The sequence below is a fragment of the Cyprinus carpio genome, chromosome A2, assembly GCF_018340385.1.
Source record: "Cyprinus carpio isolate SPL01 chromosome A2, ASM1834038v1, whole genome shotgun sequence".
NCBI classification, from domain to species: Eukaryota; Metazoa; Chordata; class Actinopteri; order Cypriniformes; family Cyprinidae; genus Cyprinus; species Cyprinus carpio.
In genome coordinates this window covers 5,534,161-5,606,249 of record NC_056573.1, presented here as the reverse complement: position 1 = coordinate 5,606,249, position 72,089 = coordinate 5,534,161, and the positions used below count along the sequence as shown (strand labels likewise).

At 37.3% G+C, this 72,089-nt stretch overlaps 2 protein-coding genes across 3 annotated transcripts; both read left to right on the top strand.

The window, feature by feature from the left end:
* Positions 1-35,719: 35,719 nt before the first annotated feature.
* Positions 35,720-46,511, top strand: LOC109071566 (regulator of G-protein signaling 21-like). Of its 2 annotated transcripts, XM_042770526.1 has the most exons (6): positions 35,720-35,938; positions 36,079-36,170; positions 37,097-37,195; positions 37,389-37,450; positions 39,415-39,581; positions 46,003-46,511. In XM_042770526.1, exons 2-6 carry the CDS (start codon positions 36,118-36,120, stop codon positions 46,246-46,248), a joined length of 627 nt encoding a protein of 208 aa, XP_042626460.1. In that variant the 5' UTR covers positions 35,720-35,938; positions 36,079-36,117; the 3' UTR covers positions 46,249-46,511. The 2 variants fall into 2 exon arrangements, with proteins under 2 accessions (XP_042626460.1, XP_042626454.1); XM_042770520.1 differs by lacking the exon at positions 35,720-35,938 and having other exon boundaries at positions 35,982-36,170.
* Positions 46,512-55,553: 9,042 nt separating this feature from the next.
* Positions 55,554-57,767, top strand: LOC109112473 (regulator of G-protein signaling 21-like). Its single transcript, XM_042767199.1, has 4 exons — positions 55,554-55,608; positions 55,849-55,928; positions 56,596-56,762; positions 56,894-57,767. Exons 1-4 carry the CDS (start codon positions 55,574-55,576, stop codon positions 57,068-57,070), a joined length of 459 nt encoding a protein of 152 aa, XP_042623133.1. The 5' UTR covers positions 55,554-55,573; the 3' UTR covers positions 57,071-57,767.
* Positions 57,768-72,089: the final 14,322 nt, after the last annotated feature.

The following is a 72,089-nucleotide window of genomic DNA, read 5'->3' as shown; positions in this document are numbered from 1 at the left end:
TTTAATTAGAATTTTAATTAGCTCATAGCAGTTTGGGGAGTAACTAACAAAATGTAGCAACACTAGCAACTTATACAGCTACAGTAGTGTGACAGCAGCTTAAAACAATGTTGTTTTCCTAGAAACAAGCTACCCAGGTATGGCCATTTTACTAAAGTGAAATATTCATATTTAGGTAAATTAAGTACTGCTGTTATTTAAATTAGGGTGTATAGAGTGCTGCAAGGATGATATAGTTTTGTAGACCAACCCAAAAGTTAGTAAAACTGGTGCCCTCAACAAAACCCCATTAGTATTTTTCAGTTGGCTTTTAGATTATTGCAGAAAATAAGCTGATGTCAATAAAATGGTAAGATTTGTAATTTTTTTTTCATCTTAATCTTTATTACATGAAAACAAATTTTAAAAAGAAGAAAACAAACTACACCGCCATCACACAACTTCAGCATCACCCTCACAAAGATTCCGAAAACTCATTTAGTCTTATTTTAAATCTACAAATTGGAAAGTCTGAACTAGAATAGTATACAAGAGTGTGACTATAAACACACTGATGCTGTAAAAGTAAAAACTAGTGAGAAGATGCATTTTCCTGTTTGGCATTATGGCGTTTAATTTCTTGACAACCTCTGTAGTGGCATTTGGCTGTAGTCTAAAAAAAGTTGTTGAATAAAACATGAAAATATCTTGAGTTTGCGTCAACCACAGACCTTCTCTTATGACAGATATTTAATCTACCAATCTTATAGAGCATTAACCTTTTTTTTAAATGATGCGATACATAAAACGTAATAAACCGTTGCCAGATTCATGCTCATCTGTATCAGATATAACCATTGTAGAAAAAAACTTGTATAATAAAACACAAAAAATATCTTGAGTTTGTATTATTCACAGACCTTATTTCAAGTGGTTCACCAAAAACCCGTTTAAAAAATGACGAGCTAATCGGAAGGCTCTCGTAGCATTCTATTTTAGTGTTGTTTTTTAGGCCCCGTTTACACTAGTGCGTTTTCGTTTTAAAACAGCATTTTATAATGAAACCGATCCTCGTCTACACTGGCGTTTCTGCTGCGTCTCAGAAACGATCTCTGTTTACACTACATAACCTAAAACGCATGTCACTAGACCATTCATGCAGGTACAGCTATAGATATGAATAGGTAGATTCCCTATTATTTAGATCGCGGACGCGTCTACATGCTTGGAGTGATCGAATGAGGAATTTACCTATACATCTATGGGTACAACAATGTGCATGATGTTATTGTTTACACTGTTGTCAAGGAAACACAGAGCGAATGTGGGCAGCCACGCCATCGTCAAAGTCCCTTTAAGACAAGTCATGTCACTCGGCGGCCATCTTTGCATCCAAGTGCAACTCCTATCTTTTTGAATAGGGAAACATCAAATTCTACAAAACTGTTCACTAGGCTTGTGATTAAATTTCATATTTGAAATCACTAAAGAAATCTGATAACAACTGTGTCATAAATGTTGTTTCTTTTGCTGAAATAACGTTCTAAAAAGCTTATTATACAGGGTAGATCAGCCAGTGCGCATGCGCAATCTTGAGCGCACGTCTTAGAATGCTGACTGTTTCTATATCACTCGGGATGCTTCTAACGGCAGCTGCAGTGACGCACTGATTAGCGATTGGCTCCTTCATTCAGAAGGAGGGGCTTCCTGCGATTGAGCTGCCATAATGAGCGTTGCATTTTTCCTCATTCAAAACTATACAAGTGACATGTCTTGAGTATTCTATAGTCTTTGCCATCATTTTCAAAAGTCTCCGTTTTGGTCCGTTTACACTGAAACGCAACCCCGGAGTTTTCAAACTAAAATGGGGTCTGCAGCATTTTCAAAAGTCTCCATTTTCGAGAGTAGAAGACGACGGAGTAGTGTAAACAATAGGCGTAACCGTAGCAGAAGTTATGCATTTTAAAATGAAAACGCACTAGTGTAAACGGGACCTTAAGTGTATCTTTTCAAGTTTAATTTACCGTTAGTGAAATCATTCTTTCATTGTTTTTAGTGCCAGAAAAATACTATAAATAAAAAACTATAATGATAGTAGCTTGTAGCTCTTTTCAAGAGTATCTTAGCTTTAAAGGATTAGTAGCTGTTAGTGTAGCACGCTACACTTCTAAAGCTGCTGTGACACTGGTTCATAGTAAATAAATGAGACTGAATCATTATGAATGAGGCCTTAATGCAAATAATGTTACTGTTACTGTATCTGTATTGCTGACAGCTTTTCTACAGCGTCTATTGATTAGACAATTTGGTTTCTCAGGGAACAGGCCTGAGATGTGATCTTGTAATGAATCATGACAGTCAGATTATTTTGTTGTGACCTGGTTTCCCTGCATGTTAATTTCCATGCTTGGCATAGACAGCAGAAGCGAGGGAATTTCAAAGATAACGGTCTCATTATGCTAATATGATGTGTTTAAAGAGCTGTGCTAACAAAGCTATGCATCTAATGAGCCTTTCACACACACAACATTGGAGTGGATCTCTCTCACTCTCTGTTTACTGTGAAAGATTATATACATGTAGGTAGTAGGCAACTATAAGTGTGTGTTGTGCGAGAAGACAATATTTGTGCAATTTAGTATAACATTCATATTCCAGCGCAGTGTTTAAATTCAGTCCCTCAAAAATAATTTTGACTCATCCCTCATGTTAAAAAAGTAGTGATTATGGTGAGGCGCTGACAATGGAAGTGTATGGGGCCAATTATTGGAGGATTTTAAAGCAGAAATGTTCAGCTTATAATTTTATAAAACCACTTACATTAATTGTTTTAAAACCTGTGTATTATTTGAGCTGTAAAGCATCATTTTTACAGTAATTCTAGAATTTGTGTCAGTACTTTGTCATTTAGATGAATAAATTGTTAGTTGTATTTGTAGGAACAATGGAAGACAAGTCTAAAAGAGGGACGTCAGTAAATTATTCAGAATTATGCAAAACTATTCAGCATTATGCAAAAAAAGTCTCTTGATTAAGCATAACTTGTACCCGGAATATTCCTTTAATGTGATGAATAGATTTTTTCATTTTCTGAAGAAAATATATTTGGTGTTTGTCAGTGCAAAATGCCAGAATGTTGCTGGTTACTAGATTGTTCCGAGTTGTTGGTTGTTGTTTTGTTGTTGTTTGTTTTGTTTTGTTTTGTTTTGTTTTTTGTTTTGTTTTGTTTTGTTTTGTTTTGTTTTGTTTTGTTTCTATGGGCCACGTGCTTCCCTGTCTATTAGTCTTGATGCTGCCCCTCTTGTTACCTGATTATTGGTTAATCCTCACCTGCATCCTTGTTATCCTCCTAATCTCCTGTCCTATTTATTCTCCCTGTGTGCTCTGTCCTGTGTCAGTTTCTTGTCATATTCTTCTTGTATGCACCTTCTCTGGCTACATTCCACTCAACTTTTAGACACACACTCGCAAACTTCTCTAAGCACTTACTGCCATTTTGAAGTTGGCAGTTTATATGGACAGACCCTCGAGCCCTCAATTTTGACAGAGGGAGCGATTCTACTTCATACGTACACTTCAGGCAGCTCCACATACCACAACACAACGATTGTGACATCACCGCAGATTACGTTTAATTCTCCCCCACCCCAAACAACTCTATGATATATAAATAATTTTTCTTAGATATTTAAAACTGCCCAAACATACCTATATACATATAGAATGCTGGATCAAACAAATTTGTAAGGGCCAAATGTAAATAATAAATCAACTATATAGCAGATTTCTAGTGATCAGGGGCTAAGGATGTTCCAGTTCAGCACATAGTAAGGGTTTTGCCAGTAGTGTTTTTTTTTGGTTTTTTTTTTGGTTTGTATCTCAAAGAATGTTCAGTGTTTGGGTCCTCACTTCCCTGCATCATCCTTGACACCATAATTAAGGCATTTCTACTTCTGGCCAAAATACGAGTCCGTAATCCATAATAATGCATTATCCAGTGAAGAAGTCCATCCCCTTATAAAATCCTACTACAAATTTATTTAGCGAAGTGTTTTCGCTTGTAAAAAGTGCTTGATTTGTGCATATTACTCTCCAAAAACAGACAAGACAACCTTTTCACTGGAGAAAGTAATATTATGGATAGAGGACTGAAAAAAAGGGGCTTCAAAGTTAAAAATGTCTTGATGGATTTATTACAAAGCATTTTGATTCACAAGGCATTAATTAATGGACAGGAGTCATGTGAATTATGATGTTTTTGTCAGCTGTTTGGACTCTCATTCTGACGGCACCCATTCACTGCAGAAGATCCATTGATGAGCAAGTGATTTTTTGATATCTGCAGAGATCTGGTAATGGTCTACTATGTTTACCCAGATTTGTTAATGAACTTTACATATTAGATCAAGCCAAATATAAAAAAGCCCTTTAGTGAAATTTAAAGCATCACATGTGTGCTGAATCTGTTCATGTGAAGTTTTATCAGAACAGACGTTTCCTTCAGCATTTCAAATCTTTTGCACTAACTCTAAAGATCAAAGTGAATCACAATTCAGAAGCCAACGAACAAAGTAACATCCCTGCAGCAATTTCCTAACCCATAAATGCGAATAAGAAGCTATAAAGCCACAATTCCTATGAGACACAGTGGGGGAAAACAATGTTCTGTAATACGCAAAAACAATATGAATTCCTTTCTGTTCTGTAGCATGCAAACTATGCAGATCTAAACTTGTGTGCAATGAGAATGCTTGATCCAATTATAAACGTATCTCACAGATGTCCGTGATGTTTGTGACTCACCTGATTTAGAGTTTAGAAACAGTTACAATACATCATTACCATTTCTCTGGAGAGCGAGGATGTGTATTAGCTATTTTCACTTTAACCACGTATATTTTCGATGTCTCAGATGGGATAAATTATGCACAAAATGTGGTTTTGGTGCTTTTTATACATCCTAAGTGCTTCTTTTGTGTGCATTTCACAGCTCCTGTTCTACATTACAGTCTTATAATCAAACACTGCATGAAAAAGAAACTGACATTGGAACAAATTGCAGTACATTCTTGGAGCAAGATTACATATCTTGTTACTGAGAGAGACTGGCACTCAGACTGCCACAGACAAACATCAGTCAGACCAAAATGATATCCCATCATCATCTGCTCCATCCTGGAGCTCTGTCATCCTGTCCATCGCAAGCCCTCTGCACTCACCACCCTGTTTGAAAAAGTGCTGAAGTGAAGCGAATTGCTGTCACAACTCGGACTGGCCTTTTCATCATTCTTCAAAGAGGTGTGTTGCATAGAGTGATTTCACTTTGCAGAACTGACCATGAGGACATCTCTGGGCAAGAAGGCATTTCAGGTGTCAGTGTCTGAGGGTACAGCTTTTTGCAGGCAGGAGAGTGTCCAAAATGATGAAACATCAATGTAGATTGACATTGTACTTGGGGAATAAACCTTTTTCTCCTTTTTTGGGAAGAAACCTTTTTTTTTTTCATTTATAGAATTTTGTTTGGAAAAGATCATCTTTAATAGATTTGAAGTGTTGTACATCATCCCAATGCAAATGCTTTTACACACAGGGATATTAAAACAAAAAAATCCATGATGGCAGACAAACAGTGTCATAAGATTAGCAACATGTAATACCAAACTTCCCTGAAATCAGTAGCGAGCCAAGTCTCCAAGGGAATTCATGGATGTAACTTTTAAAAGAATACAAAGAATAACATATATAATACAATATTATATATTGTATTACAAAATATAATACAAAGAATAAAATAAAATATAAAATAAAAGATCCATCAGTGGAGTTTGGGCAGCTTTTTGTTGTTCAATGTAGGGGATTCATGTGACCATCTTGAAAATAAGCAAAATCTGCTTGGGGGAATTTTGACCTCTTGTGGATTCCTATTGGATGCAAAGATAAATGTGGCCGCACCCTTCACTCGCTTTAATCCAAATTATCTTAAATTATTTTAAATTATGCCAATTTAGAACTCAAGCAATAACAAACTTGCTTATATTCAAATAAAGTTTTGAGTTTTCCAAGACTAAACTGTTGTCGGTGACATTTGTAACTTGAGCTGATCATGTATCTGCACTTATTACCATAGAATATCAAAATAAGATTTCCATGGGGAAAATAAAATAAAATGCTAAATAAATAAAAATAAAAATGTAATTTTTAAAGAAAGAACCGATGTACACTCTAAAAATAAATGTTTTGACTCAACAAAGAAAAATAATGCAACATCTTTAATTAAACTTTTTTGAGTTACGACAACTTCTAATGAAATTACATTCAACCAACCATCTATATTGATAAGAACATCATAAACACAAGCATAAACACACATTTTTAAGATGATTACTGGAATAAATGAGTAGTTCTAACTAATTTCAACAGTTACTTTGTGGCCCAAGAAACAATGTGTTAAGTCAGTTTAACAGCTAACATATAGCTCATCTTAAATATGATTTATTTAACATTACATATATATATATATATATATATATATATATATATATATATATATATATATATATATAATATATATATATATATATATATATATATATATATATTTTAACTTTTCGTTAAATAAATGTATTTGAATTTTAAACTTGCAACCCTGTGTTTATTTAATTTGTGGTAACAGGTCCTTTGAAGTTTTTGTAGAGCATTTCAAATCAGTCATTTGTGAGGTTCCATGGTTTGCTGGTCTCTCAGCATGTGCATTTGTTAGCTGGTCAGCTTACACCAACAAAGACCAGAAACCTCTCTTAGAATTTATGTATAAGATTTATTTATTTATTTATTTATTTTCATCCTTGTTCACATTCTTTTTTTAACAAGATGTTGAATCCTTGCTGATGAAAAGCAGGCCAACAGCATGACACTACCTCCACTCCACCACTTCACTGCAAGCATTACATTTCTGAAGTGTGAGAAAGGCTAGATTTGGTCTGTAAATCATGCTTCGAATTTTTTAATCTAGACCTCACCAAATTCTTTCACATATATAAATTTAAGCACTGTTATGCTTTTTGGCAAACTCAATAGAGCTCACATATATTTTTTTTTTTTTTTTTTTTTTTGGCTTTTCTGATATACAGTGTCATATTAAAACAAGATATGTATTTTTGGATGAAATAAGAGTGGTGCTTGTCTGTTCCAAACTTGCCACTGCATGGCTAGGATGTTGTAAATAGTTGTCAGTGCAGTGCTAGTAGTTGCTGGAGTGTCATTAGAAACACATGCACATGGCAACATTTCTGTAAAAATATATAACGTTTCTTCTTGCACATTTGACAAAGGTACAGTATATGTCTAGGGAGTCACATTAAAAGCATGTATAGTTTTATCCAAAACAGGTGAACCTGAATCTGGATTTTTTTTTATGTTGGTTGGTATTTGTATCACGGCAATTCAGAAAGAAATTAAATGTCCATTGAGTTAATACTCCTGTTTAAAATAACATTTAAAACTAACAACAAAAGCAAATGTGTTACGGAATACCCAGGAGGCTGAGGATAACAGAAAGACAGTTTTATTCAGGCACAAGCAGAGGAGCGGGTAGTGCTGGGAAAAGTGATGTGGAGACTGGCAGTGATGAATGGATCTGTAGTAGAGGGGTAGAGACGTCAAAGGAGGGAGGTGTACCACACACATGCACGGTGATGGCTGGGAACTTCTGGAGATCGCTGGAGAGAGGTAAGTAGAGATAGAGTTAGTCCTTAGAGTTAGCATAAAGGTAAGACCTTGTTGCGAACGAGACCGGACGCTGACTAAGTGCGTGTGTGTGGTATTTGTAGTGCAGAGGTGATTGAATTTTGATGAGGGCCAGGTGGAAGTGCTCAGTACTCAGGTGAGGGCGTGCGCTGTGATTGAATGGAGGTGGAACCTGGCATGTCTGTAACAGTACCCCCCTCCCCACGGCCCGCTCCTGAGGGCCAAGGACCCCGACGACGTGGTGGATGTCCTCTTCCTCTGGGAGCTGGCCTGTTAGGATGACTGGAGTGGAAGGTATTTAGTAAGTTCCGATCCAGGATGTCGTTGCGTGGGACCCATGAACGATCCTCTGTACCATATACTTCCCAGTCCAATAGGTTTTCAAGTTGTCCACCACGCCGCCGGGAGTCCAGGATGTCTCTTACTTCGTAGGCAGCACCGTCTTCAAGGAGGAGTGGAGGGGGGCTTCGGCTTCGCCAGGTTCTGTGGAGGGAGAAACAGAGGGATGGTGAGGCTTAAGGAGAGACACTTGGAAAGTGGGGTGAATCCGGTACTCAGGTGGTAATTGGAGTTTGTAAGTAACCGGATTGATCTGCTCAAGGATGGTGAATGGGCCAATGAATCTGGGACTTACCTTGCGGCAGAGCAGGCGGATGTCCCGGGTGGACAGCCAGACCTTCTGACCGGGTTGGTATGCCGGGGCCTTGGATCGGCGAAGGTCGGCTGTCATCCTGCGCCTGCGTAGAGCCCGCTGGATTTGGTGGTGGGCCGCGTCCCAGACCCTCTCGCTCTCCCGGAACCAGTAGTCGATGGCGGGGACATCCAAGGGTTCTCCTGACCAGGGGAAGAGTGGAGGTTGGTAGCCGAGCACGCACTGGAATGGAGTGAGTCCGGTGGTAGGTTGTCGCAGGGAGTTCTGTGCGTACTTGGCCCACCCTAGGAACTGGTTCCAGGAGTTCTGGTGGCCGTGACAGAAGGTACGGAGGAAGGGTCCAATCTCCTGAACCTTCCTCTCCATCTGCCCGTTAGATTGTGGATGGTATCCGGAGGACAGACTGATGGCCACACCTAGGACCGAATGGAATGCTTTCCATACCCGGGAGATGAACTGAGGACCTCTGTCTGAGGCAATGTCTTCTGGGATGCCGAAGTACCTGAAGACATGGTTAAATAGTAACTCGGCCATTTCCATGGCCATGGGCAGACCTTTCAGGGGGAGAAGATGACATGACTTAGAAAATCTATCCACTATGACAAGAATGCAGGTATTATTATCAGAAGGAGGAAGATCAGTAATAAAATCCACCCCTAGGTGTGACCACGGGCGATTAGGGACGGGCAGAGGATGGAGCTTGCCTGATGGTAGATGCCGTGGGCTTTTAGAGACGGCACAGTCTGTACATCTGTTCACGTACCTTCTGACGTCAGAGGCCATGTTGGGCCACCAGAAGCGTTCCCTTAGCAATGAGAGGGTTTCATTGACCCCCGGGTGATCAGTGCCAAGAGATGTGTGAGCGGAGTGAATGAGTGGAGTGTGCCGTGTCCTGGGGATGTACTGGTATCCCGGTGGGCAACCCGGCGGGGTGTTGGTAGCAGGATCGGATGGAGGAAGGGTCTCGGCAGACCAGGTAATGGGGCTGATGATGACTTTTTCTGGGAGTATGGTTTCTGGTTCCTCTAGGTTTTCTTTGGGGGTGTGACACCGGGACAGGGCGTCAGCCTTCACGTTCTTAGCCCCTGGGCGATACGAGATGGTAAAGTGGAAGTGGGTGAAGAATAGCGCCCAGCGGGCCTGTCTTGGATTTAACCGCTTGGCGACCTGAAGATACTCAAGGTTCTTGTGGTCAGTGAGAACCAGAAAGGGGTGTTTGGCTCCCTCCAGCCAATGCCTCCATTCTTCCAGGGCCAACTTGATGGCCAACAGCTCACGGTTGCCGATGTCATAATTTACCTCCGCCGGGTTGAGCTTCCGGGAGAAGGGGTGGAGGCGACTGGGATTCCCCTGCTGCTGAGATAAGACCGCTCCCACTCCGGTAGTAGAGGCGTCGACTTCAACGACGAAGGGTCGGTTGGGGTCAGGATGGACCAGGAGTGGAGCGGTTGTAAATGCCTTCTTGAGGGAGTTGAAGGCCTCTGTGGCGGCTGGAGTCCAAGAGAGTGATTTTGGTTTATTATGGAGGAGACTAGTGAGAGGGCTGGTGATGTCACTGTAGTTTTGGATGAGACGTCTGTAGAAATTGGCAAAGCCAAGGAATCGTTGGAGTTCATTGATAATGGTAGGAATGGGCCAATTCCTTACAGCATTTACCTTCCCCTCGTCCATCCGGATGCCACTGCTGTTGATGTTGTAACCAAGGAACTGCACTGAGGGCTGATGGAAGGAGCATTTCTCGGCCTTGAGGTAGAGTAGAAAGGCCCTCAGGCGTTGCAGGACCTCCGCAGCGTGGTGACGATGTTCCGCTAGGCTCCGGGAGTAAATGAGGATATCATCAATGTAGACGAGGATGAACTTATGGAGGAACTCCCGGAGCACCTCATGGATGAAATCCTGGAAGACGGAGGGGGCGTTAACAAGTCCATACGGCATCACGCAGTACTCATAGTGGCCAGTAGGGGTGATGAAGGAAGTTTTCCACTCGTCCCCCTCTCGTATCCGGATGAGGTTGTAGGCGCTGCGGAGGTCCAACTTGGTGAAGACAGCGGCACCACGGAGATGTTCCAGGGCAGCTGGGACGAGGGGAATGTTGTTAAGAGCCCGATAATCGATACAGGGTCGTAAGCCTCCGTCCTTCTTTTCAACGAAGAAGAAACTCGAAGCAGCAGGGGAGGTAGATGGACGAATGTAACCCTGGGCCAGCACCTCCTTGATGTACTCCTCCATGGCCTTCTCCTCCGGAATGGAAAGGGGGTAGATCCTTCCTTTAGGCACTGGTTCACCCCCGAGCAGATCGATGGCACAGTCCCAAGGCCAGTGTAGAGGCAGCTTGGAAGCCCGTTTGGGGCAGAATACGTCACTGAAGGGGGTGTAGCATGTTGGGATGGAGATGGATTGGTTTTCCACCGGGCTCTCAATTGAGGTAGTACGAACTGCAAGAGGTGCAGGGGTAGGTTTGGCTGGGACAGGACAACCGGTGATGCAGCTCTGGAAACAGGAGTCGGCCCACTTCAGGACTTCGCCCATCTTCCACGAGATGACAGGGTTATGCTGCTCCAACCATGGGCACCCTAGGATGACGTCATCGGTGGATTCCTCCAGAACCAGCAGGTGGATCTCCTCTTGGTGGAGTAGTCCGGTTTGGAGGGTAATGGGACCCACACTATGATGCACACATCTTCTTCTCAACGGCCTTCCGGTTATTGTGTGGACCTGGTAGGCTGACGGCGTTGCCGTGGTAGCGAGTTTGAGTTGACGGCAGAGGGCGCCTGAGATGAAGTTGCCGGCTGACCCAGAATCGAGGAGGGCGGAAACTAGAAGAGAGATGTCAGCGGCAGTAACTGTCACAACAGTGGTGAGTGGTTTCATTTGATACTTCGAAGGGAGAATGGCACTCACCATGGGACGAGGAGGACGGACGGGGCATACAGAGATGATATGCCCCGGGGATGCACAGTAGAGGCAGAGATTCTGGGCCAGCCGTCTTTGTCTTTCAGCCGCAGTGAGTCGACAGGAGTCGACTAACATAGGTTCGTTGGCTGGTTCTTTGGAGCTGACGGCCTCTGGTCGGCAGAGTGGCGAGTTGGGATACGCCTGGCCCTGGTGCTCTTCTAGGCACGACTGCATACGGGTGGCGAAGCGGATGGAGAGTTGAATGAACCGTTCAAGCCCGATGATATCCTCATATACAGCGAGATGCAACCGCACTCGAGGTTCCAATCCCTGACGGTAGGTAGTCAGCAAGGCCTGTTCGTTCCATCCACTGGTGGCCGCTACAATCCCTAACAAAAGATCAGTGAGACTCACAGACATTTTTCCCTGTTTAAGGTTATACAGCTTCTCATCAATACGAGTTCCAAGTTGGTCTGCCAAAAACTTCTCGGAAATGGTCGATGAAGCTGGAATAAGACTGGATAACTGGGTTATTCTGAGTCCAAATTGAATCTGCCCACAGAAGTGCTTTACCTTGCAGTTGAGAAATTACGAATGCTAACTTGGATCTCTCGGTTGGATACAAGTGCGGTTGCATCTCCAGGACCAGCGAGCATTGAAGAAGAAAACCGCTGCAATCCTCCACCGAACCAGAGTAGGGCGCCGGCCTGGCCATGGGACTGGCATGCACGGCAGGTGAGGAAGTGCTGGTGTTGTTGGCAGAAGTGCTCGCTGGTGTCGGGGATGCGGGTAGAGTGGTGAGTGTCCAACGTAATGCATCGACCAGGTCTTGGAAGGGGTCCGTGAGGCTCATGCTTGTGCAGATCGGTGTTGGTCCGGTCTTCTGTTACGGAATACCCAGGAGGCTGAGGATAACAGAAAGACAGTTTTATTCAGGCACAAGCAGAGGAGCGGGTAGTGCTGGGAAAAGTGATGTGGAGACTGGCAGTGATGAATGGATCCGTAGTAGAGGGGTAGAGACGTCAAAGGAGGGAGGTGTATTGAGGCATAAAATGGTATTGAGCCAAGTCCTTATTAATGACTAATTTGCCCCTGTATTTATGGTTAAAAGAAATGGTAACACTTTACAATAAGGTTCCATTAGTTAACCACATTAGTTAACATAAACTAACAATGAAAAATACTTCTAATGCATTTATTAATCTTAGTTTATATTGATTCCAACATTTACAAATACGTGATTAAAATCAAAAGTTGTATATATTAATGTTAATTAATGTAACTGAGCAGTATTTTATTAACTAATATTATAACAAATGCATTGCTCTTTATTAGTTAAATTTAGTTTATGTATTAAATATAGTTAATAAAAGAACCTTATTGTAAGTTGTTACCAAAGAAATTAATAACAGTAAAAGGAATAAATGTTGTGAGTTTTACTGGCATTTATTTCAGCTGGAAACTACAGTGAATTTCACTGGTACGTTTTTGGAATTTTGCAATCAATCAGTCAATCAATCATCAGTTAGTCAGTCTGTCAATAAATAAATAGTCCACATTAACACCAGCCTGGCAAAGTAGTTCTCCTCATCAAGCCACATAATTTCAAGTCTGTAGCAGAAAGCTTAGTAAACACTAATTATCCAGTTAGTAATTATTAATTTTAGGTTTTATGTTTATACAATTTCACAGACAACTAGTTTTCGATTTGTAATTCACTACTGGTTATGAGTCTAAAAATTTCATGGAACTTTAATTGATTAAAATAGGCTGTATAAGAAACAACTTGTGCACACATACCACAAGAAGCTGCTCTCACCTACTGATGAGATGGTCCATGACCAATTAAAGAAAAAAAGCAGCAAGAAGCATTCCAATGAGATAAGGATGCTGGGTCTGTAATTGAATTCTTATTTTATAATGCAGTTCAGTAGGCTTGCAGCATCTTAACAGCATGGCATGTATTTGTTTATGAATGGAGGTGATGAAAAAAAGAATCATCAAAATTTAATTGTGTATATTCAATTTTGCACCGAAACAATAACCGTTTCTAGAGGCCGTTTGTCTTGGCTCTAAAAATACTTAAAAATACAGCAACTGAGGATCTGCTGAGTGCATCATCAAAAAATATACTATATAAAATCTCTTTTTTTTCACAACAAGAAAAAAAATCTCAACAAATCAAATTAAATTAACTAACAATGATGTCAAAAAACAGGATAATAAAACCCTAATTAGAGATGCATTGGAAATGTTGGTTTTAATGGAAGCTTCAGGCTCATTTCTCCGTGTGAGATTTTCATGACATGTTCCAACTTACTTGCCCCAAAGAGCTGACCCACCCGGGAACTCAATTTGTGAAAAAGTGGCATTCAATTTCATTCAGGATGAGAGAAAATGAAGAAGGCTTTTTTTAAGGGGAAAATGTGCATAGATCAACGGGACTTGACATGTAAATTCTGATTTGAATGGGTGCTCTGTTCGGACCAGGGACTTTCGGCTACAGGGATCCATCACTATTGGCATCTGTATCTGATTACCGCAGGGACTGCGAAGCTTTCATAGACCAGTAATAGAGAAAACTGTCCCAACCTTTTTACTAGTGCATCACTCAGCGGGTCTGAAGAATGGGATGCTGCTAAGTGACAGAGCGACCAGTACTTTGTCCTTTTTACGCAGACATCTCAGTTTAGAGCATCGGATGATGTGCTGAGCTCCCACTACCTTACATGTCTGCTTGTCCAGAGGAGATGGATGTATATGCCGTTTACTACTAGTCTGAGCAAATAGAATGTACTCAGCAAGTGCAGACTGGGCTGAGGAGCTTGTCGCACACTTAAGATCAGTGCTGTTTCTTCTAGGCGATGTGTTTAACTGGCTGTCAGCATTCAGAATCACTGATTGTGAGCACTGACAACTCTTTGGGATATTGCATGAAAGGCTTTACATGAGCCACAGGGAAAACATTGTGAATGGGATCTTTTTAATATCAGTTGTTTATCTTAGAGAGGAATGAGATTAAGTGGAGAGCAAATGGAGATTTAGGCTTAAGTCTCCTGCTTCGCAGGCACCGTTAATCTCAAATTTCAACAGTCACACACTGTGCTCAGATTTTCTGATATGGCAGTCTTTCACCAAATATTACATTATCTGAGCTATGCTATGCTAATCATCAGTGTTATTTTATTATTTACACACTATTATATATAGTTTTAAAATTTAGGCTTCATTTTAAAGTTGAAGTAATTGTATGTGCTTTTGTTATTTTCAGTTGTTTGTTTTTTAAAAATATTTCTGTTTGGCTTTATATTGTTTTTAATTACATTTTTAAGTCTTTCATCTAATAATAATATTTTATTTTATTTCAACTTTATTTCAAATAACAAAAGATATGTTTTTACAAAAGATACGATTACATTTTAAGTCTTTCATCTAATAATAATATTTTATTTTATTTCAACTTTATTTCAAATAACAAAAACATGTTTTATAGTTTTTTTGTTTTAGCAGTGTTATTTTAGTATTATTTATTGTATTACAGTTTTTATTTATATTTTAAATTAGCTTTTATTTTTACATTTTTACTTTTAGTTTCATTTTAGTTAAACTTTTAGTAATTTAGTTATTTTAGTGCTTTTGTCTCTTATTATTTTTGTTTTTAAATACTGTTACTATTTAGATTTAAATTTTAGTTTTAAAAAAAATTATCTCAGTTTTAGTTTTTATTTATTTCCATTTAATTTTAGTGCTTCATCTGAAACTTTTTTTAATCTAATATTTATATTTAATTTCAGATTTATTTCAATCAACAAAATATGTTTATAGTGGTTTTAGTTTTAGTTAATAATAACCCTGGTGTGTTATTATTAATAGGACAGACAGGTTTTGTTTTTGTGTTCTATCCAACATACAGAAGAAAAAAAAGTAATTAATTAATTTTAAAATTGGTATGATATTTATAAAAACAAATAAATAAAACTTCATCTTGAGAAATATTAACTATTTTAAATAACTCTTTTAATGATTGATATGTCTTCATTCACATATATTCAAGGTGTAAGGAAAATAAATAAATTTTTCTTGCAAATAGTATTTTCTTGAAACCAACATGAATACATAGAGTACATTTCAAAGAACTTGGTACATGTGTTTTAAACTAGATTTTTCCTTTTCTCTATCATGGATGCTCTTTTTTTGTTTTTGACCCTTAAAGAAGACCCATAATCATGATCTGTGGTATCAGTCCAGTTCAGTAAACACCACACAGAACATATCAAGTGTGAAGTTGTCAGTTTGGTTTAGTATAGTAAACTGTAACACTGTTGATCAGTATTCAGCAAACTACTCATTGCCATGTATACATTCTCTAGACCCACAGATCCTTGTAAACGATGGCCTCTGTCTGTTTGTCTCCAAGCAGTGATGACAAAAACTGAACTTCAATTCACCTCTGCCTACTAGGATAATATTGCTTCCGTGGGATCCTGTTATTTTAGAGAGTATTCCCAGTGGTACATTGCAGAGGTACAGGCTGTGCTGAGTGAAAGACCGGATATAAAATGGCCAATCATCTCCATTAATTGCCCCCGAGTGGATGCACTGTTCGTGCCGCAGCAATTCAATGCCTGATGAACAAGAGAATCTGTTCTGAAAAAGAGGGACACCACTGTCAGAGAAAGAAACGATGAGCTGGTGAAATGCTTTCCACTTAACTGGATGCATTTAATGTGTTTTTCTCTCTCATTTTAACTTAATCTGTGATTGTCTGAGGCTTGATCATAACACATTAGGTTTCTCCATCAGGAGCGTTCTTTATTAGTTTATCTGGAACAGCCAAAATTGATACTCTTATTATTTACTCACACTCAACATTGTTTTAAACCTGTATGCTGTTATTACTGAGTGTAAAAAAACAGTGGCTATTTTTGGAGGGTCCCTACACTTGATAACGAGCATATATGCATAAAAATACCATAAAAGTGGTCAATATGACAACATTACATCTTCTGAAATCTAACATCTGTGTGTGAGGGACAGACAAATTTATGTTGTTCACTGATGTACTTCTGCCATTTTCCAATTCAGGGAGCTTGGGTGTATGAATAAATAATTATAAATCTGTCAGATACAAGACTGTTATTTCTTGTAAAACATAAGTACACTTTAACATAGTTTAAAAAGATTTAAGGTCCTTGCTCACTGAGTCTGTTGCGACTGTTTCTTCAAGCAGTGAGGATGATTTTGTTGTCCTCTCTCTACTTAAAAAGAGAAAGAAAGAGGAAATATTTTGAGATTGACTAGAGAGGAAGGAGAGTTCCACTTCCTTATGGGATCATCCTGTTGTCCAAGCTGTTCTGCAATCATCTGCCATAATCTTATATTCCATCTCTTTGTACAGTATTCCACACTTTGTCATACAGTGCTTTGTGCTGCGAGACGAAGTGGATCAATTTATCAGGTGCTATTCTGGATTATGTCATTTGCTTGTACGGTGGCTCTGAATTGTCAAAACACCTCTCAAAATGCTTGCTACAGATGCAAATGCATTTAATTGATCCTGATCCAAATGCATTCAATTGATCCTGATCCAAAATCCGAAAGTTCATAACAGTGTGACAGTGTGTAAACGTGATTGACACAAGGTGAGATCGTATTTTTTTTTTTTACGGACTCTGTGTGCAAGGACCTTTGTTATGAAATAAAAGAATTTACTGAAGTGTGAACTGAATGTGGTAAGTCTTTACTGTTCTGTCGTTAATAAATAACTACACAGGAACTAATAATATAAATAATAACTAACGCACTAATAACATTCTAATAAATATTATTAACTAACAAGAAACTCTGATTAACAATTAGGAAGTAATAGTGCTCAGTTGAAAGTGGTAGTTCAGTATTAGCTAATCAGTAACTTCTATTTTTTTTCTTTTTTTCATATATCCTGTTGAACTACTAAGAGATACTATACAGGTTCATAATTAATGTGAATTATGCATAATGTATAATTAATTCTAAAGTGAAGATCATGGTAACCCAGTAGCAATGACTCAAGTATTACCAAATCTTTCTAAAGGAACTACTAATTATTTGGATCAGTATTCTAAAGTGAAAAGCATGAAAACTCCCTAATATTGACTGACGTCATTGTAAGCTTTTGAGGTATATGTATGGTGTTGGGTAGTAATGGCTCAAGTGTTACTACATCTTTCTAAAGGAATTACTAATTATTTGGATCAGTATTCTTGGTATATCGATAAAAAAGTATTGCGAAATGACGGTGTTTTCATTAACCAATGTTATGCAACTAAAACGTAATCTTTTGCCTCTTGCGATAAGTCATGGCAATGGATTTTGGTCAGATTTTGACAGATTTTGGTTATATTTATTCAAAGGAGGTGTATGCCTATATCTTTACAGAAGCAGCACAGAAAGCTGCTTCAGAAACGTGCGTGGCATGGCTGGAATAAACACAAGCAGTTACTAGAGTGGCCGCAATCAGCTTCATTGGCCCTATCAGAGCCACACTGCACCGCAGACATGTGCAGTGTAAATTGTCTAAGCATTAATGGCAGGGAAAACCCCTTATACTGGAGAGCGGACACGTATGAAGTGTTTCTTGGAGGTTATAGTACATTGAAGAATGATCATATAACATATTAACATACTCAAATACGACATGTAAACTTTAAATACTAATTATTCCCATTTCCCAAAAAACTAAAAAACGTAACCTCATTAAAAACTAAAAACCTATATATCGATATATTTTTGTTTTTGCAAAATTGACGTGTTTCCTTTAAGCGTATTTCCAATTCGCAATTTCAATTTGCGCAATTTGAAGGGTAATGGAAATGCGCCTACTTATTTCAGTAATTACCAGAGACTTATCGTGTTATAAACTTTAGAATACTGCAAGTAATTAGTAATTCTTTCTTAAGAATTTCGTAATACTTGAGTCATTACTAGTGTATGTGTAACTAATAGTTACATTGTCCTTCACTTTATAATTAATTATAGATTATGCATTATTCATATTAATTATAAACCTGTTTACAGTAGTTCTCAATAGTTCTTGGGGAGGTATATGGAAAAAATAATAGTTCCTAACTGACTAATAGTGAACTACCATATTAGATTAAGCACTGTTACTTACTAATTCATTAATCAGAGTTTCTTGTTAGTTGCTAGTGCTAATATTGTGTTACACGTGTTCTTGTGTAGTTATTCATTAATGATGGTACAGTATTCTAAAGTGCTACCCTGAATGTAATGTTTTCTGGTTGTTAAATGTATATTAAATGCAATTTATAATTCTTCATAATACTTCTATTGTCTTTAAAATAAGGTTAAAGTGTACTGTCAAATGTACTGACAACTATTCATGGTAAACTAAAGTATGCTTTAAAGTGTACTGAAGTACTGAAATTAGCTTGTCATATAAGTAAATATATTTGTAGTTACACATTTACTGTATAAACGATGTAGTGATGATGATTATTAACTGTAAATTTAATATTTATTCAAATAAGTGCACTGGTTTGTTTGTTTATTTAAAAAACATATTTTATTTTATTTTATTTTATTTTAAAATTTTATTTTATTTTCCCTAGCACTAAGTTTTAAATAAAGATTACTGGAGTATGTTTTAAAAGAGAAAACTATTTAAGTATGTCTGCTTCAAAACTTCAAATTTAATTCAGTGTGTTGCTGTTTCATTCTAATTATTTCTGAAAGTTCTGAATTATTCTGAATCATTCTAATTATTTCTGAAAAATGTTTCCACTTCTTTTTTCTTTTTATTCTTTTCAGTTTACTTGTTTAGAGCATAAAAAAAAAAAAAAACATTATTAAAATGATTTCAATTGTACTTTTTGACTTTCTCAGTATGTGTAAATTCACTTGGGTTTCAGGGTATTTCATTTTCTCCACATTTAGTACAAATATGTGGTCTTGTTTCATTAATATAGTAATATTATATACATATGTGTGTGTGTGTGTGTGTGTGTGTGTGTGTTCGTGTGTGTGTGTGTGTGTCGTGTGTGTGTGTGTGTGTGTGTGTGTGTGTGTGTGTGTGTGTGTGTGTGTGTGTGTGTGTGTGTGTGTGTGTGTGTGTGTAAGACAAACTAAAATGTTCCATCAGTATCAGCAATAAAAAGTAACTTAAGAAATAGTACTTTTGTTATGGTTAAATAAATGTTCAGTGATATCTAATGATTTCGAATTTTGGAGCAATTGTTTTTCTCTTTTGATATGGCAACTAGTAAATACACCAAGTTTCATCATGCTAGTATGTGTGGAATCTTTTAAACCATGTGTATTACAACTAGCCCTACGTTGCCCCTAATTGGCCTTTTATTACACTAATATTATCTGCAACTACAGTTTATATATATATATATATGTGTGTGTGTGTGTGTGTGTGTGTGTGTGTGTGTGTGTGTGTGTGTGTGTGTGTATATATATATATATATATATATATACACATACACACACAATAAATATATATATATATATATATATATATAATATAATATATATATACTATTAAGATTTGAAGTACACTACAAGTGCACATTAAACACAATTAAATGCACTTCTTTTTCACAAGATGACATGATTGGGATTTTATTTTTTGGGGGCCTTGACAGACATAGTCATTATGTATTTGAAAAAATCAACTTTTTTGCTCCACAAAAATAGTAAATAATGACAAATTTTAATTTTCAGGGGTTGTTTTCTTTTCAGTGTTGACTTTGTGTTTTCTGGACTGGCAGCAAGCCCAGAGTGCAGCTGAGTATCTGTTACTGTTTTAGAGGCTGACGGTGAAATATAATGTTTGAAATTATTTTCTGACCTCTTGGTACACACTGTAAATGACAGAGTGGTGTCGCTGGCCTGTTCTTCACAACAGATGTTTGGCTTCTGTGTTTAGTGCCAATTAAAAATATCCAATTGACTCCCATTTGAAGCAAAACATTAATTTGAGTCTTAAAATATGAAATGTTGTTTATTCTAGCTCTGAAAACTCTTGCTGTAGCACTCTGGTCCTTCATCATCTTCTGAGGTATAATTTGCAGCTGTTTAGGTGATCATTATATGCAGAAAAGCATTATATGCAGATGATTTCACATCACAGATGAAAATTACAGAGCTTTTTCTATGTTTCTCTGGATAAGAGGTTGTGTTAAATGCCTTGAATGCAAATGTGTATGTGTGTATATAATATATTATTATTATTATTATTATTATTATTATTATCATTATCCAACTAATAACTGGTATACATGGTATACATTTCCTTAGGGGAAGTTGTACATATACACTGTACATATAAGACACTTTTTTTACATGAGAGAAATGTAATGCTTCTCAGCTGTCAGATGAGTCAGCCGGAGTCAGCCTGGTTTTAAATATATGGAAATGGTTGTAAGTTGTTACAGATTCTGCTTGCCTCAAACTTTAAACTTGATCACACACAATTTGACTTTATCCCATGATTACCCAAAAAATAACCAAATTTATCCAGTTATTCCAAATAATAACATTGCTCACATCACCTCATTTATTTTATTTTATTCAATATTTTTATTTTTATCTACAGTATTTGTTGTGCTTCTTGTTGCCACTACCCATCTCTTGCTTCACAGATTATTCAGTGATGCTTATCACTTTTCAAATATGATATGAATTCATTTTAAGGTTATTGCTGTTATTCAAGGCCCTATTTATAACAACCCTGATTTTCAACCTTCTTGTGGGAAAGCAGTGAAGCTAAATCTTTTAAAGACCTTTTTGTGGTTTATGTTTACCACATTCAAGTCAGGCAGTTTTAGGCATTTTCTTTCCTTATCATTGGTCTAATCCTGGAATACCTTGTTTAAAAATCAAATTAGCAAGGATTTCTTTTCCAGTTATACAACATCATCTTGTTGCTTCATAATGTTCTCTATATCTACTGTTTGAAAGTCTGGGGTCAGTAAGATATTTTTAATGTTAAAGGAATTTATATCAAAATGTAATTTATTCCTGTGATGCCAAAACCTAATTGTCAGCAGCCATCATAAATATTAGTCAAAATGGCATATAATACTTAATACCAGCCCTAATGATGGTAATGCAACAGGATCCAACCTCAGCATCACCACAGCATGTGGGTTTTGTAAATAGATATGTGAATAAAACCTTTCAATGCTGAAAAAATACATCTAAACAGTCATTTTGAAAGTTATGAAGTCTGATCTATAGCAAGTATTAATCTACTGTTATGTACTTAGGTGCATATTTAAGAAAGAAATGTTCATATCAGTGCTCTGTAAAGCAAAACAAAACAAAAACGTGCAGAATCTATAAGCCCAAATATTTTTTAAAGGTGCTGAAAGGTTCTTTAGTGTTTTTTTTTTTTTTTTTTTTTTTTTTTTTGACTGTACTAAAGCATTAAAATACCATATTATGTTTGCGGACATTTAGGAAACATGGAAATTTCACATACTCGTTTCTCCAAAAAACAACACTACAACCAGTTATTAATTTTGAAATGGGCACTCCGTGTAGGAATGTCTGTTTTTGTTTTGGTCTGTGTGATTCCACCCACTGCCAGTTTACCCAATAGGATTTCGGCACCCAGGGTTGCCACTTGGCGGAAAACACAGAGTATTGCAGTCATGGAAGCCAGTAAACGAACTGGGTCAGAGATCGCAGATTCTATCCGACCCAAAAAACCTTGGCATCCATCTAAAAAGCTCTATGAGGAGCAATATATTAAAAAGTTAATAAATCAACTCATCAACTTACAGTGTATAAAAGCTTGTTGCCATCCATTATTAGTTGCGATTGTTCATGTTGCTTGTCCTCAATCTGGCAACCCACGTGAGCATCAAGTGTGAGGAGGAAGTGGGAAAAACAGCTCTCTTCAGTATTTTTAGTTTAGACTGCAGTACCAATTTCAACCAGTCAGTATTACATACTGCACCTTGAAGGAAACACGATTTTATTAAGTGAAACGTGAAAATGTTTTATTAGCTCTTTGCATCAAGTAATAGCAATCTTGCTGCATCATAAAATGATTGGATAGCAGAGTGACACTTTGTCCCGCCCTGTTGCCCAGAAATGCATTGTGAAAGTACCAGGCATCTACAACGGCAATGTTTGATAGCTTGCTCCATTATTAGGCAAATACTTTAGCATTTGAATCACTTTAAGAGTGTCACAAGAGTCCCGCACAGTCCTACAACGTCACCTTTAACTCCTCTGCAGGCAAATACTTTAGCATTTGAATCACTTTAAGAGTGTCACAAGAGTGCTGCTGAATGCTTCTTATTCTCCAAACATTTCCCCCCAGGCAGACCTGGGTACTGTTTGACAACTACTGATACGTGAGTCGATACACGTCAAGCTTTCTGACTTGAATAATTATGTTTACAGCAAGTTTTGAAAGATGATTTTCTGTTCAGAGTAACAAATTTGAGAGAAAAGACAATCATTCTGCTACTCCCTGCAGTGACTGGCAGATAAACACAGCTGCATGCATCTACATTTTGGAAAGCATCTTTTATCTAACACAGCTGCACAACTGAGATAAAATGCATTACAACTTGAAAATGTCCCTTCAATATGGCATTAGCCACTCATTTTATGTTAGTAAGGTAGAAAAAAAGTTGTAGAAGTTATTATTAAGCTTTATTTGTTACATTTCAGTTTTATTTATTTATTTTTTGGAGTAGCAAGTAAAATATTTAGAAAGTATAACCAGTGCACCACATATTAAAAAAGTCAATTTTAATTTAATGTCAAAAGCCCAGAATATGACAACTACTGTTGTGTTGTTGTGTTTTAAACATTTTATAACATCTTTTCAGCTGAACATTTTAGAGAAATGTTGTGTTTAGGAATGACATTTGATTCAAACAAATAGTTGCTAAGTTGTTTACTTACTCAGGAGGTGAAGAGTGTTTCCTAGCAAATGGCTTCTGTAAAAGCTTTTACATTCAGTGGACAGGTGAAAGAAAATATTTATGCTTTCACAGTATAAAGGTCACCAAGTGACAAAATGGTTTGCTTTAACTTTAAGGGTCGACCCAAAATTGATGCGTGACCTGTCAAGATCAAGGAGGAGTATAATGCCCGGACAAAGCTATCTGTTAGCATTGAAGGTCATCTCAATCAAAGTTGCTTGGCTGATGCATGACCCTAGAAGAATGCAATTTTACATTTTCCCTCTTTGCTCATGTGCACGTAATTTACCTTAAGCAAATTTCACACTTGTAAAAGCCATGTGAAAAAGAACTGGGGACTGTTAAATTATACTATAATATTATAATCAAATATCATTAGCCATTATAATATAATTGAATATTTGCTTTAATATAATTAAATATATTTTAAATCCTTTCCAGTTTTGTCAGAATACACAGCTAATTTTGAATGGCTATCAATGGAGGAAGATGCTATCCAACCTTCACTCCTTGATCAGCACCATCAGACTGACAATCATGTGTCAGATCGTCCTGTAGTGGGCAGCAAATCTGTTTTTTTGCAGATGCCATGGCCTTAAAGGAGTTGTTCACCTCCAGATTTAAAAAAAAAAATCCTGATAATTTACTGACCCCTGTGTCATCCAAGGTGTTTATGTCTTTCTTTTTTCAGTCGCAAAGAAATTAAGATTTTTGAGGAAAACATTCCAGGATTTTTTTAAATATAATGGACTTCAATGGTGACAAACGTGCTAAAGGTTTAAACTGCAGTGTAATTGTCACTTCAAAGGGCTCTACACGATGCCAGCCAAGGAATAAGTGTCTTACCCAGCACAATGATCGTCATTTTTTTTTTTTATATATATATAAAATAAACTAAAATATATAAAAATGTACATACTTTTTAACGACAAATGCTGGCCTTGTTAAAAAACAAAAATGACAAAAAGCATCCCATCTGTAAAACTACCATATTGTGCACATTAAATATTAATATTCTCTACATATAATAATTAATAAAATAAATAAAAGACATAACGTTATTGTGCTGCTGTATGTGTGACTGTGAGGATGAGGGACGACACTGAGAGAGAGACGAGAGAAGTGTCCATTCAGAAACTATGACCCTGTTCTAATTCACGCTACCTGACATTCCCTTTCAGTCGGTCACAGTCGACATCACGTCGGTGACCGACAAATTGGGATCTCGCTTCAAAGACCAATCTACTTCGAGTGAAAATGAGCCAATGCACATTGGCATGCGATTATTGCATCCAGGTGCAGCTGATCAAAGTGTTAGCATAAAAAGGCAGCAGGTGCAATGCATACTAGCTTTTCACTTAGGAGCACAGCGATCACATTGTTCTGCTCCTGACTACTCTACTGAGAGAAGACTGAACGAGTTCAGTGTGCTCTTTGAGAGCTCTTCGTGTTGGGGGTACCTGGCGCTGGGTGATGGTCACAATCGCTGCCTCACGTGCCTGGGCATTTAGCACGCTGAGGTTGCGTTTGTGGATGAGTCATGTTCTCATTGCGGGAAGATGATCATCTCGGAGTCGCAGGCCAAGCTCCTTTCCTCAAAGGGGCAGTGCTCCGTTTTCTCTGCTGCAATCTAGTGCTTGTCCTGGCGGTTGCCAGGCGAGGGCTATTTCTAGCAGTAGCACGGGTGGGTTGAGGATTACAGTGGTGGCAAACCCCTCAGGGAACCAACCCTCGGGGGACCATTGCTCCTTTTGCACCCTGCAACCAGTTGAGCTGGCAATGGAATGTGCTGGGTCCTCTACAAGGAGCATACCAGTAGTATCCTTTGGCGCTCCTCCCAACGACTGGATGTCGATCGCTGCATCGGAGGGTGAGCTGGAGCTTTCTGGAGAGGAAGATCTGTGCCTTTCTTCCCGGAGGTGCATGAGGAGCTCACCAGGTCATGATCTGCTGGTTCCTCCACCCTCACCACCCTCAACGGTGGAGCGGTCAGTTTGCGATTTCCACACTGTGGTCCAGGAGCGCCATCTCTGGCTCTGTCTGGTCGATATGAGGGATGCCGACAAAGTTTGGTTCCTTAATGCCCCTGTGTCCCTGACTGGCCTCTTCAGCAACGTGGTCGAGAGCCTGGCCCAGCAGCTCTTGGCTGCACAGAAGCAGACTGAGGCACCCTGCTCCGGCGGGCAGCTGCTGCCTCCACCTGTCTGCCTGGCACATCGCCCCAGCCAGCTCGTCAGCGAGGGCAGCCCCCTGCGTCCGCTCCCATGCTGCATCAGCAGCAGCCTCCAGCATGCGACACCATGGACATCCAGAGGAGGGCCAAGTGGAGAATCTGGAAAATCTCAATGAGAGAGTGGTTTTCTCTGTCCCTGGGTCCTGGGAGTGCACGAAGAGTCACGGATGGACCAACACCGGACCACACTCACCCTCACTCCATCACCAGCAGGCAGCAGAGGGCGGTTCGAGAGCATCAACAAAGGCCCTACTCACACACCCTCTGCCAGCCTGTGGAACCAGGTAAGTGTTCCTTCCACACCACAGACTATTTCTGCAGTTTGCGTTCGAAGGACAGGCATACCAGTACAAGGTCCTGCCCTTCAGGCTGTCCCTGTCTCCCCGTGTCTTCACCAAAGTCGCGAAGGGGCTCTTGTTCCCCTCAGAAAGCAGGGTGTTTGCATCCTCAACTATTTGACGATTGGCTTATACTAGCACAGTCTTGAGATCAGTTGTGCAAGCACAGGGACCTGGTGCTCCGGCACCTCAGCCTGCTGGGTCTTCGGGCCAACTGGGAAAAGAGCAAACTCTCCCCGACGCAGAGGATCTTTTTTTTCTCGGTATGGAGATGGATTCGACTGAAGAGACAGCATGCCTCACAGAGGAACGTGCGTGGTCGGGGCTGACCTGCTTGAATTCGTTCAAGGGCAGGATTGCGGTCCCACTGAAACTATTTCAGAGGCTCCTGGGGCATATGGCAGCCACAGCGGCACTTACACCGCTAGGGCTATTACATATGAGACCGTTTTAGCACTGGCTTCATGGCCGGAAGGCCACATACAACTGGCACGCAGTGTCTGGGGTTTGGACGGCCCCCATCAGCACTGGCATATCAATTATCTAGAGTTGTTAGCAGTACTTTAATTTAGTTTATGTTTAGTTTAGTTTAGTTTAAGTGAGTGACGTGACATACAGCCAAGTATGGTGACCCATATTCAGAATTCGTGCTCTGCCCATCCCAACCCATCCAAAGTGCAAAACACAGCAATGAACACACACACACCGTGAACACACACGGCGCCCGGGGAGCAGTTGGGGGTTTGGTGCCTTGCTCAAGGGCACCTCAGTCGTGGTATTGCCGGCCCGAGACTCGAACCCACAACCTTAGGGTTAGGAGTCAAACTCTCTAACGTTTAGTTTAGTTTAGTTTAGTTTAGTTTAGTTTAGTTTAGAGCTTTATTAATCCCCTTTGGGCAATTTATTCAGATTTAGTTTTAGTTTAGTTTAGTTTAGTTTAGTTTAGTTTAGTTTAGTTTAGAGCTTTATTAATCCCCTTTGGGCAATTTATTCAGACTTTTGTGGTACTTCACACATACAGTATAACACTTTACAGACACATACAAATATTCAAAAAACCCCAAATACATAAAAAGGGGGAAACAAATTTAAATAAATAAAAATTCATTAATTAAATAAATCATCTAAATCAACTAAATTTATTACATAAACATATTGCTTCAGGCACATAAGTAAATTTGTACCAATTTGTGGAACGTCTGATTGACCTTAAACGTCGCCCAAGGGGCATCCACTCAAAATAATCATTCAAAGGGTGTGTGCAGTTTCCTATAATTTTATGTGCCATCCTCATCACTTACTGAACATCTAAAATTTTTGAGCACATATTATAAATACCTTGCAAACGATTGTTGTTCTTTGTAGACAATAAGAAAAACGAACAAATAAAGGAAAAGGACAGGATACTTTCAACAAATGAATTATAAAAAGTCCTAAGAATGACTCGCTGTACATTAAAAGAATTTAGCTTCCTTAGCACAAACAATCTTTGATGTGACTTTTTAATGATTGCATCTGTGTTTTGATCAAACTTCAGCCTATTATCAATAATCGTTCCTAAATATTTGTATTCCTTCACTACATTAACCTGTGTGTCATTAATTCCCACCCTTTGAGATGTAAGTGTTTTCTTACTAAAATTGATGATCATCTCTTTCGTTTTTGACACATTCAAATCTAATTTCATCCTATTACACCATAAAATAAAATCATCCAAAACCGCAACATATCCCTGATCTGGATATAACAGCAAAAACAGAAGCACAGTCTCGTCTTCATATTTTACCAAATAACTATTATTGTACAAACTCTGACAATCATTTGTATACAATATTAATAGAACAGGAGAAAGTACACAGCCTTGTGGTGAACCTATAGAAACAAGACCCCATTAACTCTAACCCTTTGTTTCCTATCTGTTAAAAAGTTCATTATCAAAAAAACTAAACCATGATTAAGATTAAACTGACTACTAAGTTTTAGGCCTAAAATAATAGCCAAAAAAATTAAATGCAGATGAAAAGTCCACAAACAAAAGCCGCGCAAAGGCTCCACTATTTTCCATATGTCGACTGAGAGCATTCATCAAAAACAGTTTTGCATCCTCTTAGCCTCTTCTAGCACAATATGCGAACTGCAACGGATCTAAGAGTGGTCCAAAAACTGTCATCACATTATGTTTTATCTCTTTTTCAAAATTCTTCATGACAAAGGAAGTCAAGGCAAGAGGACGGTAATCATTCAAAGATTCTGGCTTTGCTTTTTTAGGTAAAGGTACAATAATTGAGCTTTTCCACAAATCAGGTAACAGCCCTTGATCTAGAGAGACTGAAAAAAGTAAGTGGAGAACTCCACTAAGCTGTTCAGCACAGTGATTCAGTGTTCTACCAAATATGCCATCTGGGCCTGGTGCCTTATTAAGCGGTGTACCCTTCAACTGTTTCAATATATCAGATGGATTCAATGAAAAATTATTAGAAGAACTAGTATTATCTTTAAAAAATGCCATCTTGCTAATATTATCTATAAAAAGTGTCATCTCATCACCTATAGCGAGCCTGTCCTCCAACAAAAAACGACCATATAGGTCGTTTGTGCAAGCACCTTATTACGACCTATTTTTACCGTTTTAACGTTAAAGCGGCCTCTAGCGGGCGTAAAAATAATGACAGTATCGCGTTGCGTCTGTCGTCATGAAACGACGTATAACATCATTACCAATCAAAACGCACGTTTATTTAAATGCAATGTGTGGACTTTTTACACCGATCTCACAGTAATTCGTACATATTTTCTAGGAGGCTTATTCGTTCGAATGACCACACCTAACCCCACCCCCTAAACCTAACCCTCACAGAAATCATGCTAAATTATGATTTTTTGAGCATATACATTTTACGTGCACGTCCATTCTCGGGGATCGAACCCATGATAGCATGATTGCATTTCAAGGTATAACGCAATAATCTACCAACTGAGCTACACGAAACGCAAATCACGGGACAAATAAAAGAGTACAAAACATTAATATGACACGACCTTTTGCCGATAGGGGCGCAATTGTAGTATACGCTCTGATGGGTCGTATTTCAGGGATTTGGACAAACGACCTATACGAGCGTATTAGTTGGAGGACAGGTTGCCTATAGCATATGTATCAAAACAAGAAAAAAAATCATTATACTTATTGTATAGAAGAAAATTTGTATCATAATTCTCCACAGGAATTTGTTCAGTTGATATCCATGTACTTACTTCAGCCATACTCTTAATTCCTATCCAGGCAGCTTTAAGATTACCTTGCATAAACACACCCTCAATATTATTTTTAGCAATTTTATTGCCCTTTTAAATTCCCTGTTTATCTGTTTTTTCTCCTCATTAGTTCCTGAGAGAAATACTCTCTTCTTCATATTCAGTATACCTTTTAACTCCTTCGTAACCCAAGGTTTATTATTGGAATACAAAGTGATCTTTTTTGTAGTTATGACAGAATCAACACAGAAAGTAATATAGTTAGAAACGGTAAGCACCTGTTCATTAAGATCAGAATGTGTTCAAAAACATATTCCAATCTGTGCAATCGAAACAACCCTTTAAAACGTCAATATTAGAAGGTGTCCATTCTCAAACAAATCGTACTTCTCTCTTCACTTGCTTAACAGTAGAAACATACACAGAAGTATGATCAACATAATTATAGTATGATCAGATAAACCAAGAGGTGGTAGTGACAGAGACCTATAAGCTCCCGGAATCGGGCCATAACATCTATCCAAAACTTTATCAGCACATGTAACATATTGATAATAGCCCTTTAAATATTCATCCATGATACAATGATTAAAATCACCTAAAATAAATTTTGGTGCATCTGGGGATATATTATCCAGTTTATCCAGGACATTTTTGACAATTTCAAATGCCATATCAGTTTTGGCACGTGGATGAATGTATACTACTACAAAAACAACTGAGAGAATTCACAAGGAAGATAGAAAGGGCTTACCAAAACCGCAATAAGTTCAATATCTGAATTACAAATCTTATATCATGCTATTGCTGTATTACACCAGCTTTCCTTAATATAAACACACACACTTCTTCCATAAATATATAATTCTCTGAAAATATATTGTTTCTTAATGTCTGCAATTTTACTTCTCAATGGCAGTAAATGACACGAAAAAATGAACATTGTTGGATGAACTATCCATTAACTTTGCACTATGCTGTAGGTTATTGTTTGCATGTTTCAATGCACAGCAACAGTATATAACTGGAGGCCACAGAGGTTTGGTTGAAGAGTCCCTGACACATCAGGGTCATTGCTAAACATCAACATGTAATGATGGTGTCAGCTGGTACCATTAATAAAGCTGGCCCCTATGTGTCAAGAATTTGAACTGTTCCAGTAAATTAGTAGAAAGGTGTTTTCTTCAGGTGTCATATCCCTGAAAAAACCCTATTGATAATGGCTTGCTGGTATGTACTATGCATCTTTAATTTCTTCAAAGTTTTCTGTGAGAAAAAACCCTGCATCCTGCCTAGTGAGTAATTTTTGTATCCAAATCTGTCAAGTGTGTTGGTAAGGAAGTGACGTCACTTGAAGCTGACAGTCTTTTATGTTGTTGTTAAGCAGGTGCCTGGGGTTATTTTGAACTGCTAGGGAAATGAATTTACTGAAAGTCACTGGTATTCTCATCAGCGTGCAGAGGATCATAACACAAATATTATTTCAAATCAATTATTTCTTTTTCAAAGTCTGATGTGATAATATCTGATGATATGTAATTTACACACTTGAATGAAGGAGCTTTTGTTGGAATTTTGCTGTCCACTGAATCAGTACACTAAATAATATAGGAGTACCAAGGTTTTTTTGTTTGTTTTGTTTTTTCACATTGAGTCATGGTATCCTTGGAAGTACCATGTACTGTAAATACCATATTGCAGAAACATAGTAATCATTTAGTGCTATATTATATATCATAACATTTATTTACCACTACTGTGCATGACATTTTTATAAAGATATGGTGAACATGAATTCAGTTTACCTTCTGCTTTACCTTCAGCTTTCCTTTAAATTGGAATGAACTGAAAATTCACACAAATATGTAAAAATCATATGTTGTTTCAGAATAATGAATGGCAAATAATATTTAAAGCAGCTGATGACTCATGAATGTAAATCAAGTCAGGGCTTGAATTCCCTCGGTCGAACACATGCCCTACTGACAGCCCTGTTTGCCTTCAATCAGCATGTGTGACGGGCAGAAAGAGAATGCTAAAACAAATGCATGATAAAAAGGTAGTTGCAGAGAAAGGAGACAGTAAGAAGTCTACCATCACATATGCTATAGTGCTACTTGGATAGATGAGACCAGAGCGCCAGACTCTACCAGATGAGGGTCCTTTTAACCACAGGCCACTAACCATTCGGTTTGAAGCCACTTTTGCTCTTTGAGGAATGAAAGTGATCCGCTGAGGAACAAGCATTTTTAGTACCGGAAAAAAATATGGAAGTACTGGATGGTATTACCACATCGTATTCAAAGTCTTGTCTGTGGCAAGAGAACAGTCTGCTCAGATCTCCTCAATATTCAGAATTTAAGAAACAGCTTCCAGTCAGTTCATGAGTCTTTAGTTCACTGAATTGGCTGCGTCACACAGAAATTGAACTGAAAAAAAAAGTAATTAAAAATTGCAAGCGCAAAAAGTAAACTGATAATAATACTACTACTACTAATAATAATAGCAATAATAATAATTTATTATTATTAGTAGTAGTATTAGTATTAGTGTTATTATCATTATTAATATTATTGTGCACACTTTTTATTTATGTTGATTAACTTCCATTAATACTGACAATTAAAATAAAACAGATTTTAATTTAATTAAGGATTGAAATCCAGCACTATTATTATTATTATTATGATTTAAACTGATTAACGTATTAAAATTTAACTTTGTTCTGATATTGACAATAAGCAAAAAAAACAGATTTAAACCAAATTAAAAATGACTACATAAAAGCAACAACAACAAATAATAAAATAATAATAACTTACATTGTAGTACCTTATAATATAATTACCTTATAATAATAATTAGGGGTTCAAGCACGTTGGCTCTACGAAGTCCGTTTTTTCTGCAAAATTGAGTTATGTCCGAAACCTACTTTTGCCAATTAGTCCTAGGTTTTTCACCCGATCGGAACCAAACAACTGCAGAAATATTCTCTGGACTGTGAATATCAATAACTATCAAAAAAAAGGTAAAAAAAAAAAAAAAAAAAGAAAAAAAGAAATTAAATAAATAAATAAAAATTCAATTTCAATTTCCGTATACGTAAGAACGTTTGATGCTAATTTTAGCCAATTGTTAATGTAGCTATAACTCCTGAACAGAAAGATATATCTTCACCAAACTTGGTACACATGAGTATGAGCTCAATCTTTGGACAATTTAAAGTAGAATTACTTTAGCTTTAGACCACATCAAATTGTTCTTTAAATATTTTAATATTTTGGATTATTTAATAAACCTACTTTTGCAAACTATTCCTTAGTTTACAACTCAAATTCAATCAAATCAGTGCAGTACAATTCTCTGGAGTCTCTAGGTCAATAATTATCAAAGCAATGTTGAATTTTTGCATTTGGACTGTTATAACAAGGCCATTTAATAATATGGTCTTTGCCTACTGTACCCAAAGGCCTATAAATCCTAAAAGAAAACTTACAACTCCACAAAACTAAGTCCATTCATGCATCACATGATTCAAAACAAGCATGCAAACTTTTATGAAGATTAGACAAAAATTTGCACTTTAATGGTTATAAAGGATAAAAACAGTATATCTGTAAGTTAAACTCCATGAAATTGCAAAAAAAAAAAAATGTACATTTTTACGTACATCCTTAAATTTAAATTGCATAATTTTGCTGGCTGAATCCAGATTCAATTCAGGAAGTGAATTGGAATTTGAAAGGCATTCTCTATCCACTTCTAAATGAAACCTGAAACTTCAAAACTTGATGAGCTCACTGCATTTGGAATGCAAATCAGGTGTCAAAGGGCATTTGTCGATGTCAGTACATTTTCGCCAGCGTTAAAGACAGGAAGTAGCTCTTCTCATCAGCACATTTCACTTTCAATATCTGTCTGTCTTGCATTTCCCTTTTTTGTCAAGAGCTTATGGGAATCTGATGTTTATAACAAATTATTCATGCTGGAGTAACTGTAAAAAGTAGTCTCAAGCTACTACTTTGTAATAAAAACACATTACTTATGATAATACTCATTGACAGATTAAAATTGCTTATAACCTTACCATTCAAGCCCCCAAAAGTGTTAGGTTTTTTTTATACAAGCAGAGAAGATGTTCTCTGAACTGTGTACAAATACGTTGTATTCTTTTGCACATTTTGAGGTGTCACTTGTCATTCACAGCTTAAATCTATTTGTTTCTCAGTTCCTCACGAAAAGCTGTTAAATGGTAATGGATGCTCTTAGTGTCTAAAATGGGAAGATCAGACTGAGTCAAAAGCAGTGTATTGTTTAATATTTGACACAAAAGATGATTTTCTTATTTTAATTTATTTTTTCATGATGAGAAATTGAGATTGAATCAGGTATAAAACATTTTTGTTTAGATTGCAATAATTTCACCAAAAAGTGTACAAAAATATGATTTATATAAAACTATATATTTTTTAATGGAAGGTCAAAATATTGTTAATCTTGATGTAAGAATATATTTTTGAATTATTATTTTTTTGTCTTTCCTCCTATATTTTTGACCATTTTTAATATATCTTCAATTTAAATATATTTTTAGTCCCAAATGTAAAAAAAAATAAAAAAAAAAAAATAAGGCATTTTTGCATTTACCCAAAATGACAATTTGAAGATTAAATAAATATTTGTTTTCTCTCTCTTTTTATTATTCTAATTCTAATTTATTTTTATTATTATTATTAATGTGCACACTTTTTATGTTGATTAACTTCCATTACTACTGACAGTTAAACAGATTTTAATTTAATTCAGGATTGAAATCCAGCACTATTATTATTATTATTATTATTATTATTATTATTATTAGTATTAGTATTAGTATTAGTATTATTATTTACATATTCATTAACTTTGTATTATTATTATTTAAACCAAATTAATAATTATGCACATGTGTAAGCTGATATATTGACAATTAGGATAAAACAGATTTAAACCAAATTAAATAATTACGACATAAAAATATTGACAATTAGGATAAAACAGATTTAAACCAAATTAAATAATTACGACATAAAAGCAACAACAACAAATATAATAATAATAATAATAATAACTTACATTGTAGTACCTTATAATAGGGGTTCAATCATAATAACAATTACACGTCCAAAAATACCGTCATTTTCACAATCTACAAAGTCCGTTTTTTTTTTCTACAAAATTGAGTTATGTCCGAAATCTACTTTTGCGAATTAGTCCTAGGTTTTTCACCCGATTGGAAGCAAACAACCGCAAAAATATTCTCTGGACTGTGAATATCAATAACTATAAAAAAAAAAAAAAAATCTATTTCTGTATGCAACAATACGTAAAAACGTTTTCTCGCTCTTTGACGAACATTTTGTAATACATACTGTAGTCCTAGCTATTGATAATGATCTAAATTGGCATTTAAACAAAATATATTTTCAATTTTAAAACATGTTTCTGTATGCTGTTCTGTTTCAGAAATGTTATATTTGAATATTCTTGACATCTATTTTAAAAACCGTATATTTGTCAGCAAGTAAAGAGTGATTAATTCTTCAAATGTCTGAATGGTTGATGTCTGTCTATGCAAATTGAAGTTGCAAATGTTTTTTTCACCCGATCAGAAACTGAAATGGTTGATGTGGACACTCATTATCAATAATTATCAAAAAAAAGTTGAAATTTCTGTCTATGCAAATTGAAGAGTTTTACTAACCGCTGCCCAAATCCTTTAGATCCTGCCCTCAAAAGGACACTCTGAGGATTGTGTGGTTTTGTCTGTGGGCCTCTACGGCTGTTGATTAAATAAAGATGTCACCCTTGTCTCTGTCTGAGGACATTTCTATTCCCTCCTGTCATTTATTGTGCTGAAACAGATTTGTCCATCATTATAATGGCTCTGCAGAGGCAACAGCCACAGTAGGTATACAGAGTGTGTCTTTCTCGACCATTTCTTTGGTCTTTTAACTAACACTAGGATTAATTTCAGCTCGTTCTGAAGTCTTCAGAAGCCCCCTAGAAAATCTTGTTAATTTACTGATAAAATAATTAAAATAGACTTAATTGTTCTGATGTTTTTTTTTTTTTTTTTTTTTTTTTTTTTTTTTGTGGGGTGTAATAAAAAATGACCAAAAAAAATACAAATGTATTGGTGTAATATATCATATCATATCATATATACAGTAATATTTATTTTGTTTTTAAAAATAAAAAAAAAACTGAAAAAAAAACTGAAGGTCTGAGACCCTGCAGACCTTCGTATTTATTTATTTATTTTTAGATTTATACATATATTATATAACTGTGTAAAAATATAATTTCATTCTATTTTAAGATGCAAAAAAAGAGAGATATCTGATGATATTTTGTTTTCCTGGGTTATGCCATGTTAAAGTATTTATTAAAAATCATATTTGATATGATTAAGACTTTATAACTACACCACCTGGCATTTTAGCAATTGAATAAAACTTTTGTTTCAGATTACTGGATGAATACAGTGAATACAGGAACATGATTTAGATTGTTTTCAGACATCCATATTTTTCATTCACTTTTACATAAGTCATAGCATAAGTCTGCTGACTAGTTGGAAAACCTAACACAGTCCTCACAAGGTCTTCAGACCTCCCTCTGAGTACTTCAGAAACCTCTGGCCACACGCTGACAACCCACCATCCTGTTGTCGCTTAGAAGGAAGTAGGACGTTAAGTAAAACTTGACTAAAGCATATTGCCTGAGAATAAATGTAAAAATATGTAAACATTGCTAGCAGATGGATGTCCTACAGCAAGAAAACCCAGGCAGTGAGATATTACAGTAAACGGCGGGTAATTTCCCTGACAGGAAGTCATTTAAACAGGTATGGGAAATGATCTCTTAACACACAAATATGAGCTTCAGTATTTGGTAGTTTACATTAGACTAAGGACCTGCTGTGTTGGTGTGTGAGTGTCAACAAGAGGGAAGAGCATGAAGGTTTTTGTGTTTCTGTTTCCTCAGTTTAACTTCTCTGCCCCCAAGGAGGAAGCATATTTCAAAATGCTCAGTGACGACGAGCTGCTCGCCTGCAGAATGAAAGACACCCACTTGAGGTACAGTTTTATTCATTTCCCCACACTTTTCTCATATTATCACTTAAAGCATTGGTGGGGTGGAGGAGAGATGTTATCTTGTGCATTCACCCTCTGGGGTTTGTCAACATTCTTTTAGCAAGTGCATTGAAATTAAGTTTGGGTAGTTTTCTCTTTGTTGTGTGAGAACTTCCTTTATTTCTGGAGCTCATCGTTGTGACCAAACACAAATAAGTTTGTCTTCACCTCTGGGATGTAGTAAAGCAACCTTTTATTCGCTTCATTGATGAAAAGCCAAGAGAACATATCGTCCTACACCAGAGAACGTAGACAACACCTGCTGTTGTGTCTGCTTCACATGTTAGACTTATGCACCTTCTTTTATGAATATACCTTATATCGAGAACAATTGTGGTAGTATCTCAGTGCTGAACCAGAGATATGTCTAAAACCATACTTTGCTAAGATGAAAACATGTTATAGTGAGAACCAAAAGTAAAATGATTGCTGTGCATAGAAATGCAAGTAAAACAATGAGAGTTGAATATAAAAACAGAAGACATTTTGTGTTTGTTGTGTGTTTCACCATAACTACCGTGTTGTTATTTATAACTGTTGATCAGACTGACTTTTGTGCTTCAGTACCTATAGCTAGCACTGTGTTAACACTTCCCCTTATACCTGTCACGAATATTTAGTTTGGTGCCTGGTGGAAGTGATACATTCAGTTTCTGATTGCATATGTATACATTTATGCACAATGCAATTTGATGCCATAGATAGATAGATAGATAGATAGATAGATAGATAGATAGATAGATAGATAGATAGATAGATAGATAGATAGATAGATAGATAGATAGATAGATAGATAGATAGATAGATAGATAGATAGATAGATAATCAGATACTGACTGATTGATTGATTTTGCTCTATCTCTTTGCAGGAATAAGGATAAAAAAGGTAGACTCAGTCTTCTTCTGGCAAAGTCTGGATCGCATGAAAATGTCAGTCCTGAAAAGAAGCCACCAGCTAAAACTAACAAGTAAGTCTTTAGCATGTATACACATCGATTCACTATTTTATTTAATCAAGAAAATGTGGAGTATTTATTTAACTGCAGTATTGTCAAAGTGTCGCCGTTTAACATCGAGAGGATGATTCAAATAAATGTGACACTATTCATGAAGCACCTTTCCAACACTTAAAGTATTTACTGATGAATGTGATTTGAACAGCGTCGCACCAGACGTGGCCCTGAGATGGCGTGATTCTTTTGAGGAGCTGCTGAGTCACTCAGGTATGATCTCTTTGTCTTAGCAGTGTACTGTTGTTAGCACACTGAATGTTTCTCATTGAGCTGAAGCAGAAGTGTGCATCTCATCGTGACCACAGGATCAGAAACCTGCTTGTGACTACACAGGGTTCTGAACTTTCTGGTTTGCATGTCATTCTATTCAATGAATAATTTGATTCAAAACACACACACTATTTGATTTGTGCCACCTGGAATGTGCTGTTGATGTCTATGTGCGTCTAAGCCTACAAGCATATTTGTATAGATCAGATAATAATAAATATAGCTGCAAACAGCTATTATGGGCCCTCCAACAAAACATTACAAAGATGTGCAGATTTGCTCATAGCATTGCAGATGGTGAATTTAAATGGGTGCTATTATGCTTTTTCACTTTTTCAACTTTAGTTAGTCTGTAATGTTGCTGTTTGACCATAAAAAAAAAAAGATCTGTAAAGTTACAAAGCTCCAATTCAAAAGGAGGTATTTTATTTAACAGAAATCACTTTTCAAAAACTACAACGAACGACTCGTTTGGACTACAATGCATATTTTCCGGGATTTGTGATATCACAAAGATCGACGAATGGGACGAGACCTTTTTGAGCTGCACTAGAGAAGGCAACGAGTGTTATCACTATGTCGGAAACACGCCAACTTTCCCAAGGCAGACGAACTTAGAGTGGTTACAATCATCTGGGTTTAAATAGCACTCAAATTAATTTGATTTTGACACAATATTTAAAATGAAGCTCGCAGCAGGCGGCTATGGTAAGGGGCATGATATTTCCTGACCAGGCGCCGAGTTCTGTCAATCACAACACACATTGGCCCAGCTAACCAATCACAACACAGACTGGTGCAGCTAACCAATCAGAGCGCATGTCGTATTTCAGAAGGCAGGCCTTCATTTGATGCAGGAACTATTCCAGCCATTCATGCCGGACTGGGAAGAGAAGTGTTGTAATAATGTAAAATACATGAAAAATACATGTTTTTCGAACAAACTAGTATGAGAGCCTTGTTTAGTACACACCCAAAACAAAATCAAGACCTTGGAAAAGAGCATAATAGGACCCCTTTAAGAGAATTATTTCAAATTTTCCAGAAACGCTTTACTATAAGGTTTCATTTGTTAAGATTAACAAAGATTAATAAAAACTGTAACAAATGTATATATGCTCATTCTTAGTTAATGCAGTACCAATTTACCATTATTCAATGTTTTATTATTTTAGACCAGTCAGTTGTACTGCAACCAAGTTTGCATTGTATTTGCACAGTAATGTGGCTAAATGGTTTTTACAACAGTCTGTGCTGGTATACAAAAGTGTAATAACAGATATAATGCCTCACTTCCTGTTTGACATCTTGGTGAGCAAACTTGTTAATGTTTTTCTGGAGAACCATGTGGAATGACAATAATTCAATATGTGACTGAACATTTTTAATGATCTGAGACAATTTTACAGAAAAAAGAGGGTACATGAGATGGAAAAAACAAGGCCTCTGGAAATACAGAGAAAATTGAAAAAATAATGATAGCATTTTTGCCCATGTTTATGCTCTTTAGCCAGTATGTTGCAAATATAACAACTGTAGGATGAATTTGAAGAACAAAGATCTAGTCAGGCAGAAATTCTGTTATTGAAATCGGTATAATTCAAGTAACTGAGCAAAGAAATGAACCACTTTAGGCTATTCAGTTTAAAAGCTACAAGTAGAAACATGCAACCTTGCACTGTTGGTCTGTATGGTTTAGATGGATTAAGCTTAAGAACCAAAAATTGCCACAGGAATGTATAGTATGCCAAATTTCAGATGTTTGAAAAAAAAAAAAAAAAAAAAGGTGAAAGAACATGAAGAAGAATACTAACATAAAATTGCACAAATTATTTTGTTCAGTTGAATTTACTCATCTGTAACTCATGCATTTAGCGATTAATCATCAATTAATCTTGTTTCAGGTGGGGTAGAAGTCTTCACACAGTTTCTGCGCTCTCAGTTCAGTGAGGAGAACATTGAGTTTTGGTTAGCCTGTGAAGACTTTAAGACCACTGAGTCTGCAACCAAACTGCAGTCTAAAGCCAAACAGATACATGCCATTTTCATCGACAAGGAAGCCCCCAAAGAGGTATGTACACATTTGCATTTTGAACAGTAAGGACAGGGTAGAAATGGTTCTTAATTTTGCACAAATGCATATGTAAAGGATAGAAACAGTCCTTTCAATGAAATGTATCTGTTCTGTTGTGCACTATGACAGATTTTTGAAAAATCCTAGTGGACAAAAAAAAAAATAAATACTGTAGAAAACCTTCATGTCATTCCAAACACAAAAGGAGAATTTTAAAGAATGTGCTGCTTGCTCTTTTCCATACAGTTACGAAACATGGAGACTGGAGTGTTCAAGCTTTAAAGAGCAGCACTGAAAATGTTTCATAAGTTTTTCAATTCAATTCAAGTTTATTTGTATAGCGCTTTTCACGATTTAAATCGTTGCAAAGCAACTTTACAGAAAATTAAGTTTCTACAATATTTAATAGTAGCTTATCAGTGGTAACTGTCAGTTAATGTACATATGGCAGACGTACAGAAAAATCAATTAAAGACGTAATCAAACAGACAATGAATACTATTAACAGCAATTATTATATGATGCAATCAAACTTATAGCAAAATTTGGTAGCTCTGTATGTTGTTTCAGGGTTGGCATCAACCATTAGTGGTCCATACAACTTGTTCCAAGTCTTCTGAATTTAATTAATTTTAATTAATGTGACCATACTCTAAAATATTAACAATTTACCATTATTAATTTGGCCTGAGAAAGCCAGCTTACTGAAATCCTATTTAAATTCTCCTTCTTCTTCTTCTTCTGAGACCAAATTTTAAAATGTATCTCCTCCTAGACTTTTAAAGCCACAACCACCAAACTTGGGTCAGACCTTCAGACTGGTCTGACTCGGGTTGCTATATCTTTTCTATCTAATCCGGCTTACGGTTTTCGTAAACCAGACTATCAAAACCACCTAAAATCCTATAGACTTTCATTGAGGGGGTGAAAACTAAGATTAATGGTGTATTTAAACTGTCTACTATCATAGCAAAGCTTAAAAACTACCTACTGAGAATACAGCTAAAACCAGCTGATTGGTTGCTTTGGCTGGTCTCCCAAGCTGGTTTTAAAGTGGTTTTGGCCAATGTTTTAGCAGGTCACGCTGGTCTTAGCTGGTTTTTAGCATTTTTTTTTTTTTTACTGAATAAACTGGTTTTAGCTGGATTAGCATATAAACATGCTAACAGCAACATCCTAGTAATGTGTTAATCATGCTAGCTACATGCTATTAGCATGCTAATCATGTTGGAAACATGCTACCAACATGCAAGTTATTTGCTAATCATGTTAATGACATGCTAGTCATTTGGTAGTCATGCTAGCAACATGCTAGTCACTTGCTAATCATGCTAGCGACATGCTAGTCACTTGCTAATAATGTTAGCAACATGCTAGAAACTTGTTAACAACATGCTAGTGACTTGTTAAACATGCTAATGACATTCTAGTGACTTGCTAGTTATGCTAGCAACATGCTAGTCACTTGCTAATCATGCTGGAAACATGTTATCGACATGCTACTCACTTGCTAATCATGCTGGAAACATGCTAGTGACATGCTAGTAACTTGTTTATCATGCTAACAACATGCCAATCACTTGCTAGTAACATACTAGTCACTTGATAATCATGCTGGAAACATGCTAGCGACATGCTAGTAACTTGCTAATCATGCTAATGACATGCTAGTCACTTGCTAGCCATGGTAGTAACATGTTAGTCACTTGCTAATCATGCTAGCAACATTTTAATCACTTGCTATTCACGCTATCAACATGCTAGTCACAACATGTTAACGACATTGAATGAATGAATGATGCATTTACAACTTGTTGTACACCCAAAGCACTTTACAGTCAGACCAACATGTTAACGACATGCTAGTCATTTGCTAATCATGCTAGCAACATGCTAGAAACATGAATGAATGAATGAATGATGCATTTACATAGCACTTTATTGTGTATTGTTGTACACCCAAAGCACTTTACAATCATGTGGGGGGTCTCTCCTCAACCACCACCAACATGCTAACAATATGCTAGTAACTTTCTAATCACGCTCATCACTTGGTAATCATGCTAGCAACATGCTAGTTATTTGCTAATAATGCCAGCAACATGCTAGCGAAATGCTAATCATGCTGGAAACAACATGCTAGTGACATGCTAGTAACTTGATAATCATGTTAATGACATACTAGTCACTTGATAATCATGCTAGCAACATGCTGGTTTACTATTTCTTATCTATTTATCTATCTATCTGTCTATTTATTTATCAATCTATTTTTCTGATAGATTGTATTGCCTTCAAAACTTTACTTCAAATTAGTTAAAACTGAAAACCCTCAAACTTTAAGCTTTTAAAACTACTTCAAAATTTTCTGGCTAGGCTTTTTCAAGCCAACTTAAAGTTTGCCTACGAACTTTACTATCTAGTTTTTTATTAGTTTTATTATTTGGGACCAGTTGGTCATACTGCAACTAATTTCGAGTTATGTTGTCATGGTAATGTAACGGTGATTTTTAGAACATTTTATTCCATAGAATTCATCACTTCATGTTTGATGCCTTGTTGGGCAAATTCTTCAAGATATTTCTGGAGAACCATGTGTAACGCCAATAATTCAATATATGACTAAGGTTTTTGGTGATCTGAGACAATTTTACAGAAGAAAAAAAAAACGACACATGAAATGACATAAAATGGCATTATTCCAAATGACATTATCCATAACGTTATTCCAGAATTATAGCATTTTTGCCTATATCTTCTTTAGCCAGTATGTTGCAAATATAACAACAGTAGGGTGAATTTGAACAAGGAAGATCTAGTCAGGAAGAAATCTATTACTGAATCTGCACAATTCAAGGAACTGAACAAAGAAATTAGCCATTTAGGCCATTCAGTTCCAAAGCTTTAAGCAGAAACGTGCAGCTTTGGGCTGTTGCACTATGTTCCAAGCAGTGCTGGGGGTAACACACTACAAGTAACGTGAGTTATGTAATCAGATTACTTTTTTCAAGTAACTAGTAAAGCAACGCATTACTTTTAAATTTACAAGAAAATATCTTGTATTTGTTATTAAAAAAAATAATAAAAAAATAAAAAAGCAAGCCCAGCCCAGGTGACAAAAAGTAACACAATGCATTACTTTCCATAAAAAGTAACGAAGTAACGCGATTAGTTACTTTTTTATGGAGCCATGCAATATTGTAATGCATTACTTTTAAAAGTAACTTTCCCCAACACTGGTTCCATGTATTCAGAATTTTCATTTTTGAGTGAACTAATTTATGCCACTATAACCTGCTTATCATCTCCCACAACAAATAAACACATGCTAATTTGGAAAGCACCTTATTGCTGGTGACGAATGATGCTACGGTGCTGTTAGCAAAGCTGCTCTTTGGTTAACCTCAGTGGGAGTCACATTAAAAGCAAACATGGCTCTTTTAAATTATGCCTGTGGTAGTGCAGAGCTGCATCGCCATCAAAGACCTGCCATTGTTTTTGCACAGAGGCCATTGTCGGCCCCCGGCCACATGACTGGGGCAGATATGTGACCGTGTGGTTTTCCTGCTTTTGGCTGCAAACTCCCCCTCAGCCGCCCACACAGCTGAGAAAATAGAACGTTAAAAACTGAGAAGTGAAAATGAGGCAGTGGGACCACTCACTCTAGTCTGACCAAAGTAAGAACGAATAAACAACTAAGAATGGAAGGTAGCACTGCTCAAAGTCAAATTTATCTTATCAGTGCTGGTAAAGAAAAACTTTAAAATTGTATCACTTGTGTTTATTCATAAATGAGGAGCAGTGCCTGCATAAAGCTGCAGACAGAGACATGTTTTACTCTGCTATAATACTTTTGGAGAAATTAGCAACTGTGGCCTGGAGAGAGGAAGAATGAGTCAGAGCAAGTGCTGTGGACAGAAAAGATGTGTGTAAATAATAAATAAATCTTTTAATTTCATGAAAATGTTTTAATTTTATATATATATTTTATTTTTAATTTTTTTTTCCTATATGGTTTATTTGCCAAATGATACTAACAACACAACAGTGTGAGTGAAAAGTGTAAATTAAAAATGTACACGCATTTCAGAATGTCTCTGCATTTGGTTTTGCCAGTATATACAGTAGGTGAATGGCATGACACTCATTTGTTTGTGCAGATCTATTAATTTATTCATAAATTTAAAAAAGCACAAAATGCATACAAAAAACAAACTGAACTCAGAAAAAAAACTAAATTAAAAAAGAAATAAAATTAATATTATTATGATTCATAATTAGTGATATTTGTGGGGGAAAAAAATAGTTTTACTTAAAAAATATATTACATTATTACCATCAATAGCAGTACTAGTAGTAGTATTGAAAATAGTGATTAAGATAATGTTATTGTAATGCAATTTTAACTTGATGGTTACACCATATCACAGTTGAAACTAAAACTGAAAAAGATTTAATAATTTTTTTTTTTTTTTTTTTGTGGACAGAGCATCATGTGCTTTAATAGAAAACAAGCTGGCTGCATCTTACTGTTTGTACTAATGAGTTCAAATATCACAAATTGTCTGTAGATCTTCTTTTTCATTAAGTTTGCTTGAGAAAGTCAACTTACTGAAAACCGATTTAAACTTCTTCTTCTTCTGAGACCAAATTTTAAAATGTATCTCCTCCTAGACTTTTAAAATTATAACCACCAAACTTGGTTCAGACCTTCAGACTGGTCTGACTCGGGTTGCTATATCTTTTCTAAATGATCCGGCTTAAGGTTTTCGCCTCCCAGACTATCAAAACCACCTAAAATCCCATAGACTTTCATTGAGGGGGTGAAAACTTTTATACACTAAGATTAATGGTGTATTTAAAGTGTCTACTGCCATAGCAAAGCTTAAAAACTCCCTACTGAGAATACAGCTAAAACCAGCCTAAACTGATTTGTTTGCTTTGGCTGGTCTCCCAAGCTGGTTTATAGTTGTTTTGGCCACTGTTTTAGCAGGTCACACTGGTCTTAGCCGTTTTTAGCTGTTTTTTACTGAATCAACTGGTTTTAGCTGAATTAGCATAGAAACATGCTAACAACAAGCTAGTAACTTGCTAATCAGGCTAGAAACATGCTAGTGACATGCTAGTAACTTGCTAATAATGCTAACAACATGCTAGTCTTTTGTAAATCATGCTGGAAACATGCTAGCGACATGCTAGTTACTTGCTGATCATGTTAGCAACATGCTAGTCACTTGGTAGTCATTCTAGCAACATGCTAGTCACTTGCTAATTATGCTAACGACATGTCAGTTACTTGCTAATCATGCTAGCAACATGTTAGTAACTTACTAATCATGTTAACAACATGCTAGAAACATGTAAACAACATGCTCGTTACTTGTTAATCATGCTTACGACATACTAGTCACTTGCTAATCATGCTAGCAACATGCTAGAAACATGCTAATGACATGCTAGTAACTTTGTAATCATGCTTACGACATGCTAGTCACTTGCTAATCATGCTAGCAACATGCTAGAAACATGCTAATGACATGCTAGTAACTTTGTAATCATGCTAGCAAACATGCTAGTCACTTGTTAATAATGTTAACAACATGATAGTGACATGCTAGTCACTTGCTAATCATGCTAGAAACATGCTAACGACATGCTAGTAACTTGCTAATCATGCTAGTCAATTGGTATTTATGCTTGCAACATCCTAGTTACTTGCTAATAATGCCAGCAACATTCTAAAGACACTATAAACATGCTAGAAACATGCTAATCACATTATACAAACTTGCTAATCATTTTACCGACATACTATTCACTTGCTAATCATGCTAGCAACATGCTAGTTTACTATTTCTTATCTATTTATCTATTTATCTATCTATTTATCTATCTATTTTTTTCTGATAGACTGTATTGCCTTCAAAATTTTAAAACTACTTCAAATTAGTTCAAACTGAAAACCCTCAAACTTTAAGCTTTTAAAACTACTTCAAACTTTCTGGCTACGCTTTTTCAAGCCAACTTAAAGCTTGCCTACAAACTTTACTATCTAGTTTTACTTCTTTTGTTTTAAAAGATTTCAAAAATACTAAAACTTTATTTCCAGATTTCAAGGATTTTCACTCTGGTCTCAGACTTTTACAGTCCATGTACTTTTTGCACATGAAAAGCAAGAATTAAAAATAAAAATAGACTGAAAGACAAGCTACTGAGAATCTCCTGCTCATAACATTTTTCTAAAGCAGAAGAAAACACAGATCAGCAATATGGCGAAATCATAGTTGGCCCACAAAAATTAACTTACGACATCGTTTTTCATCTTGCATAACTTCATGTATCTTGTATTTCATCATAGTGCACGAAAACTCAATTTTTTGACGTCCTCATGTTTTACGTATTGCTCTTTTTCCCTCAGATCAACATCGACCACTCAACCAAGGCCACCATTGAGAAGAACATCCTGAAGCCCACTAGGTCCTGCTTTGATGCAGCACAAAGTAAAATCTACAGCTTAATGAAAAGAGACTGCTACCCACGATTCCTCTCCTCCGATATCTACTTGACCCTGACCAAGAGGGCAGGCCCACCCACTATGACCAGGAGAAGGTCCCGCTCCTTCGTTTTTAATGAACGTCCTGAAGGCACAGCGGCCTGGTCGTAGATTTGTGATGCTAGGTTTTTTTGTTGTTGTTGTATATTGTCAATAGCACTTGATCATGTGACATCTCTTAGCTATTTATTAACATTAGATCCTGTGGGCTGGTATTTAAATACTAATAATCTTGTCACAATTGTCAAATGTTCAATTATGTTTGAAGGATTTCATGCCAAGCTTAATTTAATCTACATGTTTAGAATGCCTAAACATTGTAAATAACTGTTTAAGGATTAATGTCTGTATAATAAACTGTACATACCTGTAAATGTCTTTTAATTTGGCCTACAGCTAACTCTAACAATGTCCACTGTCGCATCACTCTCAAAGACAGTAAAGAGAGCAAAAATCTTGAAAGAACTTTGAAGAATTGAAAAATAAAACCACATGTCTGAGGAAAAATTGGGATGGGACTTAAAAAAATCCATGTTTATGATGGAGTTTGATCGTGTAGCCAGACTTTTGGTTATTAGTTTAAAGGCTGGTCCAATAGAGCACTACACTTATCAGATATTTTTGTAGGCTGACATTGAAGTTAGCATCACCCTGGTTCACTCCATAAAACCCAGTAGGATTTTTCCATTGGCTTTTGGGTTATTGCAGAAGAGAAGCTCTGTGGCCAACAAAAGTTAACAATTCTTACACATTTTGTTCATAATGATAATCTTTACAAATGAACACAACTTTAAAGGAGTCCTATAATGGCCTTTTAAGAAGTCTTTATTTAGTTTTTGGGGTGTTCTAGAATAGGTCTTCATGCTTGATTGTTCCAAAAACACATTATTTTTCACATATTTTAGATTATTGCAGCACCTCTCTTCCCATTCTGTCTTAAACACCCTATTTGGTTCCGTTTCGATGAAACCCCTCCTTCCAAAATCCGAAATGTGCTCTGATTGGTTAGCTAGCCCAGTGTGTAATTGGTGAACCGCTTAGAGTGTGCTCTGGAAATGACATGGCCTCTACCATAACTGCAAGTTTCATCTGCTTAGCTGTAAATATTAATGATGGTGTCGATTTTGTCACACTGCTGTCCTTCATAAAATGTCCAGCACACAGATAAACGATGGGGCTATAATGTTCAGGAACAATAAAAATAAGTTTGTCTGCCTTATGAAGGGGTTTTGGAATCAGGGTTGAATAAACAGTGTCTCTTCACCATGGCATAAAGCTGCAAACTAAAGTTTTCATGAATTTTGAAACCTACAGTCACCAAAAGCTATACATAGGCTATAAACGAACTACACCACATGACTTCAACGTCTCAACCATTAAGCTTCCACAACTCTTTCAGTGTTTATTTAAAAAATAGTTAGAATAGTTTGCCAGAGCATTATTACAAACACAACAAGGCTGTTTAAGCGAGTATGGTGAATAGATGGGTTTTCCTGTTTTGCATAATGACTTTTAATGTCCCTGGCAACCTCTGTAGTCCTATTTAGCCACTTATTAGCATTTTTTTCCAGACAAGTAAAAGCAAAAAAAAAAATCATGAGAGGATATCTTGAGCTTGAGCTGTGTTAACCACAGACATTATTTCAAGCATTTAGCCGAAAACCCATTCGAAAAACCGATTTACTTCTGGCCAATAAAACTGGAAGTGTTAAAATACTAACTCATTTCTAGGAGTTGGCGTACAAAAATACATCATCCCTGCAACACAGCTCATTTTAGCCAAGAACCGCCCACTTTGACCACCGAACAAAATGTGTTTGAAGCTTGCGGTGGTTTTGCGTGCACTCTGCAGAGAGACTGTAGGAGGTGTGCTGCTCGAGGCTGACACTAGTTGTGTTATGCAAACATGGCTAACAGGTACTCAGTGTTTGCAATTTGTCAAGATTTCATCCCAGTGATGTATTCTTTTTTTTCCCACAAATCATTTTCTCCAAGATGGCCACATCTATACCTCCTGATGCGAGTCATTAGAGCTCATGTCAGGTTTCCAGCTGTCTTCAGCGAGACCCACGTCTGATCCACTGTCATCCTATCAAACCAGACTGCTAGTGTCTCACAGCAGTCATCAATTATGCATGCACAGACAGGCTACTGGAATGCATAATGTCTAACTTTGGGTGCCACCAAGCAGAACGCAGTCAGAGATGGAATTAAAAATATTTATATCCAACATTTTACTCAATTTCTATTTGCGGCATGAACCTGCAGAATAATTTTGCTCCATAAACCAAACCGTTTACTTGAATAAGTGCATCATGGTCTAAAAAAAAGGTTCTGAGCATTCTCTGAGGTCAAATAGTAGGCTACCAAACCAATCTCAAAGGAAAACTTTTTTATAAAACTATTTTTACGGTGTGTGTGTGTGTGTGTGTGTGTGTGTGTGTGTGTGTGTGTGTGTGTGTGTGTGTGTGTGTGAATCTATACTACTGCCCATCAAAGTCCAATACCTTAACATAACTGGGCATGTAAGTAGCCACCAATAAAAAAAAACAAAAAATATCATACAAAATAGTAACTGTTACTGACTTTACTAATATTTTAGTTTGAGATGTCTTTGCTACAGTGTAATTATACATGTTACTTTTCTCCATAGGAAAATGTATTTTTAATGATAACTTACAAACCTTTAGGGAGTAATATTAACAGAGTGCAACATTCAGGTTATGGAAGTATAAATATGATTCATTTTCTCCATAGGAAAATGTATTTTTAATGATAACTTACAAACCTTTCAAGACAATCCTAATGCGAGGTGTTTGAATGATCCCTGGTAAAAAATAAATAAATAAATAGATAAATAATTAAATAAAAACTACATTACCCATGATGCTTTAAATAAAATTCAAAATTCCACCAATCAGAGAATCACAGCTAGCAAATTGCACCAAATGAGTGCTGAGCTCCTCCCACTCCAGTGAAGTATGAAGTTGTTGATTGTATGTCAAAAAATGTATTTTATGCATATTTTGCAATAAACTTAAAATATTTTTTTTAACATATACAATCAACAACTTTAAATGAATAGTTTTAGATTTCTCTATTGTTTTTAATTTGATTATGTCATACACAGTGGTTCATGGGATTGTAGTTCTTTCCCTCACTAAAGCCTTACATGCAGTCTTCTCCTTTTGTCTGATTTTCAAATGCTTTTTTGCTTCAAATAAAAGTTTGTAATGATGTTACTCATCTCATCTCAGATCTGGTTAGTTTGGTTTTTAAAGTCGTATGGGAAAAAATAAATGGAAAAAAAAATACTTAGAATACTAAAAAAGTGTGGGCACTTATGCACTCTATTAACAATAGGTACTTACTATAGCGTTAAAATTAGGTTTTGATTTACATTTGGTTGCACTTTTTGGTTACACTTTATTGTCCTTATTAAACGTTACATGTACTTACTATTATAATAACTATTAATTACATGCAAGTTACCTTAAGCCAAACCCTAACCTTATAGTAAGTACATGTAGTTAATTAATATTACTCAGTACTTAAATGTATAATTACACTGTAACAAGGACACCTTAAAATAAAGTGTAACCCACTTTTTATACATAATTTATTATTATATAGTAAGAACACAGTAAAATCTGTACCGTTACCATTGCTATTTCTTCACTTCACTTGTCTAGGCATGTAAACTTCCCAAATTTCCCCCATTAGACACTCAAGGATGCAGTCCATAAATTTTTAAGAAGCCTTAAGCTTTATCAATCTTAAAGTTAATCAGACTAACACCATCAAACCATAATAATCATAATTAGCCCTAAAATCGAGCATCTTGGTGGAACGATTATTTTAATAGCTAATAAAGTGAAAGAACTGAGGTTTCATGAATCATAAATGGATGTTGACTAATGAACTGTTTCATGAGCTGTGTGAGATCAGCCAGAAATGTGTCATCTTTACAAACATAGAAGACTGATTATTGCTCTTACTGTACAGAAGATGTCTTGTACCGTAAGGTAACCCAAATGGACGCTTGCTCTATGTGACCATATGGAAACAAAGCTTTTTGTGGTATAACACTTGTTACGGGAAATGTAATACAGACAAGTGTTTTAGTGGCATGATCAAATGTGTTGTTGTGTTTAACACCCCACAGTGCTACTTTGAGATACACCAGATGTTTCTGCAAAAGCATTTGACCCTGACGGGAAAGAGAAGCTCGTCTTAAAGGGATAGTTCACCTAAAATAAAAATACTGTCGTTCCAAACTTTTTGACTTTACTTCTTCCTTGGAACATGAAAAATATCTTTAGTACACACACACAGTGTTAAGGAATTATCCATTTTGATTTTTTCACTGTGTTGTGTTTTAGGGTTGAAGGAAACCTTGGTAAAATAAATGGCAAATGTACGGGTAATTTTCCACCAGGACAGTATACAGTGAATGTCAGTGGGGTCCAGTGCTGTTTGAACCCCCTTTGACTTTCATTGTATGAAACATTCTTGAAAACACCTTTGTTTGTGTTCCGCAGAAGAAAGTCATACATTTTAGGATTAGGATTATCATCTTTTAGAAGAAAAAAAAAAAAAATGGGATTCAGCAATATGCCTGGAATAAAATGATATGATTTGGATAAATTAATCTTATTCAAAAAATCCTCTCTGCTTTGTAAAATGAAAGCAAAATGATTTACTCCTTCAAATGACATATAAACCACCATCACCTTGCTAAGCTACACAAATGACAAAATGTGGAAAGGATTATGGGTGTTTTTGCTGTCATCCTAGAGCAGACTAATAAACACTTACAGCACATCATCTTTCCATGTCGCCATTATACAGCCATGCAGCAGAATATAGTTAGTTAATGTTATCTTTTAGCTGACACTAACAGAAAAACAACACACAAGAAGTTGAAGTGTATGTTTGTGTGTCACCATAACCTGACTGACGACATGGCAGCATGTGAAGATTCGCCACTGATAACACAAATCTATCCCTGTTGATGCTTGAAGAGTGGTGGGGGTGTTTTGCACATGGATGTTTAGTGTGCAGCAGGCCAGAAGGAACAGAGGTAAGAGGAAGTTCGTTTAGGAACCACAGCGCCCCCTGCTGGATGACAGATTTTTTAAATTTTGAAACATGATGAGTAATGAAAATGAAAATTCTGTCATCATTTACTCACCATTCACTTGTTCCAAAAGTTTTTCTTCTTCTTCTTCTTCTTCTGATGATGATGAACACAAAAGAAGACTTTTTATATAATGTTGGTAACCAAACAGTTGATGTTTGATGAACCATTGACTTCCATATATATATCCATTTATATATATATATATATTTTTTTTTTTTTTTTTTTTTCATCCTATGGAAGTCAATGGCTACCGTCAACTGTTTGGTTACCAACATTCTTCAAAATATCTTCTTTTGTTCAACAGCTTAAAGAAATTTAAACCGGTTTGGAACCACTTGAGATTAAGTAAATTATTTATATATACCATTCAGAAATTTGGGGTCAGTAAAATTTTCAAATGTTTTTAAAAGAAGTATCTTAGTTTCACCAAAGCTGCATTTATTTGATACACTAAAAACAGTAATACTGTGAAATTTTATTACTATTTACACTATTTAACTGTTTTCTATTTTGATGACAAAGCTGAATATTCAGTGTCACGTGATCCTTCAGAGATCTTTCTAATATGCTGATTTGGAGATCAAGAAACATTTTCTGTTATTATCAATGTTGAAAACAGTTGTTGCTTAATATTTTTGTAATATAATACCTTTTCCAGGATTCTTTGATGAATTGAAAGTTCAAAATAACATATTTTCTTATATATAAATTTGATATAAGATTATAAATGTCTTTATTGTCACTTCTAACCAATTTAATGTGTCCTTGCTGAATATAAAAATTAAAAATGTAATAAAAAAAAAATTAACAATCTTACTGCCCCACATTTTGAATGGTAGTATATAAAATGAAATAAAATAAAATAAAATAAAATAAAATAAAATAAAATAAAATAAAATAAAATAAAATAAAACAAAAACATACACTGTACATACAAAAATCATCATTAAAACCTATGGTATGTGTTTGTCAATTTGGTATGATTCTTGAAGTGACATGAAGCAGTGTCATGAAGTTGCATCCGTTGAAACTATGTCTACTACTTCAGAAAAATCTGACTGGCTGAAAGAATTTTAAAGAATATCTGATCCTACAAAATTGCTCTATGATGTATACACTAATTATATACAATAGTTGTTTATTTAATAATTGTTAGCCAAAGCTACTTATTTCTCATTCATTGTATTTTAGCTAGCAATGCCACTGCTGTAGCCAACTAGCCTGTTAGCTTAGGTTATTCCTTATGAAAATGGTCAGTTGCACATTTTTATGCTTTTTTTTGTCTGATCAGGAATTACAGATGGCTACTCCCAGGGACCTTGACAGACCTGACTAAATGGGCAGACCGAATATTTTATGATACTGGGATGCTTTCCAGGATCATTCCAGCCCAACTTCACCTCATATACCCAACTTTTTCATTCTACACTGTGCAGGCACAGTTTGATTCATGGCAGTCTTTTTATCTGGATTCTCCCAAAGAGAATTCTAAATATAGTGTCTCGTTTTCAAGCTTGACAAAGGGAATGCCTGATCTTGTTGACCCTGTCGAACACAAAAAAAACACATAGACATCAGACACACACATGCACAGGTGCTACAAGCAAATTACACAGACAAATGAGTCAGTCTCCAACAAGACTGTTTTCAGCTCTGCGGTCCCTTCACAGCCCAGTGTGAACCTAATGATGCATTACAGTCAATTCAACCCGGTCTGGAAATATGAAAATATGAATTATTAATGTTGTTACAGTTTTCTGAAACTGTGCTCATCTCTTCTTTCAATTTTGTGGACGAATCGGAGTATGAACAGAAGTGTAGATGAACACAATGTAGACTGAATACAAAGCAAAGGGACAAATAAAGTTGAATGTATGTTTTCTTGTGTGTCACAGAGAAAGAATAACTTTGATTTCAGGAGTCAACACAGGTGAGTGTGTCCTCGCCCTTGCCAGCTTTTTTGGAAACCAAATTCTCCTGGTCATGTGTAAGTCATTATGCATGCAAATCTGTCAGGATTTTCCATTGCTTCTGGAGATTTACATGGCCACTGACAGACTGAGACAACACTAAAGGAGAGCACAAAGGGGATCACGTAGAAACCTTTTTTTTTTTTTTTTTTTTTTTTTTTTTTTTATGACATTCAGATAAAGGTTAGGTAGGTGATTCATTTGCAGTTGCGGTACTTTGTTATGTCCAAAATGAGAAAAAGTTGTCAACAAGGTTGAAAAAAGGGGATATTCATCTGTTCCCCAACCTTCAGATCTAGTGTTACCTGTGAATCAAACCATAAGCTGTGGTAGGAAGTTTAAATACCACTTTTCCACTGGCCGCCCAAAGCCATCACTCCAAATTTCCAATAAACAGGACCATTTAACTTTGGTGTAGCAACCCCCGAACCCACAGTATTCAAAATCACAGCTCATTATCCAGTGAACTAGATAGAAACACAAAATCAAATGGGAGAAGTAGTTAAACATGTAAGCCTCACACACACACACACACACACATTCAACAAAAAGTCAACATCAAAAGCAGAACAAGCACACTTCTGCATCTTTAAGCACTGAAGCATTAAACAAAAATTTATGAAAGTAAACAATAGACTTATACTGTTCAAAATGAAGATGTATTGTGATGCTTGCTTGTCAAACTTTGATCATGTTCATAGTTAATGTGATGAAGTACACCTGTGGTTAGTCTGTTAAGACACCTGTGTGAACTTATACAGTACATCCACTAAAATCACCTTGAAGCCAGCCTGTTACAAATCATTGCAAAAATGGCTTGAGTTCTGAGAAAAGCTCCAGCATCATTTGTTTGCAGATGTCTCTAGGTTTTTTTTTGTTTGTTTGTTTTTTGTTTTTTTTTTAATCTAATGCAATTACTTTCTCACATTTGTAAACACTTCTCAAACATCCAAATACCTTTTTTGTGTTATATGATATTTAAGATGTAGCTTTGATTATGGGAAATGATGGAAAATTAAACAGGAGATAGACAGGTATTCTGGTACCATTAAAGGGATTAGATCATAAATAATAAGCAAATACTTTAATTTAGGTCTATTTCAACCACAAGCTATTTGGTTATGGCAGGATTTCCATTCTGTAATTTCAATATTGTGGATAAATGTGGTGATGACCTAATGGAGACCCACATGGACCATCAGATCTGGGGCCGGCTGCACCAGCTGAATGTGAGCAATTTCAAACGTATGCGCTAGTGGCACTACTTAGTATTTGAGCATATAACCTTATGTGAAAAAAATAATCTATTAATCTAAATAATATTTATGATGTTAAATTTGATCAATTTATAATATTTATTAAAACATTTATTTTAAAATTCATTTATTAATTGTCATTATAAATAAATTTCATAATAAATTGAAATAAAAAAAATCCAGCTTGACAATTAAAATGAATTTATTTCCCCTGCCTAATTTCAGATTTAGTTACTGAATATTTTTATTTGCATATTGCAAATATATATATATATATATATATATATATATATATATATATATATATATATATATATATATATGTGTGTGTGTGTGTGTGTGTGTGTGTGTGTGTGTTTGTGTGTGTGTGTGTATGATTTTTTTAATTTCCACTGATTTACTGAAGCAAAAGAAGCTTGAAACATCATCTATCATAACCATACAATAAAATGCACAGTTTTATAGCAAAACTTTTTAGAGAAGTTTATTGTCATATTATGCAGCCTACACATTACTTATGAGAGATTCTGACCTATTATCATCGCCCTTAAAGGGATAGTTCAACCTAAAAAGAAAATTGTTGCCCTCATATCTTTTTTAAATCTGATTTTATTACATCTGTGGTATTTGGAATCATGCCTCTGATTTTTTCCATGCTTTGAATTTTAGCAGCATTTCCACCTAGAATTTTTTCTTGCCTCATCTAGATACTTCATGTAATTTATGTATTTCCACAATTTACTATTTGTAATTAGTTCTTCAGCTGCTTTTTTATTCAATAGTTTTTTATTATGTATACTAAATGTGTCATTAAAATCACATTTTTTGATTATATTTTCACAGATTTGCACAGGGATGTGTGTATCAAAATATGTTCATTGTTTTGTGCAACACAAAAAGTCATAAAGAAAAGTTAAATACAGTAGTTGACTGAAGAGCAGACCTGCAGACTGAGGAGGTGACCCTGCCCAAAGCTTTGCATGCTGATTTCCATGTGTTCCATTCATGCCAGTAAATGTGTTTAGACCCTCCAGAGCCACACAGAATCAGAGAGTGAAGGAGACTCCATGCAGAGGACACTGCTGTCAGAGATGGCCATAAAGTGAGTTCCTGATTATTAATGATTCCATCCGAATTCTTATTTTTAAATGATATTAACGACTAATATGCTTGGATTTACTGGTCACAAGGAATTTCAGATTCTAAGGATTTAAAGTTATAGGAATATTATTGGCAGAATGCAATTGGATTGAAGTGCTAGGATTCTCTATGAAATATATTTGAAATCTGTATCATAATCAGCTTCACCAGTGAAGGATCTCCATGTAATTTTCAAGGGTAGATTTTGTTGCTTTTCTCAGGAACCCGTTGATGATGTGGACTCTTGGGGTGAGTCCATCGAGAAGCTTCTGTCCTGTAAATGTAAGAAAATTCAGCTCTGAATAAATGTTACTTCTAAAGAATTGAACTTATTCATGAAGATAATCAAGTTTTAAATCAGCAAAAATAAACAAATAAATAAATAAATTCACAATTGTTTTTAAACGATTATTCTATAAAAAAAAATCTAAATACAACAAAAATAATTCATTATATATATATATATATATATATATATATATATATATATATATATATATATACATATATTATATATATATATAATAGACATATTTATTGAGAAAAATATTCAGTACATTCTTTATACAGGTCATATATTAAGACAATAACTTGTAGATTTATTACAGTTTTCTTACTGTCTATTAAAAGCATAAAGCATAAGAAGATTATGCATTAGAGTTCGATGGCATAATGCAAATGTTAAAAAATGAATAAAGAGTTACTCTGTCATTTGTAAACACTAGTCAAATTATGTTTGAATGAAGTCAGTGGATCATGTTGAAGTGATACATCTCAATCTCATTGCTGTATAAAGATGTATTAAATATTGTATCGATCTTATATGAATTGTAGCTGCTTAAATTATCTTCAATTATTATTTTTTAAATTTCAGTTTTAACATCTAAATCGGAGAAGTAACACTTAACTATTTGTCCTAATAAACTCTCATATTGGTGTTATGCTGCAGCGGGACAGATGGCTTTCCAGGACTTCCTAAAGTCGGAATACAGTGAGGAAAATATTCTGTTCTGGCTGGCATGTGAAGAATACAAAAAGATCACGAGCGCACCAGAGATGATCAGCAGGGCAAACCAAATCTACACTGAGTTTGTGCAAACGGAAGCACCCAGACAGGTGAATGATAGCCCTCTGAGTGAACTGTGCTCCTGTAATGGCCTACTGAGAGAATCAATTGTTGGGGGGGATATTATTTTTATTCATTCATTCAAAAAAAAAAAAAAAATGTGTTACCCTTTTTTTTACAGGTAAACATTGATTCTGGGACTCGCACAAATATTACAAACAACATCTCGGAGCCGACCCTCAACTCATTTGATATGGCACAGAAGATGATCTTCAGTCTAATGGCGAGAGACTGCTATCCCAGGTTTCTGAAGTCTGACATCTACCAGTCCATTCTGCAAAATCATGGAAAGAGTTGACTTCATAATGACTAATGATTAATGTACATCAAGTTTAACTACTGCCAGATGCTTTTTTTTATTTTATATTTGGTAAGCATGACCTTTTTAGTTTTGGACTGAAATAGCTCATCAGTTTTCTTCATTATGTTGCTATTTAAAGTTTTTTGAAGAAAAACATGTTTACAGTGTCAAACTAGGATCTGTTCTGATTGTTTGTATTCTGCTGTTGCCTTTTCTCTTATTTTTCCTGCTCACAGAAAATTAGACCAAATATCTACATTTCATTTTAAACATGAAAACTCCATGCATCACAAAAACTGTTAGAAATCATTCTATATGGGATTAAAAGGATTTGTTATTGGGATTTGTAACAAATTCAGTAATTTCCTGGTTATCAGCATAATGTTGAGAAATCAAGAATGACAAGAAAATGATCGTTTGAATGCTCCTTTTTAAACACAACTTGTATAGCTAGCTAATTTCTATAATAGTGCAACTTATCGGTCAGACTTTTTTTTCAAACAAGTTATTATTATTATGATGATGATGATGACGATGATGATTATAGATGAAAATGATGATGTGTATTTTTTTATTATTAAGAAACATTATTGTTAAGGTTTTCTTATGATTGATGTTATGATTGTCAGGAGGAAATTTGTAAAATTATTATTTCAAAGAACCATTTAAATATGACCACTTTTATGCAGGCACATCCTGGATTGCTTATATATATAAAATAAATAAATAAAACTCAAACCCTCGACCAGTCTTCTAAAAGTTTCATATCAGCAATCAGTAAATGTGTAAAGTTCTTGTCTTTTTGTGAATAAAAATCATCAGACTCACATCATAGATCACTCATTCATTACTGTAGTTCGCTATATTGGGAAAAAGTGAATACATTAGCCAGAGAGGACCGGTGGACTGGTTGCAAAAACAACTGTCACATTAAGTTATCTTTCATCATCTCATGTTCAAGATCTACCTATGGGAAGGGCATGAATTCGTTAATAAGAGAGAACATCTCTGTACAGCCCCACATGTTACCCCTACATTGTCCACAGGATGGCGAGATTGTACCACCAATGAGTGAACTGGCCAAATTAGCAGCTCTGAGCAGTTCTCTGGTTTGTGTGGGGACTGTCTGTGTCAGATCCCGAATGGGTGATTCACACAATTACGAAGGGGTACTCTCTTCTCATACGGAAGAGAGCTCTGCTCATATTCTGAAAGAAAAAAATCTCCTTCCTCCTCAATGAAGGAGGTGGTTTGAGGCAGTCAGGGATTTACTCTCCTTATTTCCTAGTTCCAAAGTAGGACAGTTTTCTTTGTCCTGTTCTGGATGTCAGAGGGTTGAACAAACATTTGAAGAAATACAATTTCAGAATGTTAACACATGGTTCTCTCTTATGTTCTGTAAATCAGAACGATTGGTTCATATTGATCGAACTGAGAGATACTTTCTTCCAAATAAGCATGTGCTTGCTCATGTCACAGCGCTCGGCTTCAGAATGAATGTGAAAACCAATTTCACTTCTGCACAAAATGTGATATTTCTAGGTCTGGAGCTGAATTCCATTATGATGGGCATGCAACTGATGCAAGAGCACATTCTCTCTTTCATGAATTGCCTCTCACAATTCAGGGAAGAAGCAAGGGTACAGTATTGCACATCTCAGACTACAGGTACTTATAGCTTAGCCTGTCCATGTCCTGCCTCTGGGCCTTCTGAGAATGAGGGCATTCAAGAAGTGGGTTTTATCTCTGCATCTCAGGTCATTATGCAATCTCTGCTGCTCTGTCACAGTGACCCACTCATCCACAGCAGTGCTACACCACAAGAGAAATGCTGAGTTTTACACTCAGGGGACCCGTGAGAGGGCAAACTTAAACACATTGGGGCCATGAGTTCACACAATAAATTGGAAATATATATTGGGGCCCCCCCCCCCCCACACACACACACACACTTGAGTGGGATAGAAAAACCGCCAGAGAGAGGTGATGCTGTGAGACAAAGGTGAGAGACTGCTATATATATTGACTTTCTCTTGCGCTTCTGGAACCAACTTTGTTACATAAAACTAGCTCAGAAGCTGTCAGTACTAACCCTCTGAAGCATTTCCAGCCCCGCCTGCAGGGGCATCACATGATGGTGTGTTGTGACAACACTACAGCCGTGGCACATATCAAGCTTCATGCTCTAGCTCAGAAGCTGTTAGTATTAAGCAGTATGGACGACCCCAACCCAAGAACCCATATATAACATCACCACTCACAAAAACACCCATCTCCCCACCTCCCACAAAAAACCCCATAAACACCTTCCAGTGATCTAGTCCACTTGTCATGTTTTCTCACTATGGGCTTTTTGGCACCCATGACCTTTTCATGCATGTTGCTGCCTTATAACTTCTACTGGGTCGAGGACCTCCTGTCCCAAGCGAATGGGGAAATACACAAAAACAACATACACCTCTGCCCCCTACCCCTGACACGTCAAACTTAACACAGACAGGGTGGCCCTCTGGGCCTGACCCGTGAGAGGGCAAACTTAAACACATTGGGGCTCCCCACACATGTTGTTGCTACCATGCAGAATGCTAGAGCCTCTTCTACATGCACCCTTTATGATTGTCAAGTGGCATGTGTTTGAGGAGGAGTGCAAGCTGACATCATATCAGTGCTCAGTCACTGACATTTTGGGCTTTTTCAAGACCTTTTCGATGGTGGGAATCCTTTTCCATTATTAAGGTCTACTTAGCGGCTATTACTGCATGTCATTTTGGGTTTGAAGGCACTATGGTGGGGCAACACCCCCTTATTCGTAGATATTTGAAGGGTGCTCGCTGTTCCCTTCCAGTCACTAGAAGAGTAGTTCCAGGATGGGACCTCTCCATGGTGCTGGAGGCCTTGTCTCAACAGCTTTTAAACCCCCCATAGGAGATATCTCCCTTATGCTTCTGTCTTTCAAGACAGCTATGATTCTGGCCTTAGCGTCAGTGATTTCAGAAAACTCACTATTCATGCCACAAAATTCTCTCTCAGTGGAGATAAGGTCTTTCTCAGGCCTAGCCCGGCTTTTATGCCAGACTGCTTTCATTTGTGAGGTGCTTGAGCTTTCTGCTTTTAACCCACCTCCATTCTTTTCAGTGGAGGATCAGAGGCTTAATGCTTTATGTCCTGTTTGTGCCTGTGGGTTTACATCAACAGGACCAGCCCTTTCAGAAGGAGTCACTAACACCCTGTGACAAAGTGACCTGTCCCTGTTGGTTAGTGCAGCACTTACACACACACTCCTCAAAAAAATTATACCCTGTGACAAAGATGGTTAATACAATATAAAAAGAGAGAAAGTACAGAGAAGGTACAATATACAAATATAAAGTGCAAATTACCAATTTGTGTGCAAAATTAGCTAGTTGCAATGTTATAAGGTGCTAAATATATGGATAGCAACAGTTTTTATTCTTTTATAACACACAAAACACAATACAGGGCAAAAGCCATCAAATGGTACCCACAAGGATATCATCTGATGGCCAGATACCCATCTGGTGCTTTTAGTGTGAACAGGACTGGTGGTCTAAGAGCCAGTCTTTGACTGTCCGTGAGAAGCTGTAAAAATCTGCATTATTCTTTAGATTGTCTGGAAGCCCACTCCATTCTTTGATGGCTTTATAGGAAAAGGCTGATTGAGAGAAGGCAGACTTTCTTTTGGGCGCATTGCAATCACCCCTGGATACAGACCTCAACGCTTTGTTTATTAGTTCAGATCGTAGCTGTACATATGTTTTTAAAGGTGGTTGGGCAGCATCATAAAGGATTTTATGAACCAAAGCTTAGTATACTGTACTTTTCAAGTATATTGCAGTGGTGGTACTGCCGAGGCTTTTTATCGAGGATTTTCAAGGCCTGATTATGTAATGATCTAAGGGGGTTTAAAATGGTTTGTTTGGCTTGGGACCATGATGACATACAGTACAATATATGCGATATAATCATTGCCTGGAAGTACGATTTTGCTGCTTCCAATGATAAAGAGCTTCTGATGTGCTGGAAGTTAGCGATGTTAAATTTCAAAACACGGCATACCCTTTTAACATGATTTTTAAAATTTAGTACAGGATCCAAGATCACACCTAGGTATTTAACTTCTTCCACATTTTTGATCATGTAACTATCCACATAGATATTTGGGAAAGCACTTTGAATTATTTTGTTTGAAAAATACATTGTGACCGTTTTCTCTGTATTCAGTGTAAAGCAAGACTTGTTCATCCACTCTGTTGCTTTGTTCATTGCCACAGATATTTTAGCAGCGACAGAACTGACATTAGAACCGTGAGTATATAAAACCGTGTCATCAGCGCACATCAAGGCCTCCACTTCATCACAGATGGAAGGTAGGTCATTGATGTACAAACTGAAGAGCAATGGCCCCAGAATAGACCCCTGGGGTACCCCTGTAGTACCGGATCTGAACGATGAAGTTTTATCATTTATTCTTACGCACTGGTAACGGTCTGCTAGGTATGATTGAAGCCAACTAATGGTGTTTGCGGCGAGATTGAAATTCCACAGTTTTGTCAGCAGCACTGAGTGGTTAACGGTGTCGAATGCCTTACGTAGATCCAGAAAAATGGCCCCAACCACCCCTCCCTTCACCAGACTGGATTTGATCACCTCGAGGAAATAACAACAAGCTGTGTCGGTGGAGTGTTTGGGTCGGAAGCCAAATTGCATGGGGTGTAACATATTTACATTGTCGAGGTGCTCAATCAGCTGTTCGGCGACAATTTTTTCAATAACTTTAGAAACTGCAGGGAGAATACTAATGGGTCGATAATTCTTAATGTCCTTTCTGTTTCCTGATTTAAAAATGGGCTCAACATTCATGAATGCACCGTCTCCTGCGGAGTGATGTAATAGCGCAGTTGGTTCTGCAAAGTCCTCTTTATATTTTTTAGTAACAGCGAATCAAGACCCCATAAGTCCTTTGCTCTCAAGTTAGAGAGTGATGTAATAACTTTGTTGACCTTGCCTTCATTTACACATTCAAAGTCCAGTACTTCCACCAGAGTGGGTTGTGGTCCTCCTGTGGGACCAGCAGCCGTGGCCCACACAATGGCTGCAGATGGTGTTAAAAGCAGCTCTAAGGGTTTACTTAGTTCCAGAATTGAAGTGATGAAGTACTCATTAAACATGTTTGCAACCATTAAGCTGACCTTTGTAGTGGCTTGTTTTCCAGGTGCGAGTGTTTCATTGTTGTCGATGTTTACGTTAAGTTCGATAGGTCCATTTTTAGTCTGCTCTTTCCCAGAGAAATTGTCTATACACTTCCATATCATTTTACTATTCCCTTTAGCATGTTTAATTATTTCTAAGAAAAAGTCTGCTTTATCTCTTCTGAGCTGTCCTGTGACTTTGTTTCTCAGGCTTTTGAAAATCAACTGGTCAGTCCCCAACCTTGACTTAATATACTTTTTTAGGGCAGCATCTCTATCTTTCATTAAAAGCCATAACCTCTCATTTAGCCATGGTAAGGTTTCGCAGCTGCCTTTTTGTGTATTTAGAAAGAATTTTAGTAATTGTATTTTTAAGAGTGCTACAGGCCTGCTCACAGTCTTGGCCACAAACTAAACTATTTTGGACAGTAGTTTTTATTTCAGTATCCAAGAGCTCCATGTCACGCTTAAGAATAAGTGATATATAAGTCTTTTCTCTATTTTGATTTCTATAACGGGTCTTGGAAAGTTTCCTAGAGACCAGTGTTAGATTATGGTCCGATAAACCGGTTATTAAATTATAGGTTTTATTAACACGATCTGACTTATTAGTGAATATCAAATATATCAATTTAATAGTGTATCTATTAATAATAAAAAAAATCATGATGATTTGAGTTAAATTAAACTGTTTGGCAAGGTGCCTTAACTTATTGGAACGTGTTTTATCTAACCAATTTAAGTTAAAATCCCCCATGAAAATAGTTTCCTTGTTGCTACAGACTTTGAGTACATCTTTTAACATATAAAAAAATGCATCCTTCTCGTTAGGTGGCCTATATAATACTACAACATTAAACGATATTTCAGGGGATAGACAAATCGTAACTCCCACACATTCCAAGCCATTTTCGGGAAGAACCATCTGCTTGCATTGGATATTCCCTTTAACATATAACAGCACACCACCTCCTTTTTTATGTGGTCTGTCTTCTCTAAATAAATTATAATTTTGAATATTATAGGCACCTGCAGGGGTATTTTTTTTCAACCATGTTTCGGTGAGCCCTAGGTAGTCCAAACTTGAATCATATAATAATTTTTTCAATTTTTCCGTTTTATATGGAAGGCTTCTAATATTGATGTGACCACCAAAAATCCCCTTTGGTTTAGCTTCAGAGTCCCATAGAATTTTCGCATGGTTAACAGTTTGAAAAAGTTTAGTTTGCAATTGTCTGTTTGATACCGTAGTAGTTGTAGGTTATGGTGGTGGACGTTTTATCAGCCCTGTCGCTAGTCCAATGAGCCCCGCTGCTCGTGGTCGTAGCTCAGGTACTAGTCTGCTGCCTGCCGCTGGAGAGGAAAGCTCCGATGCTAGCCTGCCGCCAACTGCTGGTGTTCGTGGCTCAGGTGCCAACCTGCTACCCGCCGCTGGAGGTGGACGCTCCGATGCCAACCCGTCGCCAGTTGCAGCCGTTCGTGGTTCATGTGCCAGCCTGTGGCCTGCCGCTGGAGATGGAACCACTGCAGGTTGGCATTGCTCCAGTGGTAGCCCGAGGTCCGCTGCAGGTTGTAGTAATTTCGACGCTAGTCCGAGCCACACAGCTGGTGGCATTAGCGTCATCGGAGCTAACCTGTCAGGCTCTGCCACTAGCCCCTGCGGTCCAGGATTTAATTCAACATCCCCTGCCAGCAGAATCATTACTACAAAGTGCAATAATGCAGTCCAGAGGTTCCACGTCCCGTTTTCTCTCCTGTATGTTTCTTGTACTCTTGGATGCCCTTCATCCAGAAACTTAGAGTACAAAAGGAGTTGGCTACGAGCTCCTGGAAAATAAGCTCTTTCGCTCTCCATGGGTAGGAACAGGTGACGATACAAGCAGGAAAGGACGCAAAGTGTTAGCAGGACAGTGAATGTCACATTTCTGGGTGGATTAAGGATAGTAAAACACTGAACAGTCTTTAAACGAGTTATAGGTTTAAAAAACTTAGGATTAAAATTGCAGTGTTCTGAGCGGGACTGCTGCGACCGTGCTGCGGCGGCCATCGTAATGAATCAGTCTTGCACATTGTTTTTCCTCCATTGGCCGGCCAAACCCAGCAAACCGTGCCCCAGTAAATAAGGTCTAGCGGATGCTTTTGCAGAGGTCAGGCACAGATTCCCTTCCCATAGGTGGATCTCTCCACTCAATGTTTCAGACAACTGTGGTTACGAACAGCAGTCTATTGTTTCATGTACTTTAGTATATACCTAATTTTGGGAAATAATAATGATAACAAAAAAGATTACTTTGTAATGTAATAAATCTTTATTCTGATTATATATATATATATATATATGTTACTTGTTCATAATGATTAAAATATAAGGACAATTTAAACTTTCAACAAGAATCAACACATGGACAACAAGAATCAACACACGGACAAGCATTCTTTATTTAATATTTAACATAAAATATATAAATAACAGCCTGTACATTATATTTAATAGGAACTCTCTGGGAAGTTAGGAAGTTTTATTACACCAGACCATGAACTTATTAGGCTAATAAAGTTCATGGTTACTTAATATTATAATTATAATAATAGTAATATATAAAATTAGTAATTGATTTAAAACTATTGCTGAAAAAAATCAGTGGAAAATGTCATAACTGAAAATATGCATTATATAATTTTCTGATATTTCCTTCAAACTTAAACAAAACACTATGTAATACGGGTAAAATCAATATGGAATATTTCTTAAAATTAACAAGGTACACTGGGCCATATTTTACAGGCTTTTCATAAGGTGATTATACAAGGGGCAATGTTGTCAAGTGATGTTACTTGGTCACTTTCCTATTGAGAATGAGCAGCAAATTTCTACCTGGATACTTTAGATCGGTCGTGGACCCTGTTTCTCACCTGACCACCCACTGACAGCAACATTGCTCAAAACTGTGTAGGCTATCATCACCTTTAGAGTGTATGCAGTCCCATGTGTGTTGCATTATGGGAAATATAACTTTAGTGCAGGGTTCCTCAAATCTTACCCTGGAGGTCCAATGTGCTGCAGAGTTTTGCTCTAACCCTGATCAACCTCACCTACCTGTGTTTTTCCGATGATACCGAAGACACTGATTAGCTTGCTCGGGTGTGTTTGATTAGGGTTAGAGCTAAACTCTGCAGGAAAGTGGATCCCGTGGTCCAGATTTGAGGATCCCTGCTTTAGTGTGTGTTCATAGATCCACAGGGAGGTTTATATTAACAGGAGAAAGCTATCCAGGAGTGACTTTGGACACAGCTATGGTCAATGAATGAACTGTGTGCGGTATGAGACTGAAGTTAGAGTAGCGATTTATTTTTTGCGAAAGGGATGAGTACATATTCTTGACCACTAGGTGGCGACAGAACATTACAATGAATTCTGTTCTACAGCAACACCAGGTTGAACTGAATCACAGAAGCTCAAGAATCACAGAAGCTAACAGTCTCCTCTCAACAGTCATTCAAATATTAGTGGAGAAGATGGCCAGTTGGAATGCAAGGCCTACTGTTATTTTTAGCCCTTGCTAAATATATTTTTTTTCTTTATCCATTTTACAAAAGACATGGGTACGTGCGTATATACGTACAAAGTATTTTAGAAAACATTTGCATGGGTTACAATATAGACATTGGCATGCAAAATACGTGGCTGTTTTTACATCAGCACACCTAGAAACTGCAGAACAGTCACATATGAAACCAGTAACAGCGTCATGTGCTTTTGACTTAAAAAGAGAACATAATACCATCAACATACCTAAATTAGGTGTGAGTAGCTGCTTTAATAGTAATTTGTGAGGTTTGAAACTAATAAAGTAGCAGTCTTAGCAACAGTATATATGGTTTAAGACAGCATTATGATGATTTAGGAGGTAAGTCTGAGGCAACTAAGAGAGACAGTTGAGGGTTTGCGCAAAGCTAAAAGTCTAAAAGGTTTGGGTTTTTTGCCTTAGTGGTTGGCATAACAGAATGACTTTCTGTGTGGTTGTGTTTGTAAAAAAGATGTAAAAAGATGTGCTAAAAATCTGATTTTGTGGTGGCTGTGCTTTAAAATTAAATAATTATAATCTTAATTCAAATGATGAAGGCTTTTGAAAGTCTGACAGTAATCAGTCTTGAGTACTACTTTAACCCTGCCTGGTTTAAATGTTTGAAAATGATTACTAATGAATGAAAAATCAGCTACGTTACTTTAATAAAGTAAATTAAATAGTTACACTACTTATTACATTTTAAATAGAGTAACTGTAACCTAAGAGAAATCTGTAACCACAGGACATGTTCAGAGGTACGTCAGGGCTGTTTTGGCAGCACAAGGGGGACTTACAGATGATTTTAATGTTGTGGCTGATCAGCATATTGTCTCACCACTGGTCTATGGGATTTTATTTTATTTTATTTTATTTTATTTTATTTTATTTATTTTATTTTATTTTATTTTATTTTATTTTATTTTATTTTATTTTATTTTATTTTAATGTATGTATGTATGTATTTATTTTTGTTTGTTTTTGCTTGTCTTGTTATCTGCCAGGCAAAAATCCATCAGTTTGCTTTTGTGGTCTACAGGCTGAAGTTTCAGACTTTTTATATTTTAACAGTATTTTTATTTATATTTTTTTTTTATATTTGAAAGTAAGCACAAATGCATCCGTATGTCACGTTTTAGATATTTTCTCACAGCACGTGTACAGAGAGTTCTGCTTTGCATCAAGAACAGAGAAGATTTCCATGTTTGCGCCTTAGGCAAGAATATTGTCACCTCCTGTGTTCTTTTTGTCTGGAACAGTCGTGGAACTGTCTGATACTGTGTAATGGACAAATCAATGCAAACAGCATCTGATACCAGAAATGTGACTCTGTCTGTTCATATATTTTTTTCTAAGATGATACAATCACTGAAGTTCTGAGAAGATGCTGGATTTTGTGAGAAATAAAAACCAATAAATGATATTAAGAGGTTAAGAACAAGTCACATATAATAATAATGTTAATCTAAATCCATGACAAACAGAGCTGCAATTGCAGTTTCCTGTCTGACACTTTCATTTTTAGTCATTCTTTTCTCAGCTCTCGTTCTTGATTAACTAGTGGTATATGAGAGGAAATGACTGTGCACTCATTAGGATGTAAATTGTGAGTTATAGCGTCTGAAAATTTTTAAAAAATTTCCCAAACAATGATGCTTGCTCATTATATTATGCATGTAGGTTTACGAGAAAATCATATGCTGTAATTTTAAAGCACCAAGGTGATGAGGACAGAGTAAGGTGTCTAGTGTGACGTCTAGTTTTGTCTCATGCTACATAAAAAATCATGTAATTCAAGATACATAGCTTCCATGTGCAAGGTCAATCCAAATGCTTTGTTCCTTTCCACACTGGAAACATCAGTACCACATATAGCATGTACAATGCGTGTACTGCAGGGTCCAAAACCCACACACTACTGACCTGATGACTGCACGTTACACACACACACAAAAAATAGTCCACATGCAAATTTGAAATTTTCTTTCCTGTTGCGCACAATCTATCACTGCATGTTTGTCATTTTTTAACAAAATTAAACTACTTTTCAGCTGAATTTACCAAGGCAGGAAAATAATATTAACAGACAAATAGATGTTTGGCATTGTAGCTATAGTTCTGCTGTTCAGGGTTAAAGACCTTCTTTACATCTTCTTTTTTTTAATGCTTGTGTGTCATTTTTGTCTTTTTCATTTTTTTTTCCTGACCATTTTGGCTGACACTGCACAACAAATTAATGTTAATAATTACTGACTTGTCCAATACTGTAATATTCCCCCAAAAAATCTGCTTAGCATTTATTGAGAATTATTTTTTTTTACCCCCTAAAAGAGTGGCATTATACAAAGAAAGCTGGAATTTAAAGGGGTTAAAACCCTGAAAATGAATGAATTTTTGGTAGTTATGATCACAACAGATGTTGAAGGGGGGAATCTATGTCACTGAAAGCAGCAACTAAATTTTCTATATATATATGATTTATTGGAGATTGGAGAAGGAGACAAGAGGTTTCTTAATTATACATTTCAAATAATATTTTAAATATAAATTTTTGGAAATAGAAATTAAATGATTGTCACGGTAGGAAATCCATTGTTTCCTCCGTGTCATGTTTTGTGTTTGTTTTTGTACTCACGTAGTCTCCATGTGCTCGTTTGGTTGATTGTTGTCACCTGAGTGTTGATTGTCTCGCTCCAGCTGATCCTCATCTCCACTCAGCTACATATACTCACTCATCTCTCTGTCTGTTGTCAGATCCTCATTCATGTCTCCACTTCCTAGTTGGATTACCGTCTTCCGTGTTTGTGTGCTGGATTGTGTTTCGTGTTGTCGTCTTCGTGTCAGTGTTCCGGTCTGTTCCTGGTTTCATCCATTGACCGTCTTCACCTTCACCATCGACTTCACCATCCAGCTCTTCTCACGCCACCGTAGACCTTCGTTTCCATTGCCTACATTCTGGACTCTGATATCAATAAACTTCTTCTGATTGCCTGCAATTGCTTCCTCCTCTTTTACAAGCCGTCACAGTAGGATCTGACCATCATGGAAGCAGCAGGCGATCGCTCCCCATCTCATCTGGAGGAGTTTCTGCAGAGAGCCGTTGGTCGTATGGATCGCCAAGACAAGGCGATAGATGAGATGGGTCGAGCTTTCCAAGCAATGGTGACGAAGGTGTCCGAGCTCGCTCTCCAGGCTCAACAACAACAACAACAACCGCCACCCGCTGCGCCTCCCACGCCACCCACACACCGCCGATCGTCTCCGGAGGGATTTCCCCAGTCCGAACCACGCCTCCCCATCCCTGAGAAATATGCGGGTGAGCCAAAGTTTTGTCGATCATTTCTGTCTCATTGTTCTCTGCACTTCGCCCTGCAGCCCCGCACGTTTAACACCGAGGAAATGAAGGTGGCATTCGTCTTGTCACTACTGACGGGGAGGGCTGCCCTCTGGGGGACGGCGGTGTGGGAGAACCAAGACAGCTGCTGTGCCTCGTTCCACGCCCTTTCGGAGGAGATGAGACGGGTCTTCGACCGCTCCGTCGCCGGGAGGGAGGCGGCTAGACTTCTCACGGACCTACGTCAGGAAGACAGGTCCGTATCCGACTATTCCATTGAGTTCCGCACCCTGGCGGCGGAGTGTAAGTGGAACGAAGAGGCGCAGTGGAATCACTTCCTGCATGGGTTGGCTGACCGCATCCAACAGGAGATCCGCGCCGTCGAGCTCCCCACTTCTCTCAATGGCTTGATCGACCTCACCATCAGAGTAGACAACCGACTCGACCAAGCCGCCAGACGGAGGGGGGAGAGCAGTTCTCGCGACCAGACCGGAGGCTCAGCGTCAGCGCTCAGAGGTTGCGGTCAGCCCACCTGGAGATCTTGAACCCATGCAGGTGGGGCGAGCTCGGCTCTCCCGGGAGGAGAGGATCAGGCGGAGATCCCTGGGGACTATGTTTATACTGCGGCAGCCAAGAACATCACATCCAGCGCTGTCCGGTAAAAGACCAAGCCCGATAGTAAAACGGAGGCTACTATCGGGTGGGATCTCTGCCAGGAAGACCTCATCTACATCGACACTCCTTCCGGTGAGTCTACGGTGGTCCACCCACGCACTCGATCATCACGCTTTGTTGGATTCTGGGGCAGAGGGTAGTTTCATGGACTTTAAGTTTGCTACTAAAACTCAACATTCCTCTCACCTCCCTCAAACACCCCATTGCACCCTTTTGCACTCAACGGACACAGACTGCCAGTCATCACACAGACCACTTTACCTGTTTCTCTCATCACATCTGGCAACCATACGGAGGAGATTTCATTTTACATCACGGACTCACCTCAATCCCCCATTGTTCTCGGTCACACCTGGCTCCAGAAACACAACCCCAGGATCGATTGGCGCCTCGGATCTGTGGTTAGCTGGAGCGAGGAGTGTCATTTGTCTTGTCTTTTTGTCTGCTGGTGTTAATGTTTCTGAGTCTGTGTTTCAGGGGGAAGCAGTGGATTTGGCTAACGTGCCCGCGGAGTACCACGACCTGAAGGAGGTGTTCAGTAAGTCTCGTGCTGATTCTCTTCCTCCTCATCGTCCCCTATGACTGTGCGATAGAGTTATTGCCAGGAACTTCTCCGCCTAAGGGCAAGTTATATTCTTTGTCTATTCCAGAGACGGCGGCCATGGAGAAATATATATCCAGTTCTCTAGCAACGGGGTTCATCATCCGCCCTTCTTCTTCTCCAGCGGGGGGCGGGGTTCTTTTTTTGTGGGAAAGAAGGACGGATCCTTGCGTCCTTGCATTGACTACCGAGGGCTGAACAACATAACGGTAAAGAATACCTATCCTTTGCCGCTTATGTCTTCAGCTTTTGAGAGGTTGCAGGGAGCGTCCGTTTTCACTAAATTGGACTTACGTAATGCTTATCATTTGGTCCGCATCAGGGAGGGGGATGAGTGGAAGACTGCCTTTAACACCCCTAGAGGCCATTTTGAGTACTGCGTGATGCCCTTTCGGGCTAACGAACTCACCGGCAGTCTTCCAAGCACTCGTTAATGACGTGTTGCGAGACATGGTCGATCTGTTCATATATGGTTTACCTGGATGACATATTGATTTTTTCTTTCGTCTCTCCAGGAACACGTGCAACACGTACGACGAGTGCTTCTGCGGTTGCTAGAGAATGGATTGTTTGTCAAGGCGGAGAAATGTGTTTTTTCATGCACAGTCTGTTTCTTTTCTAGGACACATCATTTCGACTGAGGGTGTTCGCATGGATCCTGAGAAGGTTAAGGCTGTGGGTAAATTGGCCATCCCCAGAGTCTCGCAAGGCCCTGCAGAGATTTCTGGGGTTCGCCAATTTTTACCGCCGTTTCATTCACAATTTCAGCCAACTAGCCTCTCCTCTGACCGCCTTGACCTCCCCTAGTTTGACGTTCAGGTGGTCAAACGCAGCCGAGGCTGCGTTTTCCAAACTGAAAAGCTGCTTTGTTTCAGCTCCCATTCTCGTCACCCCTGATCGCTCACGTCAATTCATAGTGGAGGTCGATGCGTCAGAGGTGGGGGTAGGAGCAGTGTTGTCCCAACGCGCATCCTCAGACGGAAAGGTGCATCCTTGCGCGTATTATTCTCACCGTTTATCTCCTGCGGAAGTTAATTATGACATTGGCAATCGAGAGTTGTTGGCAGTCAAACTTGCACTGGAAGAATGGCGTCACTGGCTTGAAGGGTCGGGTGTACCTTTCATTGTATGGACGGACCAAAAGAATCTCGAATACATTAGAACCGCCAAAAGACTTAACTCCAGGCAGGCTCGGTGGGCATTGTTTTTCGGTCGTTTCGATTTTACACTTTCTTACCGGCCGGGTTCCAAAAACATCAAACCCGATGCTTTATCCCGTCTTTTTGAGCGTTCCGATCGTACTGCTACTCCCGAGCCCATTTTACCGGGGACCATCATTATCTCCGCGCTCAGATGGGAGGGTCGAATCGAAGGTGTTGACTGCCTTAGAAGGGGTAACGCCCCCGGCTCGTTGCCCACCGAACCGATTGTTTGTGCCGGAGGGGTTACGGTCAGACGTTCTCCAGTGGGGTCATTGTTCCAGTGTTGCTTGTCACCCAGGGGTTAGTAGAACTAGGTTTCTAGTCAAGCAACGATTTTGGTGGCCTGGTATGGCTCGTGACGTCCACGACTTCGTCTTGGCTTGTTCAGTTTGCGCTATTGGTAAGACTTCCAATCGACCTCCAGATGG

Bases quoted from the DNA above. Each gene is read 5' to 3' on its own strand.
- LOC109071566 (XM_042770520.1), top strand. From the start codon at position 36,049: ATGAAGGTTTTTGTGTTTCTGTTTCCTCAGTTTAACTTCTCTGCCCCC. The intron at 36,171-37,096 runs GTACAGTTTTAT...ATCTCTTTGCAG, and splicing joins ATGAAAGACACCCACTTGAG to GAATAAGGATAAAAAAGGTA. The intron at 37,196-37,388 runs GTAAGTCTTTAG...TGATTTGAACAG, and splicing joins CCACCAGCTAAAACTAACAA to CGTCGCACCAGACGTGGCCC.
- LOC109112473 (XM_042767199.1), top strand. From the start codon at position 55,574: ATGCAGAGGACACTGCTGTCAGAGATGGCCATAAA. The intron at 55,609-55,848 runs GTGAGTTCCTGA...TTTCAAGGGTAG, and splicing joins CTGTCAGAGATGGCCATAAA to ATTTTGTTGCTTTTCTCAGG. The intron at 55,929-56,595 runs GTAAGAAAATTC...GTTATGCTGCAG, and splicing joins GAAGCTTCTGTCCTGTAAAT to CGGGACAGATGGCTTTCCAG.